At 40.6% G+C, this 72,089-nt stretch overlaps 1 protein-coding gene, 1 long non-coding RNA gene and 1 pseudogene across 5 annotated transcripts in view; all 3 read right to left on the bottom strand.

Moving 5' to 3' along the window:
- LOC125412389 (cytochrome P450 2J3) overlaps positions 1–2,053 on the bottom strand; it is a 21,070-nt gene extending 19,017 nt beyond the window's left edge. Inside the window, exons 1-2 of one of the 3 annotated variants that reach the window (XM_048453121.3) lie at positions 2,035–2,053; positions 1,502–1,734 (exon numbers count right to left, since the gene is read on the bottom strand). In XM_048453121.3, coding sequence (XP_048309078.3) covers positions 1,502–1,711 — 210 coding nt within the window. In that variant the 5' untranslated portion in view covers positions 1,712–1,734; positions 2,035–2,053. Of the gene's footprint in view, positions 1–1,501; positions 1,797–2,034 lie in introns of those variants that run through there. The other 2 variants (XM_087904826.1, XM_087904828.1) reach the window with 2 other exon arrangements.
- A 35,684-nt stretch (positions 2,054–37,737) lies between these two features.
- Positions 37,738–42,159, bottom strand: LOC125412390 (uncharacterized). 2 transcript variants are annotated; one of them, XR_015737558.1, is made up of 2 exons: positions 41,668–42,159; positions 37,738–38,178 (listed from the first exon to the last, which is right to left on the bottom strand). It is a non-coding gene; the product is annotated as an uncharacterized LOC125412390 (long non-coding RNA). The 2 variants fall into 2 exon arrangements; XR_007235581.3 differs by having other exon boundaries at positions 41,738–42,159.
- Positions 42,160–51,526: 9,367 nt separating this feature from the next.
- On the bottom strand, positions 51,527–71,855 carry LOC125412664 (phospholipid transfer protein C2CD2L pseudogene; annotated as a pseudogene).
- Positions 71,856–72,089: the final 234 nt, after the last annotated feature.

Raw genomic sequence — 72,089 nt, 5'->3', positions numbered from 1 at the left:
TGTAATATTTGAGGAAAACAAGATGACTTTGAAATATCCAAATAAACTTGGAGTTTAGTGAGAGCTACAGAGTGGGAGGCAGACTTGAGTGTGAGGGGTGGAGAGTTTGCGAGAAGAAGAGGGAAATGAAGAGAAGGGAAGAGAAGATCCATGAAGATGTGGAATGTGAAAGCTGGTGCAAATAGAGTTAAGTGACAATGCGTGAAGAGTATCAGACTTTCTTTCCCCGTATGAACGAGAGTTAGTTTTTGGAAGGCTCGCTCCATTTCTGAATTTTGTCCTGAGTCACATCTAGCTTCAACAGAGTTATGAAACAGAAGATCTCAGTTCCTCCTTTGCCATATTTGTGCCCCCTCCTCTGAAGGACTGGAGAAAGAAAGTGCTTCAGATCAGAAAGGAAAGGACAAATTTGAAAGGTCAAAAAAAAAGACAGCCATGGGAGGCCGAGTAAGGGACAAAGACAACAGACTCCTGTGCCTTTGAGTCCCAGCTGCACTGACACTGAAGAGCAGGCAGTGTGGGATGTGGGTCTCAGTGAGTGGGGACAGCACCTGGGGCAGCGCATCATACAGGGGAGAGGGCTCCCCCATGTTTGTAGTTGCTGCACTCCCCTTGGAAAATGGTGTTAGCAAACTCTCATGAGCCTCATTTGCATATTGAATAATGAAGAGCAGATGCTGGCAGGATGATAAAAGAGATGGAAAGAGAGAGAAGACTAATAAAAAGGCATCTACTCGGAGAGTGTCCAAGAAACACACAGGGAAGCGATAATGTAAGAAAACAGGTAGTGAAAAAAAAATATGGGCTTAAACCATTAAATAGAAATAAATAATAAGGCATGCTCAGTCTTCACATGTGATGGGAAGTGACAGGGATAATTAAACATGGCTGGAGGATTCACTATCTAAGCAAGGAAAATTACTGTGGACAAAGAGGAACATTACATGGAAGATGGTCATTCACTAGAAAGACCCGCCAGTCTTACATGTGTACATAGTGCGCATGACAGTCTTTCCAATAGAAGGGGGAAAGCTTCCAGAACTGGGAAAGACAGACAGACTCTCAGCGGAGCTGGATTTTTCAGTGCATCTTTCTCTAGAGTTGATAAAATCAGTAATGAGTGAAGGACCAAATTAGGATCAATAAGAAAAACAGGAGAACAGGTCAAGAGGAGACCATATATATATATATATATTTTTTTTTTATCTGAACCGGTGCTCTAATCAACAAATGTGGAATCCCATTTCTTAAACCAGTGTGGTGTATTAATGAAGACAAATTTTATGTCATCCAATTCACATTGACCTACTTTGAAAAATTAAAATAATACCCAGTATGTTCTCTGGCCATCAAATCACAATAGAAATCTTATGAAAGATAGACAACTAACTTATCTCTGGGTTAGCTGGCTGCCAGCAACAGCCTACAATTAGGTCCTCCGGTTCCAGGTGCCAGGATCCCGTCCCAGGTCACAGCCAGAGGCACCCTGGCCTCTACTTACCTTCTGGAGGTCTAGGTGGGGCTGCTTTGGGTCCAAATAAAACATGCTGCCCACGAAGGGCAGGGGCCTCGGTCCTGGCGGGTAGTTCTTGGGGCGCCGCTTTTTGAGGTAGTCAGCCAGGAACAGGAAGGCAACCGCAGCCAGCAGCAGAGTCTTCAGATGGAGCTCTGCCCAAATGGCGGCCACCAGGGAGCCTGTTGCAGCGAGCATGGCTGGTACTCCGTGCAGGCTCTCTGGAAGAATGAGGATCTGAACTGAGAAAAGTCTCCAGGGTCACAGCCTCTGGTTCCAAGCATGGGCCAGCCCCTTTGCTAGGCCCGCTCCCTCCCACAGGACCCCGCCCTCTTTCCCTCTGCAGACTCCTCCGCCCAGGGCTGTGCGTGGCTTGCTGCCAGCCCTTAGGCCTGGCGGCAAGCTCTTCTAAAACTTGTTTCTTTTCAGCTCTCTAAGCCAGAGCAGAGCTTTGTGCCTTCTGCCCCTTAGCTTTTCCCATTTTTCTCAAGGACCGAATCTCCCTGCTCCCCTGCACCCACCTCGACGCTCTTGGTCAGGCGCTTTCCCCAAGTTCCTGATCAAGTGTTTAGACTGTCCAGCCTGTTCCTCTGGAGAAACTAGTGTGAATTCCAGGAAGAAGGCACTTGGTAATGTCTGGCCTGGCAAAGAGCCTAGCTCGTTCAGAAAGCCCTTCCACCTGGTTCTCTCGGTTTGTGATCTGCATGAATTCCAGAGATTATCATGGGCATCTGAACTCCTGTTTTCTAAACAAACTTTGACCAGTGACTGCAACCTTCTTGGGACCCGAGAAAGAGCAGCACTGGCCTCACTTTGACAGGGCTATGCACAGAGAATAAAAGAATCCACAGATTCTTAGTTAACATTGAAGGAGCACCTTGGTCTTGATTCTACGTTGTTTGTTTGTTTTGTTTTCATGTAGAGATTGAAGTCGGCCCTTGAGCATGTTAGACAACCTTTCCATTGCTTCATCAGTTTGTTTACTTTCTTTCTCCCTATTTATTTTTGAAGTTAGTGTGTAAATTAATGGATTTCCTTTAGCACATTCATGTCTATATATTTTCATGTCTATAGTTTCATGTGTGTGCATATATATCCATATATATATATCCATATATATATATATGGATATATATATATATATATATATATCCATATATCCTCTCTCGCAGGGCTCGCAGTCATTCAAAGCAGGCTATAGTCAGCAACTGATGCTTAGATGTATCTGCCAGCCAAGTGGAACCCTACTGACATAAGTTTAAACTAGGAATAGAAGTTAAAATGCATGTGCTTAAAAGAAAATAATACATTTGAAACTTTCTGGTCCATATTGAAATCCATACTATAGATAAAAGCAGATAACAGGTATCTGTAATGGCAGGCATAGACTCACACTTTTGAGTTCTAGCGAAAACTACAGATTTTGGTTAGAAGCGTGTATATTTTTCTGCTGTTCAGAGATCCAGGTGTGAATTGGACAGAGATGTCTTTGGCCTGTTGAGAAATACCTTTAAGTTCATATTTAAATACCAACCAGAATAAATGTAAAACCTTGAGCTTGTGACTGAAGCAGTAAGCAGTCATTACTCTATCAGCTCATCAGAACTATACCACAGAAAGGGAAAGAAATCAGAAATATTTTCTATTTCTTAACTTGTATTTACATTTTAAATCATTTTTAGATCCTCAAAGCTTACGAACTTTTATATTTTAAGACCTTTATATATCTTAAAACATTTTTTAATTAAGAGACCGTGTAGCTTTAGAAGAAAAAAGGCTTGATTTTTGTATCTATAAAATGAGCTAACAAGCTGGCTAAAGCTTTGTGGAAGGATCTGGATACCTGTTGCTGCTAAACTGACAAGATTGTAGCTGGCCTGGCCATCGATATCAGAGATCCCAAAAGGATAAATAAATTATACCTGAATACAGACCAAACAGCTTCTGAATCTATTAAAAATGACAGGGACCAGAGTCCATACACAGTTAGCCATACACTTGTCTCCATAGCATTGGAGGCAGAGGTATGCAGAACAGCAGTCTTACAGTCTTAGCAAGGCCCATTAAGTGATTTTTCCCCCCCTGTGGAAAAGGAACATGGAAAAGACTGACCTTATTTTGTCTAGGCAAAAGTGGTGCAATCAATCTCCAATGTCCTGCTGTTTGTCCACAGTCTGGATCTGGTCCTCATAGCAGGTGTTGCACTGGGGCATCTTGCCCAGTGATAAGCATCATCATAATCCAGGTGGAGACACCATGGTATCCTATAATCTTCTTTGGAGACCTTGGGTTACTGCTAGTATCTCGGAGTCTCTATCTAATATAATAAGCTTTTGAAATCATTATTTTACATGTCATATTCTGCAGATTTCTGAAGTATGAAGGCTGCCTAGGTATAACTGATTGAACTAACTTTGTTCTAGTTACTTGTTTTGAATTTGACTTTGAAAACCTACACGGGAACCTAAATAAGGCTTATCCCAGTAATTAATGATATCAGTACTTTAAGGATGACTGACTAACTTGTATTTCCTAATAGTCTATAATAAGTTAGCAGTTTTTATAAGACTAAAACTTTACATTCTGTCAGGTTTATCCTTAAAAAATAATGATTTTTGAATTGAAGCTAATAGTCATTCCAAGGGTAAAAACAGAACAAGTTTGTATCCATCTGTTAATGCTGTCTCCTGGGAAGGCAAGGAAAAGGTTCCAGTGCAAAAAGGAAACAAGAGGGAGCCTAGGGGTAGCATTGCCCTTGATAAGTTCTAAGGCACTGCACCAAGTGTTAGGGAAGAGCCACAGTTGCCTTTTGCCAGAGATAAGAAGGAGGACACCCTTTTTAGGGAGTAAGAACTTTCTCCTAGAAACCCGAGGGAATGCAAGCTTTATCTGAATGCCTGACCATGGAAAAAGGACTCTCTAATTTTATCTCTTCTAAGTATAAGCCTTAGAAAACAAAAATTTTTCAATTGAAGTTCCCCTTAGTATCAAAACAAAAAAAATTATGACTCTCTGTATTCAAATAGCTTTAACCTCAACCAAGTTTGGAGGCTAAACATACATTTTTAAGCCTGAATAGACCTTGAGCAAGGAGATATATTTTTTTAAGTCACTGATTCTCAATTTTTAAATGGTTTAACCTTTTAATATAGTTTCCCATGTTATGGTGATCCCCTATTACAAAATTTTTCCTGTTGTTATTTTACATCTGCAGTTTTGTCATTGTTACGAATCTTAATGCAACCATATGACATGCAGGAGGTCCTAGGCTACCCTAGTAAAAACTGTTTCAAGTTCTTTGCCACATGGCTTAGGTCATTGTCTTGCTGCATTACAAGAAATGAACTTCCCACTTTCTGGCTAGCAGTTGATGCTTATGGCTCTGATTTTTAGCCTTTTATTAAGTCCAAGCATTAACAATATAAAAAAATTTATATGCACCAGTGTCCCATAGTGTTAGCTGTTCTTAAAAAAAAGTTAAAATCTCTTAAATGTCTTCCTGCAATATCAAAGACGGAGTACCTCTTTCACTCCATCTTCGATAGCATATACATAGCCTGTCTTTTAGATCTCAGCCTACTCTATTTCACTGTAGCTGGTACTTATGGTGACTATTGCCTGGCACTGGCAAAAAAAAAAAAAGCACATTCAGTATTTGCAGGTATAAGAAACCACAGCAAACATAGTTCACATCCCCTTCTGAGCTTTTAGAACTGTTTATAAACCTTCAATCCATTTTTCCTCTCTTCATTCTTTCAGTCTCCTGCTGTCTTTCCTGCTTTCCAGACAACATACCAAAGTCGTTCTCTCACTTTTTACCTAAGTCGTTCTCACTTTTTAGACAACATATAACTCTTACCAAAGTCTTTCTTATGGTTTCCCTCAGTAGTATATAATATATTGTATGGCTAAAATATCTTAAACAATAACAGAAACATTCATATCCTATAACAAAAAATAACTTTAAATTTACATCACATAAAATCCTATACCAGCGTGAAGCATCTGAGACTAACAGTACTTTTTTTTTTCCATACCCTAACCAATAGTAATTTGTAACCAGTCCCTCTAAATGATGACAGATATTTACAACCCATTGGATCCGAATGGTCAAAGCAGCTCTGCTGGGGGAGAAGTCTGGCTATAGTGTTACAACATGGGCTCTGCAGCTTAACACCTAAAGCCAATGCCCTTGGCCAGAGGCGCCAAACCTTGATTAGGTTTGGCCAGAAGTCGAGACATGCAGCCCCCTGGACAGGCCAAGGGAACCCATCCGCCAGCATGGGAGGGAGCAGGTGGGATGTAGCATGGGATTTTTTTGAGAAAGGGGTGTTCTGAATGTGGCAGTTGTAGAGATCATTGGTGGCAAAGGGGTTAATAGTGGAAGGGCTGGTTCCCAACTCCATCAGGAGGACCTGCTGGTCAGAGTGGGAGGGCCAAGGACTCTGGTCAGAAAGTTGCCCCCCTCCGGGTCCTAGTGGCCTGTGCCGGTCCTTGGGGTGGGCCTGCAACTTCAGGTCTAAAAGGGAAGTACGGAGGAGGGAAGATCCCTGACTCATCCGAGGACAGGCTTGGCTTCTTCTCGGGGACAAGGGGGTTTAAGGAAAAACCTGCAAAGGTGAAGGGTGTGCAGTCAGGTTATGTGGAAGAAAAGGTTTAACCCACAGGAGGGGGTCATCATCGGGTCCAAGAGAGCCTGCCAGGGCACGATGTATGGTTCTGGACTCCTGTGCGAGTTTGGAAAACAATGTCCTCAACCTTAGAAATCGAACTCAGGTGAAAAGATCCCTCCCTGGGACAGCACACATTGAAAGAGGGTCATTCAGAAAAACAGAAAATGATCCATTTACTCCTCCTTACTATTTGGTCAAAAGTGAGACCCCAGACCCCTGACATCCCTATATCCAAGGAGTCTGGGGTGATTGATTGAAAGCGTCACCCCAGCCGCTGGCCCCTAGCATCTATTCAGATACCGAGATTGGTGCTGACAAAAAAAAAAAAAAAAACGGAAGTAAGACAGACAAGACTGCAAATACAGATAGATTTACTATGGTCAATCAGAATAAATCTTCGGGTTTGGAGGTCCCAATGAGGATCCCTGGGGATCCCGGACAATCCTCCAAATGTTATGCCCAGTCCGTGAGGACCCCAAAAGACCAAAGGGAGACCGACTCATTGAATTGCAAAAGCGAGGTTTATTGGGTGCACAATAGAAGCTGTCAGGGACCTTGACAAAGCAACTGGCACAGCAACAGCAAGAGGAGGTACCCCGCCCTTCTAGAGGGCACTATTTCAAAGCAAAACCGAGAACAGTTACATTACCAGGGTTTGTGCTGGCAGGTGGGTTCCATCTACAAAGGTTGGAAAATTAGGAATTTCCTTCGGATGGTATATTCGTGGGTGGTGGCTGGATTGTCTCAGTTCGCAGTCTTCATCAGAACCAGGTATTGCCTCAGGGTAAACTACTGAGACTCAGGTCTCTGTTGAGCTTGTCATGGTTGGCTCCTACACTAGACATACACAGGCACCAAACATATAGACATACATTCTGCTTATAAAATTTGTGTTGGAGATATAACAACTGAAGTTTGCAGCTTTCTAAGATCTTAAAGAAAGAGGGAGACAGGAATAGGAAAATTCAGTAAAGCTCAGCTTGTATTCTTCCAACCTGTCTTGCTATCATTTTCTCCTTTTTTTTTTTATTTTACTACTCCCCTACTTCCTCTCCACATCCCCTCCCCTCTGCATCCACTCTTTTCCTGTTTTTCATTAGGAAAGAACAGGTTTCTAAATGATAACAATCAAACACAGCAAACTAAAATATAATAAGATAAAGAAAAAAACTATCATGTGAAAGTTGAACCACGGACACCAAAACAGAGAATTTGCCACTTCTAAAACCAGGTTAAACAAGAAAAACTAATCTCTAGAATCATGGATATTCACACTTATTTAACTGAAAATTATAATGAGCAAACTGAGTGCTAGAAAGAAATGCTGTAGAACATTTATTATATTAAAATGAGTGGAAAACTGGTGGATCCTGCTTGTAATTTCTTAGAGATGCAAGAAAGAAGAAACCTCTAGAACTTCTGGGATCAGGTGGAGTTCTAGAACAAGAAGACTATTGCAATTTTGAAACAAAACAACTGTGGTCACCTGCATGTCATCTTCAGTGGATGGGACCTACTGGCACTACCTCCTGGAGGGAGAAAAAAGGCTCAGCCTCCCAGCAAGGCCCCTTACTGAAGTTGTTTTAGCACCAAACAACCACTAGGTGCTGGAAGGGAGACCAGCACTTTCGTAGCTGCTCAAAAATGAAGCGGGAACATCCTGCTGGTCCACATGCTCCTGTAAATAGTCCTAAGAAACTGGTTTACAAAGCTGAGAATGGTTGGTTTTCTCAGTGTCAGGAGAGAATAAATACAGATGTCCCCTACATCTGTCTCAGGTTGGGGAATCACGACCTCTGTCACACTGCCTTCTTCTGCCTAGAATTCTGTTCTGTCTACTCAGCCCATCTAAGCTGCTGCCCTATCAAAAGGCCAAGGCAGTTTTCTTTAATTAACCAATGAAAGCAACACATAGAAAAAAGACCCTGCTACGCCACTTAGCTATCAGGCTAAACCTTGTCTTGGGTCTGTCATCTCCTGGAGTTGCCCACAGTGCATGGAGTTCAATTCTATCAAGGTGAACACACTTTGTAAACACTACAGGCACTTTGCATACTCTTTTTCCTCTCTTTCCTAAACTTCTTTTTCTAAATTCAAGCTTCTTCCAATCTTTTTTGGTTTTATTTTTATTTTATTTATTCTTATTTTTTTTGAGACAGGGTCTCTCAGTAGCTTTGGAGCCTATCCTGGAACTAGCTCTTGTAGACCAGACTGCTTGAACTCACAGAGATCCACCCACCTCTGCCTCCCCAGTGCTGGGATTAAAGGCATGTGCCACCCCCACCCGCTTCTTCCTAATTTTTAATTTTTGACTGTACTATGCCATCGTATATGTTTATAAGACAGTAACAGAGAGAACATTGACACTCTGCTTTTGGTAAAATATCCTCATTTCCTGTCCAATGGCTTAAACACCAAATGTCAAACAGAAATTCAAAGGGAAAAGTTGTTGTGCCTTACCAGTGACTGGTGTGGAAGAAGTGAAGTAGAATTTGGTGTTCAACAAACCAGGAAAGTCCAGGCAATTACTGCTTCTGAATCTTTTACTGGGTTTCTCTGCAACTTTTCTTCCAAGATAGTCAGGGCTCAAGAAAGGGACATAGAAGCAATGATAAACCTACAGAGCAGCTCTTATCACTGGGGGTAGAGAAGGGGAACTAGGGACTGCAAAATCAGTGAGGAATGGTGATTGGAAATAGCACTCACAAGATCTTTATGCGGTTTGTGCATGGGAAAGAGATACATACCACTCCCATCAACTTAGAAACCCAAGAATATGCAGTTTGTAGGTGGAAATTTTCATTAGGCCTCATAGTCAAAGACTTCCCTAAGTTTCAGGTTCCTTATGATAACATGATACTTGGCACTGGGTCTTATTGCATCCCTTGGGTCAGGATGAGGCCTCATCAATTATGTATTTACTATATTTATTGTGTTAAGTTCAGAATGGGTGAGAAACAGAGGCTTCTTAGAATGTGCCTTACCCAGAAAGACTCCATTTAACAAGAAGATTGTCTCCACTTTGAGAATAAAAGATGACTGAACATTTGTGTGGACATAATAATAATACCATCTGTCTAACACCACCGCACAGCACAGACTGATAAATGCCTTATTCTTATAAGCACAGACTTATAAATGCATAGGAAGTACTCCTATAAATTGATCAGCATGACTAAGATTATAGGGGCATAACCAGACCTAGAACTAGGAACAGATATAACTCCCTCATCTGGGTAACAGTAATGTGCAAATAACTGTGATTGTGACAGTCCTCAATAACTTCTCATTTTGCCATCTGGTGTATGAATAAAGATAGGCATCTAGAGATTATCAAGTGACCTAGACGATTTAGTCCCATCATCAATATAACCTACTCAAAATGAATTATATATGTTTGGCCTTTGACATGGCCTTTTCTCCTTTAGTGACCACATCTATCAGGATTCAGCATTATTACGCCATTTCTGATGCTCTGTTATATAGTATTCTGCCAGTATCCTGTGATTGCAGACTTTTGACATGAGCCACATTAGTGTAAGAACAGGATAGATATAAGAGATGTTCACACCCTACACACCCTATTTCTGTGTGAAAAGGTAGGGCATAAATGTCTGATGAAAAACTCAAGGATAGAAGGTACTAGGTAGACAGAAAAAGTTTCACATTTGCTCCCAAACATGCTTCCCTGGTTTGTATATCTGTAACCACACTCAAGCTGGTGCTGGACAATAGTCAAGGTTCTTCTATCATAAGTAAGTCTTAGAAGGTACTTTAGCATGACTTATTTTGCCTGCCTGTGACTAGGGAATCACTCTGCCCTGCTGACTTCCAGGAGGACCATTCAGGTAGAGCAAAATAGGGAAGTCACAGACCTGCCAATTGGGAAAGCCTGTGTGGTCAGCTACTGTGATTCTCCCAGGAGTTAGTTCTAACTCTTTTTCACTCTTTTTCCTTGTCCAGATGAACTACTTGAACATTCCAGAAACTAGTACACAGTATGATAAGATGAGTGAATAATGGAAATTGAAGATATAATTTCTATGATGCTATTTACAATTTAGATAAGTTTTATTCCACTATTTCCTCTGACTCTGACCTATAAAAATACTTTGCTTATGAAGAGAATCATCATTCTCTGGACCTTTTACATAAAAAGATGTGTCACTGAGAACTTAAGTGATTTTCCCAGAGACAGCATGGAGATAAGAGTTGTCTAAGAATTGTATCTGATATTATTTGTCTACATTTTCCCCTCTATTGCCTTCATCCTGTCCCCTCCCATGTGAACAGGCCCCAGCAGCTTGAGAGCACATGTCAGTTCTTCTTTCTCTTCCCATCTCAGACATCACAGTCTGGGGACAGCACAGAGGCGGTGACTGACTGGGGACAGGGTGAGACCCATTCTGAACTTGAGACTCAGCTTCTCATTGACTGGGGGCTTGAATGTAAAGTTTTGCAAAAGAGCAGAGAAGAAACTGAACAGCTCAGACCTGGCCAATTGTTCTCCCAGGCAGGCTCTCTTTCCTGTGAGACCAAAACAGAAGACCTCTTATTTTCTCAGCTGGTATTAGTGGCTCCAAGGACTAATAGCTCAAGTACCCCTTCAAGTCCTGAGTTGCCCCTTTACATTGACATTCAGCTGCTCCTTTATGTCTGCCATCGGCTTTGGTTCCTCAGAGCACAGAATCTGGAGGTCATAAATTGTAAATCAAATGCCTTTGTGGGCAGGTAGTTCGCGATAAAAGTAGTGCGTGGGAAGGTAGAAATGGAAGTCCAACGATGACTCAGTCTGAAAGCTTTCAAAACCCAGCTAACAACAGCACTGAAGCATTAGACCATGTTTCCGCAGCAAAATTACTGATGCTTTTCAGCCCATAACGAAATACAAACAAGGAAGTGTGTCATCAGACTATGCCTGAAGTGAAAGCCGTTTTTCTTCTACGCCCACGGTCCTCTTCCTTTTTGATTTATGATGGTGACATTGATGGTCACCCTATCTTCAGAGTGGTCCGATAAATGGAACGAAAGAGAAGAAATCAGGACATTTCAGGGACGGAGCCATGGGTGAGTATAGAAGTGCCATTATCTGCCTGGCCTTTCCTTGGTCCAGAAGAGCCCACAGTAGTTAGTCCTCACTGACATATAGTACTGCAGACAGGCTAGAAAATGCAGGTGGGATTAGAAACAACTCTACCCCCCAAAATTCTACATGCCATTCCTCCTACTTCCTGTTAGAGATGTGACAAATAGGCTCTACAATTTCCCTGAAGTCACCACTCAGTTGCCTCCCTGCACACTGGGGAATATTTGATCTGCCGAGATGCCGACTACAGAGTATAATGTCTTTCTATCAGGAGTCAATGGCGTCAGTATCCTCTGGGGTATTGTCCTTGCCGAAGACCGTGGAAGAATTTCAACCAAACTATGTTCACAGAGGCTCCTTGTTAGTAGAGCCTAGGGAGAGACAGAGGGTTTATAGATATCAAGGATCAAACCTCTTAATTCCTCTGAGCCAATGATCATTTGCCAGGGACAAAGTGAACCTCCGCTATTACTTGATCTCATTATAGGAGGGAAGATACTTATTAATGTTTATGGCTGTTGGCTTTCATTTTCAGACCTGGGTTTTCCAGCAGGTGGCTGTCACAAATCTACTGTAGAAAGTTAAACATTGGTAAAAGCAGATATCTCTGTCAGCATGATCCTACTTGATCATAAATGCAGATTGCCATGCACCCAAAACCTCATAAAGTTTTAAAAAATTGGAGGATGACCCTTGAAAATCAAGTGTTCTCTCTGTTACAGCATTCTAAAGGAAGAACGAAACAAAATGTCCTGACTGGTGAGAAGTTGCCTGCTTTGTTAGTTTGGTTGCTGTTGTTGTCTGTTGGGTTTTGCTTTTCCTTTGGTTCAGGGAGGCCATGGAGATTCCACTAACCTTTGTCCAGTTTAAAAACAGAGTGAACACAGGCGTTTCCTTCATGACTTCAAGCTAAACAGCAGTTGAGTAAGATCTTTGACTCATCCTCACATAGACTCCTCTGGCAATATATTCAACCAAATGGAATGCTCTTTAGTCAACTATTTCTCACTAAGATCCTCTCCTTGATAAGAAGAAATGACACTCGGGTATCATTGACCTTGGCTCAGATCAACAACCTACTTGTAGCTGAGAAAATAATGGGCCCATTTTTTTGACTGCTAAGACAGCCCAAATGTAAAATTCTAATTATAATACTTTTGCACCAGTTACACCCTTATCTCTCAAGCAAAATTCATGTCAGCGCAAATATAGAGATGATTGTTCTCTAACCTTAGTCGTCTTCTGGGATCTGGTGGATGATCCAGTCAGTACACCATTACATTTCACCTTTCTCAGCAAGATTTCTGGTTCTAATCACAATTTTAAGTTATTTTCATCCTTACACCTGTCTCTGGATGTTCTATATGAAGTTATGATAGAAGAAACCTAAGTGAAAACTTCTTAACTTAAGTTCGATGAGGAGAATCCTCTCAATTTTTCATCCAGAGCAGTGGTCTCCTCCATGTTATATCCTTGCAGCAGACAATAGTGCCACGGAAATCAGTCTTGATGACGCGTATGACTGTGCTTGAATGGTTCTTCTGACGGCGTCTTGCATGCTCTGTTCTTCTGATAAGGACAACACTGCCCCAACTCTTTCTTAATGGGACTCACAGTAGGAGTTGTAATAGCACTAACTGTCCTGATGTTTGTCTTCCACAGTTGCTGTCTCACCCACATAGCATTTAATACTCCAGTACCAAATGATTGATTTATGTTCTGGATCTTCACCATCAGTTACGTTTTATCCTGACTCCCTAGGCTACCCTCCTGAACACTCCCACTGCAAAAGCGCTTTTCTCCATTTCTACTTTTGTCAGGTCAGAGAAGTTAGAGTGTTCTGTGCACATAAACCCCTAACAGCAGCTACGGTGACCTCAGAGATGGGAGCATTAATGACTAAAAGACAGATTCATGACAGTCAGACAAACAGATGGGCTAACCAACAGACAGTCGGACAGTCAGAAAGGCAGTCAGGCAGATAGACAGACAAAGGGAAAAACAATGGATAATAAAGATGCCAAACTTTTAGCTTCTTCTGAACCTTTCTGACTTCAGACAAAGACCTAGAAACTTTATATAAAGGCCCGAATGGCTTTTTAGTCCATCAGTAGCACCCATGCTTCTTCATTCTTACTGGTCCTGGACGGTCAGTCCATGTCTACCCAAAGTTGTGGGCAAGTCCACTTCAATTTATTCATCTCAACTGACCAATCATAAGTTGGGGGAGGAATATTCCACAAAAGGTTGTTAAAATCACAGCCCTCCAGGAAGGACAAACTTTAGTTTCCTGAGTCCCCCTTCATTTTGTACGTGATTTTCTTTCGGTGTGAGCTCAGTGTTCTTGCGTGCATTGCCCTAAATATCATGGAAGGCACTATTATGTTGCTTTCCACATATATTTTTAACCATGATATTAGATAATATTATAAAAATAACCATGAATTCATGTTTCTATCTTGGTCTCAATCTTCCACAGAATGATGAAGAAATAAAATTCATTGTTCGAGGTAAAGTTCTTTATCAACTATGTGTCACAATACTGTTGTTTCCATGATTTTTGTGTTCCATAAATGGTTAACATAATTCTACTTCTATTGTTTTTGTTGTTGTTGTTGTTGTTATAACTCAAGTTTTTTGTTGCTGGCTATACAAGATAGAGTCATTTAGGAAGAGGGAATCTGAATTGAGAAGATACTCCCACCAAACTGGCCTTTTGGCAAGGTCTGTTGCATATACCTAATGAGAGACTGATGAGACAAGAGATGCTCCATTTTAATATTTTTGTATAAATTAATGCATTATTCTGATATTAGGAACCAAAACTCTTTGGTCTTACAACTCTTTATGACAGGTATTTTTCTGCATGATAAAAAGATTTGATTAAATTTATACTTGGATCATCTTAACAACACAAAATTGCTCTTCTACTAACACGAGAGAAATAGATCAGGCTATTGTTAACCTTCTTCCAAGGCCTAGCTTCTATAAGCCCATGATTTTATCTGTTAATGTGGAAGGAAGGTCTCATTTGCCATAATCTGTCCTTTGTTATGAGCTATAAATAAAGACTGTAATTTTCAAGAATTACTTTGCAGTTAGTCCTGAAAAGGAAGAGATAATAAACCTATATCTACTTATATTTGTCAAGAGCAAAGATTCTGATATCTGTACTTCATTCTTCCAAAGAGGTTTCCTGTTCCAAGTCTAGAGAAAGTGGGGGATGCCATTCCTATCAAAGACTAGTAATTTATTTTCCCTTAAGTTAGGGTGTACCTGCTGTGTGGCTAGGCCATCAATATGCAATAGAACTTACTGTGTGACAGTGTCTAGCCTGGACTTCAGCAGAACCATGTGATTATCATTACCATATGTATAGCCATCTGGTTTGATGGATGAGAGAGACATTGTGAGGAAAAAACTGTTATTTGCCTGAATTTTTCATAGACCGTCAGTCACCTAGATCATTCACTACATATTTAAGAGCTTCTGAGCTAACCTATATGTTGCAAACAGTAATTATGACTAATAATATTTCAGACTGCTTGTTATACAGTAAGACACTAACTGATACATATGAACTCAGTGAAAATGACCCTAAATGGTGAGGTTAATTGCAATCTGATTATAATAGAAAACCAGAGTAGAAGTGTAAAATGTAGCTTTAAGCCCTGTTACAAAAATGCATATTCTTAGAATATTTGGAGTTTGCCTATAGTATGAAAAAAGATACCAGTCAATTTTCTCTATAACAACGAATGAGTTTGATTACATGAGATCATATGAGTCCTGGTTTGGTGGGATGTTGTTGTTGTTGTTGTTGTTGTTTTCAACTTGATATAAGATTGAGTCACCTGGAAATAGGAAACGGCAACTGAGGAAATGTCTTCATAAGATTGCCTATAGAAAAGGTTATAAGGCATTTCTTTCTGATTAAAGATTAACACAGTAGTTCAACTTCTGGGCAGGCAGTACCAGGATGTTTAAGAAAGTTAGCTGAGCAAACCGTGGGAAGCAAGCCAGTAAAGAGCACAGTGTCTGCCTCCAGGTTCCTACCTTGAGTACTTGCCCTGAATTGCCTTTGTGAAGGAGTATGTAATGTAAAATGAAAGAGAACCTTTACTCCCTATTTGCTTGTGGCTATGATTTTTTATCAGAGCAATAGAAAACAACCTGAGACAATGCACTTGTTAATGAAATATGTAATTAAAAGATGTATCAAAATTCTGAATAATAAGACACCAGTGAATCACTGGGTTGTTTTCTTAAAGTAATGAAAATGGAAAAAAAAAACTTTTTACATGAGGAGAAAAAAAAGCACCTACACAAAAGAATTTTTTTTTAAGATACGAAGACAAATAGTCTAATATTCTCTTGTCCTAAAGTCTTCTTTCTCATTTTAGAAGCATCTAGTGGAGCTAGCTAGATTGTTCAGTGGGTAAAGGTGTTGCCACCAAGAGTAAGTTCAACATGTGGCAGCCACAAGATGGAAAGAAATGATTTCGTCTTGTATGTTGTAATTTGACCTCAACCAATTGCTGTGGTGTATGTAGGCACTTATGTGTAAACTACTCCATCTAGAAGGTAAATAAAAATTTAGAGGCATGAGCATCTGAGAATCCTTTCACCAGCATTGCAGCAAACATCAGGGGAAGCTTCTCAGGAATTCATGTCATAAGCAGCAAGCAGAAAGAGTTTCAGCTGAACTGCGTGGTTACAGCGCTGTGCTATAATACAAAATCTGAGACTATTTGCACCAGGAAGTCCAGAAGGAATGCCTAGACTTTATAGTATCTATTTTATCAGAAGCTTTATGCCACGAGAGACCTTTCCTGTTGTTACCATGAATTGTCTTAACTCTATTTGAAAAGTATAGATAAGACTCATAAGTGTTGACCTCTAGAGGAATGTGTGCCGAGCCGAACCTGATCCAGTTCAGCAGGTGCCATTTAAAATTGCTGTATTGTGTTCTCATTGTGTTAAGTAAGGAGCCATTCTCCCTAGCCTCATCCAATGTCCTTATTAATACACAGTTCTATTTCTGAGTAAGAGGTCGGAGATCATCCCGTTAAAAGAGTTATGAACACTTCATTACTCTAGCAATAGGGCAGATATCCAGATTTCTTTGTGAAGAAGAGGAAAGATTTGGGTCTCTTCCCCCATGTTGTAGAAAATAAAGCCAGCGAGAAATAAGGGTGATCTGCAGCAGTCCCTGTTCCGGGCGACAGTGGGATGGAGCCACAGGCAGGGCCACAGCATACACCTGAAGCAGAGGACTGCAGGGAGAAGAGTGAAGAAGGACCAACGAGGAGCTCTGAACCCTCTCTTGCCAATCACAACCTATCCATTGAGAACAGCAGAAAAGATTCTCTCTTCTTAAACTGCCCATTATCCAAAACGTGCTCTGGATTCAATACGTCTGGATTGGCCCACTCTTTGGGGTCTCTGTGTAGCCTAGTCAAATTGTGCAGGATCACTGTTCACTACAGAAGGCAACAAAGTGTCATAGCTTGAAATATGGCCTGCATACCCAGGTAGACAGATAGGAGGAGTGGTTCTCAAGCTCCTATGCCTGAGACTCTTGACGTCCTGAACTTTCCACTCTCGCCAATCTACTTCTCTACTGTCATTTGGACTATGCACCCATTATTTCCCTTTTATTTATAACAGCTTTTAGTGATGGACTGTAATTACTTTATAGGAAATTGTATCAGCGTGTCTATACTACACTTCGTTACAAAATATATCTGCTTAACTGGAAGAGGTTAAGATGTGTGTCTACAGAAAGATCCTGTAAACATTCAAGGGAAGATATTAAACCTTACTGCTCACAAAGGTCAGGTCCATGGTAGTATATCGTCTACTTCTCTGTTCTCTTTTTAGAATGTTAATGAGGTATAACACATAGTCACACCACAGTTAGTCAAAGATGTGCAGATGCATAAGAGGGAACACCTGCTTTGACAGGTACGTGTATGATTCCTGTCATGAGCCCTTCGCCCATGCTGTTCTTTCACCAGGACTTCTTTAAATCTCTCTGGATTCTCTTACCTCCTTTTCAATTTCTCACTTCAATTTAATGCATCATTTAATCTGTTTTCCTAAATTCATACAAAGGCACACCATGGTTGTCCTGCTCCTCATTCTACTTCCCTTCATCTACAGAGAGGCAGAGGGCTTTCTCCTGGGAAGTCCTCATGGCTTCCAAGTAGCAGCTCCATGATCTTAGTCTCCTCCAATCCAAAGTCAAGGTTTGGAAGTATTTAATAAATATTGGCTTGAACAATAAAAAAAATAGCTTCAAGTGTGCATATAATACCCTGCACACCTAATCTCATCGAAATAATTACTTGGATCTTATGAAGAGGTTTGAGTCAAAAAACTGAAACTCTTTATGGTTACATAATATGCTCACATATTGCAGGAAGTGAAGTCATTACTGGAACCAGGTCTTTCTGCTAGCAAGGTCATAGCTTACAGCCTCCACTGTGTAATAACTCCACATAGTTATTTAGATTTCTCAATACCCAGGACAGGTGTCAGAGTTTATGGTAAAAGTCTGTGGGAAGCATTTCACTGGATGCCTAGGGTTAAGTAAATGAATAAGAAAAATGCAAACACACCTGGGCAATTGAGAAATCAATTTCCAGCCATGAGATTTTCACTGACAAAAGAAATAGTAAATACAGTGGCTGCCCCTCTGATTCTAAATATAAGGGGGCTGTGCAGGGATGGGTGGACAAGCTTTTCTGGATATGATGCTGCAGAGTATCTCCGAGAACAATATATTCAAGAGTCTGAGATAATTGAGCTAGATCCTCAGAGACAGGTCATTAGACAGCATGGGAGGGAGCTTCAGTTGTGTATTATAGAGAGGGAACGCTGGTGGCCAGGAGAGATGGGTAGTAATGTGATCAGCATAAGATCTATGTCAACAGGGAGTTGGACAGGAATTCATGGAGTAAAAAGGAAATAAGATGCTCTAATGTCAAATGCAGTAACTTCCGTGGATGGAGCACGGGCCAGTATGAATCCTCAGGTCAGGCTTTGTTCTAGAGCCTTTCTCTTCTCACTTTGTAGAAGAAATTGCTTTTGTGTAAATTCAGTTCTCCTGAGACTTAACTTTCCAATCTAGCAAATGGAAGATGGTTACTCTAAAAATTTAGGATGACATTTTGGACGAGATAAAAGTCTGCAGAACGTCATGATTGCCTCATAAATATTGCTCCAGTCCCTCCCATTCTTTAAACTGATATTTCACTGTGGGATGTCTTTCTTTGAGATACTTTGGGATTGTAAGTAAAAGCTGGAAATATGTCCATGGGGACACTGTTAGAGATGTTAGCCTCTCTCTCTGGTGTTGGTCCATGTGCCTCAAATGTGTTTTATATCTTAATATGTGATCTTTTGAGGATTGTAAAGAATTTCCTAAACTCAGCATGCAAGTTCCTAGTCCTGAGACCTGCCCAAGTAGATAAAAGTCTGATGGAAAGTTATGTATGCCACCTACATGCTCACATTAACACAGGAAGATGAGATTATCCAAGGGAAATACAGCTAGGTTTTGCCTAAACATGTTTGATCCAAACCCCTTCCAACACCACAGTCAACAATATGTGTGAATATCCATTTAGATACATGGAGTGCTTCGCCAGATGTCCACTTCCCCATTAAAATAACTTCTTAGGACATGAATACCTACCACCTTTAAAGGTTTGGTATAGTAGTTGATATCCAGCATGGATTTATGTACCTGAGGTTGGGAGTTACCTTCAGCAGATGGAATTCAGCCAACTTGGTGTCAATTTTCACTTCCCTGGGAACATTAAGGGTATGATGTTGCCCATCCTCTGTACCTCTTGGATTAAAGTAGGGCATGAACTCTTGGCCAGCCAAGCTTGCCTGCCTCTCATAGCCAATCACCCCACCAATCTCTGTCTGTACTTTTCTTGGAGAAAATAGGAGCATCTATTAAATTCTGTATTTCATCTTGTTGTTTCATCGAGTGTTTTTTCTAAAATTACTAAATAGACATTATGGGACACTAATGAATACTTAATCACAATTTAGAAAATAAGATGTTTCATGAAAAGGAAGTATTCCTATCCTCATCTACTAAAATCTTCTACACCTAAGAGGAAGAAAAAAAAGGACTGAACCACTCTCCCTCAATCAATAGAGAGACAAAAATCAATGTGCAAAGCTAACAGTACAGGCACACTGAGACACTGGCAGTGGCAGCCATCGGGGAGGGGTAGATCTCTGTAAACACCATGGCCAGCTGAGTACAGAATTGTGGGAGATTTAAAAAAGTAGCTTGGTTCAATATGAGTCAGTAGCTAGCATTTGTTCAAACATCCAGACTCGGACCAAGATTAGTTTCTTTTAGGGATGTTCAAGTACAGTGCAATTTGGAAAAAGTTTGTTGGAGATAGTAAACTCAACTCCATGTGTAAAAAAAAAACCTTAAGACATGACAACTTCAAAACTGTCTGTAAAGTGACATCTTCCATGATGTCTACATATTAACCAAGAGAACTGTATATGATAAATGTCTAAGGGAGCATTGGGTGTAGCCTGGCCACCCAGATAGGGTAAATGTCACTGGGATATAAATTCTATCTGCTTTCAAAATTTTGAGTGGAAAACAGGTTGCGAATCTCTCTCTTTGGAGAGACAACACTGTATTTAACATTACTGGTGCTGCTAGTGCTTATCTGTGAGCAAAAGGACATACATGCTTCCTCCAGGTCGTCTCTGGAGTAAGAGAATGACAGCAATTTCCCAGTCAGAAAATCCCTGGAGGAATCTGAAGCATCATATCTGAGATGATTCTTCTAGATGTGGCAAAACTTAAGTCAGTGCTTTCTTGCTAGAGAGAAGACAAATGTTTTGAGTTTCAGACAAGTATAAGGGCAGTGAAAAGAGAAGACATGTAATGGACCAAGATCACACGAAAGGGTGGTGATGCTTGAAGTCAGAGAAGCGACAGCAAAGGATGTCAGAGAGCAAACTCTGGAGTTTGTACAGTATCTGGGGGAAAATGTCGATGTACAGCTAAAAAGGATCACATCAGTGAATGCTCATGTGGTAATGCCACTCTTACCTGAGACCACTTGACTTCTGTTTTCACTTAGGGAAGCAGTCTCTAAAATCTGTACCCTGCCAATCAAGATGCTGACATAACATCTTCAGGATATGTCCATTCCCAAGTTCACATTGCATCACAGCTCTTCCAACTTTTCCCACTCCACCATTGCCATCTTCTGGTCCCTTCTGAGCACAAATTCTAGAAACCCCATTCTACCTTGTCCACATGCAAATCACATGCTCACTTTGGACTTCTGGGTAGAGGGCCATGTAGAGCAAAGCCCAGCACACGGTCGTGAATGTTGTCTCTGTTCCAGCACCCAAGAGGTCCAGAGTACTACAGATGGAATCTTCTTCATTGAAACTTGTAGTCTTGTTTGGGTACTACAAAATACAGTATGTATTCCTTTATCTAGAGGGTTTTTTTGCCCCTAAACACAAAGTCTTTCTCTAGGAAGTGAACTGGAGGGAAACAACCACAGGAAAATGATCCTCTCTAAGACTTGACAAGGAAGTAGAGTTATCACAAACGCCCCTACCAAGTGCTAACAGAAAGCTTCTTTCACTCAGGTTAATAGAACCATGCTTTCATGCTTGCAAATTCTGAGAAGCCATTACAATGTAAAGAGAATGTGCCTTTGACAGACTTAACATTCAATATTGTGGTAGTTTGAATGTAATTAGCCTCCATAATCTCATCAGGAGTGGTACTATTAGGAGGTGTGGCTTTGTTGGATGTCAGGTATGGCCCTGTTGAAGAAAGTGTGACACTGTGGGAATGGGCTTTGGGGTTTCATATGGCCTGAATATCTATCACCCAGTGTGTCACCCAGTGTGTCAGTCGACTTCCTGTTGCTTTCAAGATACAGGACTCTCAGCTACTCTGTACCATGTCTGCTGCAGGTCACAGTGCTCTCCATCATGATGATTTGGGACTGAGCCTGAACCTCTGAAACCTTAAGCAAACCACCCACAATTAAATGTTTTTCTTTATAAGAGTTGCTGTGGTCATGGAAGTAAAATCTTCATAGAAGTAAAATCCTCCAACTAAGACAAATATCAATGGTATCACATATTAGCTGTGTGACCTAAAGTCACTTCAGATTTCCTTTATTCCTTTGCATGTTTTCTAAAGTTGAAATAAGATACATTCCTTGAGAAGGCACTTTTAATTTTGTGATGTTTAAAAACCACATAGTGAGTAGTTAGCAATCAAACTATTTTCTGAACGCCCAAAGTAATAATGTAATTCCACTGTGTGAGACAAAGTCATTGCTAACTAACTTTTATAACTTTTACAGTTGAAACCTCTGTTCCCAAAATTTATTTCTTATCAAATCCCATTATCTTTACCCTGCCTCTAAAAACTTCAAGTTGTCAATATTATTTCTCATGTTAATAGCCCATACCTGAACACGATATGGCCAGCACCATCTCCCATGGGAAAACAATGTGCTTAATGATTACTATTCCAGTAAGGTCAAATATAAAGTGAAAGATGTTCACCCTCTGCCCACTGCAGGAAGAGGTGTCAAAACTTCATGAGTCACAGATGACAATGTTGGTTTAATGGTTTCTTTAGACAGTAGCCCACGGAACACAAAACTACATCCAATTTGGCAATGCTACTGAGTCCTTTCTAAAAGGATGGATAGTGGTGATAAGAAGAAAAGAGGGAGATTAAATTCTCATCTAGACCTAAGGGTAAATTCTAGCATGCAGTCCAATGTCTCTTGTATTCTGCAATGGGTATGACTTGAAATAAAATAGAGTTCTCAAGGTTAATTGCTACTGTTGCCCTTTTCACAGTTCTGCAGATATGGATAAGAGACAGGAGATGCAGAATGTAAAGGAAATATTTTGGCATTTTCAGGAATATAAGCCAAATACCATTCAACCTATGCCTTTTTGTTTGAGTTGTTGCCACTCAGCAAAAATAAAACACTGGCACTGTGTTTATTCATCTCAGGTAGATGGAATAAGACTAAATAAAATTGAGACACTTACATCCATATCCCTAGAACATGTGCACATTACCTAATTTGTCAAAAGAGATGTTTTGTAGATGTGATTAATAAAAAGATTTTGAAATTAGAAGACCTAATTTAACTAAGTAGCCCCAATGTAAACAAAAGAGTGTGGAAGAAGGGGCCTAGGGTCAGAGTAGGAGAGAAGAGATGGAAAGTTGACAAGAGAAAGCAGTCTGAGCGTGGAGTTTGAGAAAGCACCTACAAGGTTAGGTGTAGTGGGCAAAGGTCCTTGTGCACACAGATAAGCACTGGAGAAGCCAGGAAAATTAAACAAGCATACTTGTCTCTTCAATGGAAGGAGAAGACACTTATCTCTCTTACTCCAAGAATGCTGGGAATGGATGCAGTTTTGCAAACTGATTGATTATCTACTATCTGGAGGGCTAGGCTTTACCCAAATCCTTCTGAATTAATCAATGTTTTGTTTATTTCAAACTCTTTCCCCTAAATCTTGAGCATTGCTTTTTTAAAAAAAAAAAATTATAAATTGATGGCCCATTAGCTCAGGCTTCTTATTAACTCTTATAACTTATATTAGCCCATTATTCTTGTCTATGTTAGCCACGTGGCTTGGTACCATTTTCGGCAAGGCAGTCACATCTTGCTTGCTCTGTGTCTGGATCATGACTCGAATATTACTTTTTAAATTCATTTGTCTCCTATGTTATCTTGGACAAGCCAAACCTGACTCCTACAGGGATTATGTTTACCTCGGTGCTCCCTAGATCCTAAATCTTGAGCACTATCTGAGTCAACAGTGTCCATCCTTGTGAAAGCAGCGAAGTGTACTTTGTAAGGAATTTCATTATAAACCTGTCTTATGATTTGTTATGTTCGTAGGACTCAGCCAATTGCTATCAGAAAACTTTTCAAAAAAAATTGTGCTCTGCATTAATATGGCAAAAATAAATGACCTGGTGTCAGACTCCAGAAGTCTTAACTATTTATTAAAGTCAAGCAGATTTAGATATGCTGCCTTTCAAATTTACAGCCGTGTTCAGCACATATTCCTTCACACCAATCCAATTCAGAAACTCAGTCCATGCTGCCTGAGTTCCAGAGACTACTTATAAAGGATGCAGAAATCATGAAGAGAATAATAATTGTACCAAACCCTGCACACATAGCCATTTAGACACCTTCTAGAAGATGTGGGAACCCTTAAAATTGATTCCCCAGAGAGTCTTCTAACTTAAATAGCATATACACACACTGCTAGTACAACACTGAAAACAAGGAAATCTTATTGCATAGTTTCGTTTTGTAGGACTGTAACTGAAAAAAAAAACCGTGTTATTTTAAACCACTAAGTTTGTGGTAGCCTGTTTCAGCACCAAACTATTAAACCTTTAATTCTTCCATAAGAAGACAATAGAAGCAGCATCTTCTTCACCTTTGCCATTCATTTCCTTTAGGAAAACATCAGTGAATTCTCTCAGCTCAGGGTTCCAATCTGCCTGGTACTTGTTGACAATATGAGAAACAAACAATTTCAGATCGTACCAGTATCTAAATTGTTTTGATGTGGTTCGGGAAGAAAGATATTTCATTATCAATGAAAAAGCATTTTAGAGCTGATTGGGAAAATGAAACAACCATAAACTATAACATACTTAAATTAAGACAGTCTTGTCTTTCCCTCTTTCTTACAGTGAAGAAATGGAAGGTTTTTATTTTTCTCTTAGCTCCCTAGTGAGCATTTTAGTTCTACTGTGGAAAATATACCGAGTCTCAAATCCCTTCTTCTTCTTCCATCTGATTGCTCCCTGGTTCATGCCACCACTCATACCAGGAGGCTGTTATTGCACGTGGTAGTTTTTCTAGTCTTAAGTCCATGTTCAGTTTGTAATCTACAGGGCTTCCGGACACATTATCTGACAGTTTAAACACATGACTTAGTAAGCCCTGGACTCAATCCTTCACTGCATTTCCCTTATACTCACACCGAGTCTCATGGCTCTTCACTGTAGCTTGACTGAGCTGGTCCTTGAGTACCCATTTCCTCTTTCTGCTAGTGTTATTCTCTATGATTCAGTGTCCTCTGTGCTTGCAATGCATTGTGTCAGAAATCTCTTCTCTGAAATTCATGTGACCCCTGCTCCTGCTTTCACAAAGTGTCTCTTAAGAGCCACCTCCTTTGAACTCTCATACTGATGGTCTTGAAGTTACTGTTGTCTTTTCACTCTTTCTTATTGCCCTGCCATGATTTAATTTTCCTCAGAGAAACTATCAGGAGCATGTGTGTTTGCAGGCAATTCTGTAGCACCTTGCTCCTTAACTATTAGGTAATTTCCACATGAGTAAGACAGTACTTTTATTGAAATAATGTAGTCATTAAATGGACTCTTTTTTAATCTTAAAATTATTTTTATTAATTCTCTGAGAATTATGTACATTGTATTGTGATCATATTCCAAAGTGAGTCTTATTTTCTGATGAAATGTAAAGCATTTTTAAATAATTTTTCTCATTTCTTTTTTTTATTGAGCTCTACATTGTTCTCTGCTCCCCTCAAAAAAAAAAAAACAACAACATCTTGAATTTTGCAGGCAAATGGATGGAGCTAGAAAGCATCATTTTGAGTGAGGTAACTCAGACCCAGAAGGACAATTATCACATGTACTCACTCAAAAGTGGTTTTTAAACATAAAGCAAAGAAAACCACCCACAAATCACAATTCCAGAGAACCTAGACAATAATGAGGACCCTAGGAGAGACATACATGGATCTCATAATCTACATGGGAAGTAGAAAAAGACAAGATGTCCTGAGTAAATTGGGAGCATGAGGACCTTGGGAGAGGAATAAATGAACTTCTATGTGGAAAATTAATTATATGATATAACTGGCAAAGACACGGTAAGACTATTAGTTCTAATGCTTTCTAGATATTCTAGCATACTAATTATATGATAGTAGTAGTAATGATGATGCTGATAATCTTATTAATCTAATTTTCAGTGGGCTTCCTGGAAGGCAATGGGGACTGAGCAACTCAAGTCACACAAAGATAATAGACCATTATCTATACTATAATTGCTTTTATACTCTTCCACCAGCACCCACATGCGATATTATTTATTTCACCTGTGAAAATTTACAGAAATAAAATATATTCAGTTGCCCATCATACTGCCTGGTATTCTTGAACATGTCAAGAAATATTTACTGTCTCCACCTTCTGGCTGTTGTTCGTTTCCTAGAATTTCTTTCCTTGAGACACACATTCACAGATGAGCTCTCTCTTAAGTTCCCAGGCTCTGACTACACTGGAGGAGAGCAGATGGAAGTGCTGTACTTGGATCTAAGAGGAGAAAGAGTAAAAACAAAGAATAACTTTGACAACAACAACAATAATAATAATTTGTGATCTTTTTCTTTTTTGTATTAATGATGAACAATTGATTGCTTTTCTGTAGTGAGTAACACAAAGCTGCAAGAACAGACGTGAACTAGATAATGAACCCTGACATCTACATTAGCAAGAAGACTGAAGTCAGAGGAAATGTTGAGCTCTAATAGGAAGAGGAAAAAAAATCTTGTGGGAAACCAGCATTGCCCTTCTAGTTGACTCTCCTTAAACGACCGTGACTCCAGAAAGGTGTAGATGAGTAGTTTCAATGTACAGTGAGCGTTTTTTTTTTTTAAAGAAATCAAACAAAAGCAAGTATTTAAGTTCCTTTGGCTAGCTCCTGCCATGACCTGATGTAGTTTATTAGACACATATCACGTTGATCTAGTTTACCAGCCCCTTCATGTGTAATACCTTCTTCTACTCTTCATCTAGCTTTTAGTAGGATTACCATTTTTACTATGTTGATCCTTCCTATCCAAGATCATGAGAGATCTTTCCATTTTCTGGTATCTTCTTCAATTTTTTTCTTCAAAGACTTAAAGTTCTTCTCAAATATGTCTTTCAGTTCCTTGGTTAGCGTCACCCCAAAATATCTTATGTGATTTGTGGCTGTTGTGAAAGGTGATGTTTCTCTGATTTCCTTCTCAGCTTCTTTATCCTTTGTGTATAGGAGGGTTATTGGTTTTTTTTTTTTGAGTTGATCTTGTATCCTGACACTTTACAGAAGGTATTTATCAGCTGTAGGAGTTCTCTGGTAGAGTTTTTGGGGTCACTTATGTACACTATCATATTATCTGCAAATAATGAAAATTTGACTTCTTTCTTTCCAATTTGAATCCCCTTGAACTCTTTATGTTGTCTTATTGCTATTGCTAAATCTTCAAGAACTGTATTGAAGAGATATGGAGAGAGTGGACAGCCTTATCTTGTTCTTGATTTTAATGGAATCGCTTTGAGTTTCTCTCCATTTAATTTGATGTTGCTGTCGGCTTGTTGTATAATGCTTCTATTATATTTAGAAATGATCCCTGTATCCTTAATCTCTGCAAGACCTTTATCATTAGAGGTGTTGGATTTTGTCAAATGCTTTTTCAGCATCTAATGAAATGATCATGCATTTTTTTCTTTCAGTTTATTTATATGATGGATTTCATAGATAGATTTTCAAATGTTGAACCAGCCCTCCTGCATCTCTGGGATGAAGCCTACTTGATCATGATGGATGATTTTTTTTTATGTGTTCTTGGATTTGGTTTGCCAGTACTAGAAAGAAAACCTCAACCCAAGGAAGCTAACTACACCCACAATAACACAGACATCTGATAACCCCCCACCAGCATAACCCAAAGAAGGGAAACACACAAACACTACTACCAAAAGTTAACCTGAGTTAACAATCACTGGTCATTAATATCACTTAATATCAGTGGACTCAATTCACCTATAAAAAACAGAGGCTAAGAGAATGGATATGAAAACAGGATCCAACATTCTGCTTTTACAAGAAACATACCTCAACCTCAAAGATACTACCTCAGAGTAAAGGGTTGGGAAAAGGTTTTCCAATCAAATGGACCTAAGAAGCAAGTGGATGTGATTATCCTAATAGCTAACAAAACTGTTTACAAACTAAAATCAATCAGAAGAGATGAAGAAGGACACTTTATATTCATAACAGTAACAATTCATCAAGATAAAGTCTCAAGCCCGCATATGTATGCCCCTAATACAAGAGCAGCCACATATGTAAAAGAAACATTACTAAAACTTAAATCACACATCAAACCCCACACACTAACAGTAGGAGATTTCAACACTCCTCTTTTGACAATGGACAGGTCAAACAAACAGAAAAATAAGACAACTAGCATATGTAATGAATTAAATGGACTTAACAGACATCTATAGAACATTCCACCCAAACAAAAAAGAATATACCTTCTTCTCAGCACCTCATGGAACCTTATCAAAAATTGATCACATACTCGGTAACAAAGCAAACATCCACATGAAGGGCATGGTCAATCGGTAGTTAAAAATTAACCAGACTAGCATAATATAAAAGATTTAGCTTTAATAAACAGAAGAAAAGAAAACTTACAAAACCAGAGTTCCGGCGATCCGGGGGTGCAGGGGGCAAAGAGAGGAAGCGGCAAGCACACATGGACCTTTTATCTGTTTTGTGTGTACCTTTGGACACACCCTAAGCAGAATATGATTGACTGAAGTTCCCCATCATCCACAGATACAAAAAAAAAAAAATTCGAGTAACCACCTGTGTCTTATTGGATCACCATGGAGTAAAGTTAGAATTCAACAACAATACTATTCCCAGAAAGTCTACAAACTCATGGAAACTGAACAGTCAACTACTGAACCACCGCTGGGTCAAGGAAGAAAAAAGAAAGAAATTAAAACCTTCCTTTAATTCAATGAAAATGAAGGCACAACATATTCAAACCTATGGGACACTATGAAAGCAGTGCTAAGAGGAAAGTTTATAGCACTAAGTGCCCCCATAAAGAAAATAGAGAAAGCTCACATGAGCGACCTAACAGCACACCTGAAAGCTCTAGAAAAAAAAAAGAAGCAGATTCACCCATGAGGAGTAGAAGACAGGAAATAAGCAAATTGAAGGCCCAAATCCACAAAGTAGAAACACAGAAAATCATACAAAGAATCAATTAAACAAAGAGCTGGTTCTTTGTGAAAAATCAACAAGATTGACAAAGTCTTATCCTAACTAATCAAAAGGCAGAGAGAGAACATCCAAATTAACAAAATCAGAAATGAAAAAGAGGACATAACAATGGGCACTGAGAAAATTCAAAGAATCATTAGGTCCTACTACAAAAACCTATAGTCCACAAAAATGGAAAATGTAAAAGAAATGGACAATTTTTATAGATAGATACCATCTAACAAAATTAAATCAAAACCAGGTGAGCAATTTAAATAGACCTATAATCCACAAGTAGGGAGAAGCTGTCATCAAAAACTTCCCAACCAAAAAAAAAAAAAAAAAAGAAAGTCCAGGGTCGGATGGCTTTAGTACAGAATTCTACCAGAACTTTCAAGGAGAGCTAATACCTATACTCCTTAAAGTGTTCTACACAATAGAAAGAGAAGGGTTATTGCCAAACTCTTTTTATGAGGCCGCAGTTAGCCTGAAACCAAAACTGTACAAAGACTCAACCAAGAAAGAGAATTACAGAACAATCTCACTCATGAACATGGGTGCAAAAATTCTCACTGTGTTTTTTTCCCCTATTTTAGAGAATATTTTCCTGAAGTTAACCAACTATCAGCCTAAAGAGAAGTTTATGGGAAAGCCTGATTTTACAAGCTTGATCTCTACTTCTATTTCTCCACTTAGGAGCTAAGCCCCTGATGTGGGATCCCCTTCTGTATGTTGTGAATAACATTGGTTAATAATGGACCTGCTATGGACCTGTTGCAGTGCAAAATAGGACAAAGTGGGAGTTCCAAGAAGAAAGAGAAGGAGAAAGTAGTCAGAGTCAGTGAGAAGCCATGTAGCCACCACAAGAGACAGACGCCAGAAGCTGGACAAGATCTTACTCAGAACACAACCATGTGGTAATAAACAGATTAGTAAAAATAGATTAAGATATTGGAGCTAGCCAATAATAAATGTGAGCTAATAGGCTAAGTAGTCTTGTAATAATACAGTTTATGTGATTGTTTTGGGTCTGGGTGGCCAGAAAATGAACAAGCAGTCTCTGCCTACAAGCACTTGCCAACTCCAGCTTTTCGCTTGACTCCCACAGGCACCTCCTCTCTCTAGTTAATTTGATTAATAATTTTTTGTTTTATTAGACCTCTTTTGTTGTACTGTATCTCACCTGCCATGTGCACCCAAACCTAACATCCTTCAATTTCTAGCTTCCTCTGGAAAGTGAGTATCCTGTCTATGGTCACTCTACAGAGACACTTCATGATTAAATTAGAGTAAATCTCTATGTGTGAGTATTTTAAATATATATTATTAAAATAATTTGCTTCCAACTGATCATCCTATCATGCAGGTGAAACTCAAGATAAGATACTAAAAAGCAAAATATAACATGGGTTAATGGAAACAGCAGTTGTCAAATATCGGGTCAAATATAAACAGACATTGTACAAAGTAATTGCATTTACTGTCTTTCCTTTTTCAGAAATAAAGAAACAAAATGCTTAGTGTTTATGTTCTGTAAAACTTATATGGTGCAAGGAAAAATAAAACATTAATTTTAGATGCTGAACACTTAATTTTGCATTTTGAAATTCTAAAGGTAAAGACTAATTTAGTAAGGTTTAAAGTAAAGTCAATTTAATAAAAAATACCCATCATGCAAATAAACATAGAAAATTAAAATGAGGAAAATATTGACTAATAATAAATCATAAAGGGAGAAATAATAAGCAAGAAACTTATGAGTTAGTTCTCATATGCCCATGATTTTAATAAAAGCAAATAAATAATTGTATCAAAAATAAAATTATAATCTGACTGGCTAAAAAATTGATATGGAGTCTTAGAGCAGAAGCATTTTAAATATAAAGTTGCTGCCCATGTGTCATAGAGTAAAAAATTACTGCATCTCTCAACTTTGTGCCTTTTATGAAATATATTTTCTGTCTACTTGGTTTTTTTTAATAGTTTCCTTGGTCTTCATCTCCTTATGGGCTTCAAAAGGCTACTGCTACAAAATTTAGAGCTGGAAAAAATTTTTATAATATGTACTATTTTATATACTAACATGAAAAAGTAAACACACCAGCATGTGACCCAAGATTCTAACTGTTGTGAAATACTATGTCATAGATATTATACCTATGTCAAATATTATTACATGATGCTTTATATGGTAATCTAATTATGAAATGCTATGCTTAGTTCCCATCCCTGGGACTTCTCTTGACCTCACCCATTGGCACTATAATCTAAATGTCCTTCTCATGCAGTCCTGTGCAGTAATCTACAGGGGAAGAAGGCTGAGGTACCCTATGTGAAAGAAGCCCAGGAACTCTTTCCTGCCAACATCAATGAATGGACTTTTACTTTATTGAGTCATAGTAGTAAAACTTTGCTATCCTGGGTACTTTATGCTATGTCGAACAATAATATTCCAAGTTAATTTTTACAACAATCACATATACTAGGTAAAATAATACTCTGTAAATACAAATAAGGGCTATGAATTAGTGATCTTCTTTGTCAAACAGTATCTGTCAAAAATAAACCAAATCATAACAAGTAGTGAATACAAATGGATTTACATATGTTAAATGATGTTATCTGCAGGGTTTCTTGGGTTTTTTTTTTTGTATTTTGAGACAGGGTTTCTCTGTAGCTTTGGTGCCTGCCCTGGAACTAGCTCTTGTAGACCAGGCTGGCCTCGAACTCACAATGATCCACCTGCCTCTGCCTCCTGAGTGCTGGGATTAAAGGCATGTGCAACTACCTCCTAGCTCTGCCACATTTTAAATATAAAATACACATTATTTATGTTTGCTTTGTATTTTATTTGAATATTAATTCGATTAAATAAGAATGAGATTAAATAATCTCATTCTTGAATATATACATTTTGAATAGTATCTTAAAAGGAAAAATTTAACTTATATTTAATTATGTACATATTTTAGTCTTTGAATTTTACCTTCTGAGCACTGGGCTCTCTGTAAATGCCACCCACTGGACTCCATTTGTATGAAGTTTTCTTCGTCAGTTACCTTTTTCTTCCCAGAGTCCTTTGCTGTCCATGAAAGTTCCACCTAACCTCTTCCTACATAGTTATTGGCTATTCCGTTCTTTATTAAACCTATAAGAAAACACCTTTACAAAGACATCTCTTTATAGTGTAAACAAATATTCTGCAACAGTGAAGCCACTATATAATTCAATGTGGAGACTCCTCAAAAAGTTAGAAATATATCTACAAGATAAATGTCTTTGGGCATATATTCCAATAACTATTTCTTACTATAGAGATATGTGTCTGTGTTCACTACTGTTCTATTCATTATATCGAGGGAATAAAAACAGTCTATATGTTCATCAACTGACAAATAGATAATGAAAATGGAGCATATTTATATGTTCCATTTTGGTTGATGTTGGCTGTGTCTTGCGGTAATGCCTTTATTATGTTATTTCCTTTATATCCTAGTCTCTCCAGGATTTTTATCATGAAGGGATGTCATATTTTGCCAAAGTCTTTTCTGCAAGTAGTGATATAATCATGCAATTTTTTTTGTCTTTCAGTCTGTTCTTGAGGTAGATTATGTTTATCAACTTATATATATATACTGAACCATTCCTGTATCTCTGGAATGAAGCTTACTTGATTGCGGTGGAAATCTTTACCTTTCCGATGTGTTCTTATTCTTCAGTTTCCAAGTATTTTCTTGAGAATGTTTATATCTATGTTCATAAGGGATATTGGTCTGTAACATCTTTCTTTGTTGGGTCCTTTATAATTTAGGTATGAGTCATTGGGACCTCATAAAGTGAATTCAGATATACTTAGTTTCTATTTCATAGAATAAATTGATGGGCATTGGTAATAATTTTCCTTTGGTTATTTGATAGAATTATGAGCCGAATCCATCTCATCCTGATGTTTTTTGTTGTTGTTGTTGCTGTTTGTTTTTTTTGTTTGTTTGTTCTGTTTTGTTTTTTCATTGGAAGACTTCTGTCTATTCTGCTATTATTAGGCATTTAGGGCCAGTTTAAATTGCTTATCTAATCTTGATTTATCTTTGATAGATTACATATATCACAAAATTCATCCATTTCTTTTATAGTTTTCAGTTTGGTAGAGTACAGTTTTTTAAACATAGTTCTTTATTGAATCTTTGGGAATTTCACATTATCCACCCAGTCCTGTTCACCTCTTAGTCCCTTCATAACCTTCCCTTACCCCTGCAGCATTTCCCACAAAGAACCCTCCACCAAAACAATTAAAAACAAAACATGATATGCAAAAATGCCCACCTCAGTCCTTGATCTTGCCAACACCTTCTCATTCATTCTAGTGGTATTAGGGTCTGTAGTGTGCCACATAGTATACCCTTTTATCCAATCAGCCCCACCCACAAATGGTCATTGCAATGAGCCCTCAGCACACCATCCTTACTGGTTCCTCACCAAAACTGCTGTTGGACATCCTGCTATTGCCCAAGTCATAGAGATTCTGTGGAATATCATTCTGTAGAAACAGTCCCTTCATACACTCTAGCAGGACATAGACATGGTAGATGTTATGGTGGGTCAATCAAAGTCCCAGAATATGGGTATGGGTTATAACTGAGCTGTTTGGTCTGGGACATTGGGACTACCTTCCTCAATTGAGATGTGGAACCAGTTCTCCTAGGTCCATGCCATAGTGGCCAACTCTTCCATGCCTGTGGTGTGGGGTAGGGCCATCTCTCTTGAGCATGGAATCCAGTTTTCCCATGGGGATGGAGCCAGATCTCCAACAAAGGGCAGGGCCAGTCATCCAAGGGACAGGGAGGGTCAGGACCTACATAGCATAATTCTTAGATTTCAAAATGTATGGTTCCTATGACTCCCTGTTGCAATATAGACTAAGGACATCACGACAGACCCCAGGGGGTCATAGGAACCATGGCTGTTATGTCTTCATTTTGTCCTAGAGCTAATAGGTGCACTGTTAAATTTGTAACATAAGATCTCTCTAACTTTTTTAATGTAGGTACTTAGTGCTATGAACTTGCCTCTTAAAACTGCCTTCATTGTACACTGTAGGTTTTCATATGTTCTGTTTTCATCATCATGCAATTCTTAAATGTTTTAAAAATTCTTCCTTGATGTCCAGATGAAGTTATTTTTCATTTAGTAGTGAGTTGTTCAATTTTCATGAGTTTATATGCTTTGTTATTCCTGTTGTTGTTCATATACAGGTCTAAGCCACAGTTATCAGTTAGAATGTAGTCTGCTATTTCACTTTTTGTATTGAGTTTTGTTTGTGTCCAAATGTGTGGTAAATTTTTTAGAGTATTCATGAGCTGCTGAAAAGAAAGCATGTTATTTTGTGCTTGGGTGAAATGTTGAATGTTGTGCAAATGTCTGCTAGATCCCTTTGATTCCTGTCATTATTTAACTCCAGCATCTCTCTGTTTCATTTTTGCTTGGTTGCATGAAAGAGCTAAGGAGATTCTGTCTCCACCCAGAGGGTAGGTCCCTAGGAAGTGTGAGGTGTGCTGAGAAGAGGCACACCTATGAATAGGTTTTGGTGAGACAAAGAATATGCTTGAAGAGACAAGAATGAAAGTGCTAGTGGAGCCCTGGATCTACACTAAGAGTGGGAGCCTCTAGTGAATGGAAAGAATAAGAAAGAAATGGCTTACCATTTCTCACAACTCCAGGGTTTGGGCAATCAGTTTGGAAAGTCAAAGTAGCAGAAACTTGAAACAACTGGCCACATTGCATCCGCAGATAACAATGTATCTGCCTGTGTTTTCCACACTTTCATCATTCAGTCTCCTTCCTAGGGAATGGTGCTTCCCAGAGCACCAGTTCTTCCCTCTGAAATTAGCATAATCAAGATCATCTCTCAAAGACATCCCCTAAGTCAAATTAATTCAGACATCCTTTTGTTGAAATTCTTTTCCTGGGGAATCCTAAATTCTGTTATGTTGACAGTTAGAAGAACCCATCACAGATGTGTTTATAGTCCTATTAAGAAGTTACACAATGGAAAGCATGTACCTTCTCCAAAATAAAGCTGGGATGCTGTTAAGATATACATGAAGCGACTAAATGGTCAAAAGTGTATCTATATATTTTATATCCAAGTAAATACATGCAGAATGTTATATATGTAGACTAATATATGAAACACACACATATATGCAAACTTACATATATGTATACACATGTATACTTACATGTAACTACATATATTGTTATGCACACATCCCAGCTTACAGCTGATAAGAGCTATAGAAAAGGAATGGAGAATATAGGAACCAGGTTACTGGGAAGAATAACAGCTAGTGTTGATGCATTTTACCTCAGTGTTTGTATAAATAAAGGTAAGAAATTAAAGAACTTAATAATTCAACTCAATAAAGGGATTGCTACGGCAACGTTTACTGTACTGCATGGAGAGTCACTGTGACCCAGTGTGTAAGCCAGTTTAACTTTGCCCTAGTTCTGTGTAAGTGGCAAGACCATAAACGGGTTTATCGTTGCTGATAAGGATGTTTTCTTCCTCTGTCACAGACATTTATTGAGGCCTTACTAAGGGTAAGGTTATCTTACCCTTATGTATGTATGTCCAAGTTGGAGGCAGCTCATGATAAACCAATAAATGAGACCTGAAAAAAATAAATAACCCCAAGTATTACTGAGAAAAATAAAGCAAGATTTGGCAAACCAATGCTACTGGTGACCTCTAGAGGTTTGGTGGTCAAGACAAGTCTTTCTGAGCTGGAAGTGCATTTCTTATTTGAATGTTAAGGTTCCAGAGATGCTAGTTGACTCCAAAGGAAGGAGAAGGAACAAGGGAAATGTAGTATATTCACCTGGAGAAGGCAGAGTAGGTAAGCTAGCCTGCTCCATGTCATTGGAATAAAGTTCAGGAGATGGGCAGCTTCAAGTCAGAGAAAACTTATTTTGGCTCAGAGCCTCTGAGAGTATAGTTAGCTGTTAACTGTTACTTTCCATTTTTGCTCTGGAACTAAAATAAGGCATAGTATCATAGTGGTTACTGCACCTACATCATGGAGTAAAGCAGCTTGCTTTTGGTGGCCATTAAGGAGAGCAATAGCTCCCTTGTATAACGAAGCCTTCCCGGGCACTCAGTAAAGTACCAAGCTGTAATCTTTCACTGCAGAGCAGGGCAGATGATGACGCACAAGAAAATCACTCCCTACAGGCTTTGTTGCGTGCAAAGTGAGCAGTCCAGGGATCAGTTAAGAGCCAAGTAACACATTTCAGTAGGAAGCCCCTAAAGGCTCATGATCTGCATAGCAACTTCTAAGTACAAAATGCTTTCAGTGTATCTCCAAGACTTTCCATAGTCTGAGCATGTTCAGTATCACTCGCAGGTTCAGGTCTAAGGTTTCTGTTGACACTCAAGGCAAACTGAGCTATGAGCCCATACAAATTAAAAGTGACCCACACACTTCCAAGAAATGAGATAAATTAAACACTCTCCTTGCAAATGAAAAGAGGAGACAATAGGCCAAAGCAACACCCCAAGCCAGCATGATGTGAATTAGACCTTTATCTCCATGTCTCACATCTTACCCACAGAATGACTTTCTATAAGCTTCGAGGGGTTTGGGACGCCCAACATCTCTGGCCTTGCCCACTGCAGGCCCCACTGCCACTGTCTAGGCTGGGCTTTCCTTAGTGCCTTCAGCTTTCCTTGGCAGGGGTTCCACATTCCTGGCATACTCAGCTTTCTTGAATCTCCTTTGTAGCTTTGGCTACACTAATTCAGCTCCATGCAGTGCCTCCTGGGGGCCTGCTTGCTTGCTCTCAGTGACACTGCCCCCCACATCTTCCAGTCTTTGAAGATTCAGCCGAAGCCTCCATGTTCTGACAGTTCTTGCATTTTGCCAACTTGCAAAAGTAATAACACATAGGAGACATGGTGGAGGGGTGTCAGTGTAGTGGGAACAAACGTTAGGTTCTTGGAGTGTGCTACAGCAGTTTTCGAGGTCTTGGGCAAGCAAACATAAGGAAGTGAATCCCTGGTAATCATATCCTTTGATATCCCTGTACAAGCAAGGTGACTCCGCATTGTATGCTGCCCAGTGTTCATTTTCCAAACACAATTTCTCAAAAGTCTATCTTTATATCCTTGATCCTGTGGGGAAGAATAGGTTTTTGCTAATCCTGGTGTGACCTCGAGGCATCTTTCCTACTATCTCTGGGAAAAGGGTGTAGCTTCTTTAAAACGGCACCAATCTCTTCAGCTACCACAGCCTCCTTGTTCTACCCTGAGTTTATGAGTAGCTTTTCTCCATAGTAAGCTGTAAATACGGCTAAAATCATCTAGAAATCCGCATGCTCAAGCATGAGTGATGTACTGCCTTGACATACTCCTCCAACTAATCCATAAATCCACCATCTGTAACGCAGCCTCATGTAACTCTCAGAGCATGGGAAATATGAAGACACATTCTCTGCATCCAGTAGTCTTCCTTTCTACTTGGAACCTCTTGAGCACAGTTTTTACTATCCACATTCTCTTCAGTAGCCTGGCTTCCTGAGTTCCTACAAGAATCACCACTTACAGCATTCTGAGTTTTTAAACTTTCCCAAACTCCTTCTACAGTTCAGGGCTAAAGATTTCAGAATCACATGGTGGGTATGGACATAGCAACAGCCTCATTTCTTAGTAACAATTTTCTGTGCTATTTAGTGTAGTATGGCTGTGATTAAATAGCGGTGGTAACTTAAAAGTGGGAAGACTCATGCTGTTTCATGGTTTCTGAGGTTTTGGTGCAGTAATCTGACTCCATTGCCCTGGGGCCCTGTTGATGAGGATAATGTGGTAGCAGGAATATGTACTGGAGGAGGATGCTCCCTTTGTTTTGTTGAGAAAGCAGAGAGATAAAACATCCAGGAGGGAGGTGGGATATAACTTTCAAAGACTTTGTTCCCAGTTCCTCCTTCAACAAGGCTGAACCTTCCAAAGAATCCACTACCTTCTAATAGTGATATCAGTTGGGCATAAAGTTTTCAATAGAGGAATGAGTTTGGGGAAAATATTATAGATATAAATTACAACAGTGTTTGTATCTAAAATTTGTTTTAAAATTCTTATTTACATCTTTAGGACAAATTTATGAAAGTAGAACAACGAGGTGAAAGAGCCTATATAGTTAAATATTGATAAATATAACTTGATCCCCAGGCTAGAGTCCCTGACACCATATACAATGAAGTTCAGAACTTTTGACTATTTCTTAAATGAAGAAGAGAAAAGTGATTGCATTGTCGCTAATTTTTGTTATCTCTTTAATTGTGCTATTTTAAAACTCTACTGTGTTGCCACTCTTTTTAAAAAGCTACTTGCATTTATTTATTATTGATTAAAAAAACCAAATCTTCTTTCCGGTTGTCTTCTTCTGGGTAGCAGATTCTTTTCTCGTTGATCTGAACTATATGACGGTTTGCAGGAGAATGGCCTCCTAAGGCTCATGTAGCTGATGTTTAGTGGAACTTTTGGGGCAGAATTAGAAGAGGTAGTGACATTGAAGAAGGTGTGTCACTGTCAGTGGGCTTGAAGTTTCAAAAGCCCATGATGACTTCAGTTAGCTTTTCTCTGAGTCTCCTCGTGTATGTGTATCAGGATGTAGGCTCGCAGCTACTGTTCCAGCGCCAAGCTTGCCCATCTGTGCCATGCTCCCTGCCATGCTGGGTATGGACCAGTCACTGAAACTTCAAGACAAATACATATTTTCTAAGTTACCTTGATCATGGTGTGTCAACAAGGCAGAAATACATATTGATGTTGACATTTCAAACGAACTAGACCTTTATCAGTTATTATATGTTGTTAATATTTCTTAAACAATTCTCCTGGTCATTTTGCAAGCAATATTGTTATTGCAAAGAAGTGTGTGCATGGTGTACGTGGTGTATGTGTGTGTGCAGTGTGTGTATGTGTGGTGTGTGTATGTGTGGTGTGTGTATGGTGTGTATGTGTGTGTGGTGTGTGTGTGTGGTATATGTGGTGTGTGTGGTATGTGTGTGGGGTGTGTGCGGTGTGTATGTGTGTGTGGTGTGTGTGTGTATAATGTCAAAATTCTCAGTCACTCTTCAGCAGGGCTTCAAAACCTTGTGCCATGCTTAGACATAGTATTCCCATTTCAAAAGTACAGTGCAATTCTCCCACATTGAAGACTTATTTCCTGGATCCACTTTTATATTGTTTTTGACCATCTGATACTCTTGCTGTAAGAAGTAGATGGAGAGAAAACTTCACCACCCTCCCTGTTATCTATCTAATTGGTTTCTATTCACTGGTTTTAAATGTTCCCTTTCCCAGAAATTGTGGAAAACAAAGATCCTCCCTTCATAATAAGAGTTCCAGAGACTCAGTGTAGTGAAAGCCAGACACTCTGTTTTATGACTTTGTAAAGCCCAGTGTCGGCCCAAGATAGCAGGGCACGGATTGCAGAGAGCAATCTTTATAGCCCCAGACTCACGGAGCTTCCTCGTTTCCTCATTGCTTGACTAATGGGAAGGCTCAATCTCAAGTCATTTATCCCTACCTTCCTCTCTGACCCTGACCAAAACCATTGGTGACTTCATCTCTGCATCTTCCATCCAGTTTATTATAAAGTTTATCTGATGCATGACCTTGCAGGCAAGCTTGGCTGGTAGGAATTTTCTACTCTAAACTTCTGCTTTGGGTGAGGGAGGGGATAGCTTAGCAGAGTGGGAAAGGGGCTAGGTTAGCAGGTGTGTGCTGGGCTCTACTGCTTCCTGCATGCACCTTTGCATCTGTACTGAAGCCAGCACCTCGGAAAAGGACAGCCGCTGGCATTTCTTTCTCTTCCTGTGAAGGACCCCAACTCGTTTTAGCCACAGTTATACTGTTTTGCAAAGGATTCACAGTAACAAGCTCAGCTCAGGGCCTCCGGAATGCTGAACAAATAACAAGCTTAATTCAGGGCCTCCGAAATGCTGAGCAAAGATACCTGAGGTTAGAGCAAGGACAGCCTTATCTGGCTGCAAGACAGGAGATTTATGGACTGGCCATAGAAACAAAGAAAGAGAGGATTGCGAGGCCTGAGTCACGTATAAAGCGGGGCTCTCACGAGTCAGGGGCTGTGCAATCAGACATCTGGTCGCCAGCCAGGAAAGGGGGGGCAGGATAGGAGGAACAGTAAACCGCTGAGTAGTCCCCTCATTGTTATTTAGGTTAAAAATTTACCACCCTGCATCTTGCTTCTGTAAACCTCTCTTTTTGCTCTTCTATAAGAACCCCTCACCCCCAACCTGCAGGGTGCAAGTCCTTCGAGAGACTTTGTCGCCCCAGGTACCTGCGTATCCAATAAACCTCTTGCTGTTTGCATCCGGCTGCGTGTTTTCGACTGATCTTTGGGCACGGGGTCTCTCCCGAAGGAAGACGCCCACGGGAGTCTTTCACCTGTTTCTACCTACATTTATCTTTGATCTGTCTGCCATCTACCTATCAATCAATCTGTCTGCCTACTTATCTATCTACCTATCTACCTGCTTATCTATGATTGAGGCTATGTGGGCTTTCCATTGGTTTTATTGCTGTTACTATTGGTATTTCTGAAATTACAGAAGAGTAGTTATTTTTGTAAGTGAAAATTAATGTTCGCTGACTCACACCACAACTTTTGTTTGTTTTAGTTTTTCTGGGAATTCTTTTATTTGTTTATTTTTGAGACAGAGTCTTGTTATGTAGCCCTGACTAGCCTGGAACTTGCTGTAGAGAACAGGCCAACTTCAGACTTATGGCTATTCTCTTGTCTCAGCCTCTTAAGTGCTGGAATTACAGCTATGCATCACCAGGCCAAGTTTCCTGGATATTTTCTTTATTTGTGATTTTCATTATCAAGTTAGGAATTTTCTGGCCTGGACAATAAGAAGTTCTTATGACAACTTGGTTAGTTAACAACCGAGTCTGTTCCTCTCCCAGGTTTTATTTTCAGGGATGAGAATCTTTTGGCTCTCAGCCTAAGACTTCTTTTTCCCCCTGGGAAATAAAAGTTTTATTTTTTTTTACATATGACCAAAATACATTATAAACATGAGTAAAAATGTCATAATGAAACCATTTTGTAATCCAATATATGTTAATATAAAGTACATTATTTTAAAAAAGGTTCTTTTTTAGTGAAAGTATAAGAAAATCTTGGAATGCTTGTATCATCTCTAGAACTTAAGAGGTTGAATTCTTTACAGAGTTGAACTTGAATTCTTTTGGAGGATACTTAAAACTTAACAGTACAAATTTCTCCCTTGTTTCCCACCCTTTAGCATTACGTTCATTTTGGTCATCTTAGGCCCTTCCATTCTTCCATCCTACCTTCCTTCTTTTCTTTCTTTTCTTTTTTTTGAGACAAAATTTCTCTGTGTAGTCCTGTCCTAGAACTTGCTCTGTAGACCAGGTCTTGAACTCACAGAGATCCACCTGCCTCTGCCTGCCAAGTGCTGGGATTAAAGGCATGAGCCACCACAGACTGTATTTTGTAGAGAATCGAAAATGTTTTTGACTAAATTCACAAGTGGATAACTTGATCTTTGTCCTGTAGCTTTTCCCAATCTTTCAATTACAGAGTTGTCAGCTGCCGTAATTCATGTAGGGATTATAAAGACATAGATAGATAGATAGATAGATAGATAGATAGATACATAGATACATAGACACATACATAGATATAGATCTATACAGTCCCCAGCTTAGAAAAAAGACAAACACTTGTCACATTTCTGTACTGTAGCACTCCCAATGCCCTGATCCTGTGAGTCTTCCTGAAGTTGGTATACAGGTGGTCTCAACTTGACAGAAGGACCTGGGATGGGGTCAGGGATCTGAGTGATGAAAACCCAAATTTGAGTTTGCTATCTTGAGCCAGATTGAAGCAGCAGCTAGAGTTTTGAATTCTAAGAGCATTCTGGACTTTAATCATGTTTTCTTAACCCAGTAAGAGAAAATTTTACTTCAAAAAGAAAAGGTGTCTCTCATACGGTTCATAAAAATTTGTTTAGGTTTTCTTTCTTTCTTTCTTCCTTTCTTTCTTTCTCTTTCTTTCTTTCTTTCTTTGACAGGGTTTTACTAAATATCTGGCTTAAGTAGCCCTCAAATTCCAGATCTACCTTCTGCAGCTTCCCAAGAACTAGGATGTCAGGAGTGGGTCACACCTTGCAAAAGTTACTTCGTTATACCTGAGTCTACTTGCTGTTTCTTTTCTGAGACAGGGCCAGGCAAGCCTTCCACTCCTGTGTCTCTGCATACCTCATTGCTGCTGCGATAGCCCCGGAACTCTGGCCTATGATGATGGTCTTCTCATCACAGTGCAGCTCTGTCTTCAGGAAGGGCAGCCAGATGCTCTCTCGAGCTGTAACTGTGTTCAGGGTGAAACAGTCTGGTACTCAGAGGGGGCAGTCTGTAAGTAATGCGGTTCCACCTCTAATGAACAGCAGCTCACCACTTTTAAAATGAGGTTGGGTCAGGCATGTTTCTAGCCAGACACAGAAAACCGGAAACTTGCTCAGTCGCTTTCTTACCCAGCCATACCAGGCCTGGGTGGCCACATCCCCGCCTCTGTTCCCGGGAACAATCACTGCCTTGCTAGGGAACACCGAGAATGCAGTCGAAGGAGAACCCCGCCCAGCTCGGACCAGCACTGCGCAAAAGGAGCCTGCAACCGTCCGGGAGCTCGCACTGAGGCCTTCTGGGAATTGTAGTTCTTGGATGCCTTTTTTGGCGAGGCAGTCACATCTTGCTTCCTCTGTGGCTGGGTCACGACTGCCCAGCTCAAGACTACTTATGTGTGCTTTTGTAATTCTTATACTTCAAATGAAAATTAGAACATCTAGCTGGATCTACCCTCCAAATGCATCTCCGTCTTCCAGTCCCTTCTCACCATCTCCACTGCTAATGCCCTCACCTCTTTTCTCCCCTGTGCTTGTGCGGTGAGCGGACAAGCACTTCTTGCGGGAGCAGCACATTGCAAACAAAACCAGATCGTATCAGGCAGCTTCTCAAACAGCTGTCTACTGGCTTCTCAGCTCACTTAAAATTTTCTCCGCGTCCTGGGTGGCCCCTGTAATCCGTCCTTTGGAATCCCCCAGACCTTGTGCACTACTCTTTTTTGTTCATTCGCCTGGTCTCACTCGCCCTCAGTGAAAGCAGCAGGCAAATGGCTGCCTCATAGTCCCCTCTCCATCTGGAGAGCTGGACGGCTGCATGGTTTAGTCTATGTTCTCCTTAGGGGCTTTGCTCAGAAACCTTCTCAATAGGGTTTTTCCAGTCACCTGTACAAACCTTCCCTTCCCTTTTCAGCTTCACTTAGTGAAGCCCACGTCCAGATCCCGGATCGTCTTTCTCTCATCCCCACTAGGAACTGAGCTCCCCATGGAAGCTGTCAGTTGGCTTGGGTCATGATGATATTGCTAGTGATTGTTAGGAATATTTCCTAATAATAGCTCCCTGCTGATGCAAAATTCCCAATCAAGCCAAATCAAAACAAGCCAAATTAAGAAATATCCAGGTTTAATGGGAGATCTGCGCTCTCGGGTGGCCCCAAGGGGGAAACCGGGAAGCCGCAGAAACGCAACCCCTCCCCTCAACCCAGGGAGAAAGGGAGAACACGTGTTCCTTTTTGGGGGATCACTAAAATACACTGGGGGAAAAGTGGTCCTGGCCCCACCCCCAGGGAGGGATCAGGACCTGGCCTGCTGGGATTTGGAATCCGGACCAGGCCTTGGAGTTGGAATAGATGCGAGGGGCTGGGGCCTACGCTCCCAACTTGACAGTGATTAGACGCAGTAAATGCACAAGAGCTATTTTTGCTGGTTAAGCCCATAGATTAAAAAAAAAAAAATCCCTCTCTAAGAAGCACGTACAAAAAAACAAAAATCTGAAAGACTATATCAAAGCTTTGAAAAGATTAGACTTCGTAAGAAAAAAATAGAAAAGTTTGCAGTAGCAAAATTGTCCGTTGTAGTCCCAGTAGCACCAGCACGATTTCTAACTATGAAAATTTATCTTTTAGAATTCCAATGATGCTATCTGAGACATGTGGTTTTTATTCATTGCTGGCAGCCATTGGAAGGTTTCAAAATAAACTTTAGAAATGAATTTGGTATGAAGAAGGTGAAACAGGCAAATTGAGGCATGAGGTCAAAATTATTTTCCTAAGCTCTCCCCTGCCCATCTAATAGCAAAGACAAAATCTGGACCAAGGTGGTCCCTTGACTGCTAATGGTGCCATTTAGTCATTTTTATTGCACAACTGCATTCATTCTGGCCAGGGCCCCTCTTGGGGTTTATTTTTCTTACCTGTAGAACAGAGGGTATGGGGTTAGACTGCATCACGGGCTGAATTGTGTAAAAGGAATGAATGTCAGTGGCTCCTGTGTAGTTGCAAACTTAGAGAACACATTTGAATTCGACCTGGAGAACAGCAAGGCATAGTGAAAACTTGAAAAGTACTGTTATTATTTCTATATATGCATTTGGACAACACAGAACAACACCCAAAGGCAGTGATTTGTAAAATTCATGGAAAATCTGATTGAAACTTTGAGCTAAACGGGAGCTTATCTTCTGAGATGTGATGGCTTCACACCGCCCTCCTGTGGTAACAACGTGAAACTACCAAGCAAGTCTTTTTAAATTTTTTTTACTGCTTTATAAATAATACCATTCAAAATTTTCACTTCTTCCCACTTCCCTCCTGCTTCCCCCTTTCTCCTCCCCCCCCCCTCCAGTCCTAAGGGAGGACAGGGTACCCTTCTTGGAAATAGGCTCTTCTGTTTTTTCCATTCACTATGATCCAGATCTAGGGTTTGGCAAGACTCAGCCCATGCCCATACCAATGTATTTATTGAAAAGCACAGGATCTGAAGTAACTTTAGGGCAAGGCATGGATTAATAAGCTAGTGCAGCATTCCTAGCCCTTTGTGATCTGGGGTCAGCTTCTTTCCTGAGCTAGGCTCCAAATAAAGCCACCTGTATCCTGCTCACAAAGTTTCCGGATTTGTGAACTGGTGGTATCAATGTCTTATGCAACCACTTTTCTTAGAAGATGTTGCTATAGCTGGAAAGCCAACTAAAGCATCTGTAGGACTGAGAGCCCCTGCCACTGAAAGTTTACTTTTCCAGAGTTGGATAGTGCATGGTTTGGCTTTTATATCTCCCTGAACATAAGACCATGTGACCTTAAGAAAGTGGGATACACTTTGTGATTTAAAATATTACTTCTGGAATCCCAGGATAACCAAAACAATCCTGTACAATAAAAGAACTCTGGAGGCATCACAATCCCTGACTTCAAACTCTATTACAGAGCTACAGTACTGAAAACAGCCTGGTAATGGCATAGGAACAGACCAGAGGACCAATGGAACTGAATTGAGGACCCGGATATTAATCCACACACCTTCGAACACGTGATTTTTGACAAAGTAACAAAAAATATCAAATGGAAAAAAAGCATATTTAACAAATGGTTCTGGCATAACTGGATATCAACATGTAGAAGAATGAAAATCGACCCATATCTATCACCATGCACAAAACTCAGGTAGGTCCAAATGGATCAAAGACCTCAACATAAAGCCAGCCACACTGAACCTTACAGAAGAGAAAGTGGGAAATACACTTGAAAGCATTGGCACAGGAGACCACTTCCTAAATATAAACCCAGCAGCACAAAAACTGAGAGAAACAATTAATAAATAGTACCTCCTGAAAGTGAAAACCTTCAGTAAAACAACGGACATGGTCAACAAGAAAAAGAAAGACAGCCTACAGAATGGGAAAAGATCTTCACCAACCCCACATCAGACAGAGGTCTGATCTCCAAAATATACAAAGAACTCAAGAAATTGGTCATCAAAAGAACAAATAATCCAATGAAAAAATGGAGTACAGACCTAAATAGAGAACTCTCAACAGAGCAATCTAAAATGGCTGAAAGACACTTAAGGAAATGTTCAACATCTTTAGTCATCAGAGAAATGCAATCAAAACAACTCTGAGATTCCATCTTACACCTGTAAGAATGATCAAAATAAAAAACACTGATGACAACTTATGCTGGAGAGGTTGTGGGGAAAAGGGAACACTCCAGCATTGCTGGTAGGAATACAAGCTGGTACAGCCCCTTTGGATGTCAGTGTGGTGATTTCTCAGAAAATTAGGAAACAATTTTCCTCAAGACCCAATAATACCACTTTTGAGTATATATCCAAAGAATGCTCAGTTGTGCCACAAAGACATGTGCTCAGCTATGTTCATACCAGTTGTTTGTCCTAGCCAGAACCTGGAAACAACCTAAATGCCTTTTGACCGAAGAATGGATAAAGAAAATGTGGTACATTTACATAATGGAGTACACACAGCAGAAAAACAAAACAAAGCAAAACAAAACAAAACAAAAAAAAACGACATCTTGAATTTTGCAGGCAAATGGATGGAGCTAGAAAGCACCATTTTGAGCGAGGTAACCCAGACCCAGAAAGACAATTATCACATGTACTCACTCATAAGTGGCTTTTAAACATAAAGCAAAGAAAACCTGCCCACAAATCACAATCCCAGAGAACCTAGACAACAATGAGGACCCTAAGAGAGACATACATAGATCTAATCTACATGGGAAGTAGAAAAAGACAAGATGTCCTGAGTAAATTGGGAGCATGGGGATCTTGGGAGAGGGTTGAATGGGATGAGAGAGGTAGGGAGGGGAAAAGAGAAAAATGTAGAGCTCAATAAAAATAGAAAAAAATTTCATTTTGGAAGAGAGTGGTGGTGATTGGCTTCATGGCTTTGGGCATGTTAAGCCAGCACTCTGACACTTCTATCACTGAGGCACAGCCCCAGCCATAAAACATATGATTTTTCATGACAGGATCTCACACAGGGTTTAGTCTAGCCTTAAAGTTGCTATGTAGCCAAAACTGATATTGGACTCTCATCTTCCAGATCCCATGAGTTGGTATTATCTGCATGTACTATTACCACTCAGGTCTTAAAGTATTCTTACTTTCAATTTATCTCAAGAGTTTTATACAATTGAAAAATCAATTAGCTAGCTCAGGCTGCTATTTTCCACTTGGAGGTACTTAAATGACCCCGTGATTGTTTTTCAGTTCTATTCTTTCTTTGCTCAGTCAGCTTCCAAACAGGTGTCAGAATGCAATTTCCAAACCTAATCTCAACAGGCCATGATGAGGGATGTCTTTCTCTTGCCACAGTGACTTCAAACAGCTAGATTCTGTGCACCTACAACACAGATCTACTTAGGTTCTACAATACTCACAAGCCGTGTATGGTACAGAATGCATAAACAGTAGTGAACTAGCTTATGCATAGTCTAAAATCGACCTTATACTGTCATATTTTTGGTGAGAGGAAAGTTATTGGATGTGTTTGATAGTTTTTGAAACTTGTAGGTCAACAGTCTTCTACATTCATCTCGTTTGGAACCCTACTTTAGTGACTATTGTAGCGATGTCATCATCACCATTATTATTATTATGTTTGGTGTATGTTGTGAAGATGTTTACAAGTGTGAGTAAGTTTGTGGAAGTCACTCTGTCACTTCCCACTTAACTTCTTGGCACAGGATCTGCCACCAAACCTGAAGCTCATCTGTTTGGCCCAACCAGCTGGCCAGGAAGCTCCGGCAATTCTCCTGCTTCCATTCTCCCAACACTGGGGTTACCGGTACATGCTGCCACATCTGGATGTGGATGCTAGAGCTACAAACTCTTGTCCCCATGTTTTGTCACATGCACTTTGCTAACTGAGTCATATCCCCAGTCTTCCAATCCTATTATTATCAAAAGCTTTTCACCATCCCAATGGAGAGCCTTGTACACTGTCAGTGTCTGTACATATCTGCCTTGGAAATTACTACCTGAGAGAACAGAAACAAAACTTTCCGGGCTGTAAAGACTGATCAAATCTACCTCTACACCCTGCTTATTTGAGTATTGTGTCACTGTAGTTGACACATTTGGTCTCCAGCCCCTAGGATAAATTGTGGATCAATGGAGGTACCCTCCTGTACCCATTTCTGTGCCCCGGCATATATGCATGGGATGTTTTTAAAGACTTTTGCCTGCAATGTACTCATCAATGAGTCTCCAGCTGTATTTCTTTTGTAAAAATTAAATTGATTTTATTGTTCCACCCCACCAAATGCATGTGCCACATCTTGTTCGTGGGAGTCAGAGGACAAGCTTTGAAAGTTCTTTCCTTCCACCACAGATTCTGCGGATCAAACTCAGATCCTCATTCTTGTAGTGAAAGCTCTTTTACCTCTGAGTCATCTTAGTGGGTAACAAAGCCCCAGTTTGTTTCTGACAAACATCATGTTGACGCTACACTGTGAACCAAGGCAAATACAGTTATCATGGGATTCTAGCCTAGCTCTTACTACTCATCACTGCACCCCACCCCGGAGTGGGGGCATCTCCCATATCCCTAGTCTCGACTCTGTCCACATTTATTAACTTCCATTCATTAACTCTTGACTAAGAAACACTTTGGACATGTCTTCTCCTCCACTTCCCTGTACTGCCATCCAAATTGCGAATCTGACAACTCCATTATGTTCACAGTGGAAAGAGAAACCATGTCTGTTTTGCTTACCAATGTCTGTGCATGAAAAGGCCCATAAACCATCGTGCAGCTTAAATTAACTAATCCCATTCTTTAGGATCACCCTGGGAGCTAACAAGACCCCGACAGATTGACTGACAGAGAAACATAATGAACTTCTGTGAGGCTGTCTTTGTGCCTTTGAGGGGCATAAGGGCATTCTGTCTCAGAGGGCCTTCCCCTGAGTCAATCAACTGAGCAATCCCAAAGGAAGTCTGCCTAACATTGCTATAATGAACCCTGAGTCACAGGGACCAACTGATTGCCAATTCTCTATGCATATGGCGCTCTTTCTTGCTAAACTTCCCTAGAGCTCCTTCGCTTGTTTAACTTTCCTTAATAACCAGCAGATGGCTTCTGTCTGGGCAGTCATCAGCTGGTGCTTAGCAATGGCACATTCAAGAGGAGGCATGGGGCTTGTTAGGGGTGGGGAATCCAGATGCTGACATGCAGAATGCCAGGTGAAATTATCGGGCACCATCTAATTGGTGTCAGAGAATCAACAAGGACAGCTGAGAGGGGTGTTAGGAGGACTCCTTCCTGGAAGGGATGACTATTGCTCAGCAGTGTGTACCAACTAGCAAACGCAAGGTTTGTGGTACCCAGGAACTGCTGTAGACTAGAGCCTTCTTATTTTATGAGTCCCCAGCATTACACATGATGCCCTAGGTATATGGAGTTTTCATTGATGTAGAGTGACTAGAAACTCAGAACCATCATTTAGTCATTCATTCAAATACCCGAAAGTTTTGGTATGGTCTTGCAGTCCATCTGGCTACATTCAGTGTATTAGGAGTCAATGTATCACTTAGGATCAAACAGTGAAAAATGATGCTTAATCATTCATTGTTATTGCATTTTACGATTTGTATTATTATTATGTTTGAATGAAAATTATAATTGTACAGAGTTTTGGGTACAAGTTGATGTTATGATAAATGTACATAGTGTGGCATTACATAAATATGAGTTAGTGTATCCATGAAGCAGAATCGGCAGATAAATAGCTCACTTAGCTTAAGAGGGAGTGATTTAGGTAGACATTGAATAAAACTGATGTTGAGCATCTGGAAGACAAGAAAACTCAAGCTGATGCAGCCGAGGAAAGCGAAGAATGAAGAGTAGTGTCAGAGCGAAACTGGGACAGTCCGTGAAGACTGTCCTCTGGCCTGCCCAGTGGTGCCTTCTGTGTAGGAATGCAAGGTGTGACAGATGAAAGAGCGCCGTGTCAGAGCACCGTGTCAGAGTACGGGTGAGTTCTTCACACGAAAGCTCAGTGAGCCCCTCTCCAAAGAGGCTTCATTGTCCAGTGTCGAGTGTGGGAAGCACCAAGTGATTCATCCAGCAAGTATTTCTTGAGCCCCTTTCTTTCTCTAGATGCTGCTCTACAGGCTGAGTCTCCTTGACAAACTGCAGGCAGAGAAATAACAGACTGCTCTCGCACTGGAGGGAAACACAGATGAGAAAGGCGAAAACTGCATATGTGATATTCTTTCATCAGGAACAACTGCCTCAAAAGGTAATTGAGTAGAGTAGGGCCTAAAGGTAGGAGTGTGTGTGTGTGTGTGTGTGTGTGTGTGTGTGTGTGCGCGCGCGTGTGCGCGCGTGTGCATGTGTTTGGCGGGAAAAACACATCTACTGGAGACTTGTATTCACTGAGGCAGGCAATAGACCATGTGGTGATCTTAGAGAAAGCGCTATAGGTGGAGAGAAGTACTGCAAAGCAGTTTGGATGTGAAAACACATGAATTAGAAAAATAGCAAGAATGTCAGCATGGTCAGACTATAGAAAAAAGCAGAGTAGTGGATCTTGCGCCTGTAATCCTAGTCTAGGTTATTTTGCACAGAGATCTTTAATGAGTGGGTGAATGTATTTCACAGCTGGCAGAAAGATAGGAGAGGAGATGGAACAAGAAATCTTGCTGTAATTAATAGCTACCTTCTTGTAGTTACACCGCGGGGTTGCACAGCACACTCACTGTGAAGCAAACTTGATCAGTACATGCGAGCAGTTCTATGTCACTCTTGAGCATTGAAGCCTAGGTTATCATATTCTCTCTCAGTGGGTGTGGATATTTCTGTGCCTTCAAAATATCTCTCCACTGGTTGATTGCAAAGGAAATGAAACAGAAACCACACAGTGGACATTGACATGCTTTACCCAGGAATAAAAAATAACATCACCATCAAGGCATGTCTAAGCCTTTGACTTTGGTGCAGCATCCATATTGTAGATTAGGCCATAACTCCAAAATTTAATTATGTTTGGGGATATAACAGATTAAATCAGTATGAATAATGTCTTCATAAATTAGCTAGAGAGGTGGGTTGCTCACATATACTAAATTTTTTGGTGCCTTGAAAGTAAAAGAAATATTTGAAATATACTTTAAATTAAGCTATAGCTTAAATAAAATTTAGAAAGATTCTCACTTGGAAATGCTATTAAAAACATTAAATCTAAAGGCTTTTCAAAAGGAAATCATACAGAAACCTACTACTGAAGAGTATTCCTAAAGTACATCTAGATATATAGATATATACATAGAGTCAAAATGGATGTATTTTTTAAAAACTCCAATTTGATTTTAATTTAAAAAATTAAATTCCAAGCCATTACACAGCAGTGGACATCATCAATCCCCAACATAGAGGTGCAGCCTCGCTCTGTGGTGACACTGTCTTTAAAGCTCCTCTAAGGAAGGCTTCCTACCAGCTTCCTGACATCCTCCTGCTAACTTAGCCACTGCTCATTGAGAGGGCATCAAGTACAAAATGGTAATTAAGGAAAAGGGGAGAAGAGGAGCAGTGTAGGAGGTAGGGAGGTGGGGAGTACCTGCTCCCCATCCTGAGCACTAGCTTCCTATGATCTGCTAATGTCTTCCTGAGGCAGACATAGGTGCTGGTCTAAGTGGGGAGCTCCAAGAGAGGTGTAGAAACCCCTTCTGAAGATTGCCATACTCTCTAGGGATAGTAAAAGGCTCACCTGGGAGAGATGCCCTCTAGCATCTGTTGGATGAGGGTCTTAGACCACACATATAAATAGAAAAGAGAATAAAGAAGGGAGAAGGGTCTGCCAAGGAGATGAGTGCCCTGAAGCTCCTCTCTGGGGCCAGTGTCAGTAGAAGGCATAGACTTCTGAGGAATGTCCACACATGCCAAGACAGAGCCTGCGTCTTATTCTCAGCTGTCAAACTTTCTTCTATGTCCACAGCAACGAGTGTCCGCCTCTCACATGCTTCCCATGTCAAAGATCCTGCCAAGGTACTCCATAGCCCAGAGTGCTGGGGCTTCTTCGGACCTGAAGGCTTTCCTTGCCCGAGCACTGGGAATACAAGAAGGGTTACAAAAGGGGACGTGGTTAATGGACTGAGAGAACTCTTGCCCTCTCCTAGTTCAGGAGGTCTCTCAGAGCTGGGGGTTGGGGTTGCCCTTGGCCTTGGATTTGGATTTGAAGGAAAACTGCTTAATAAGGTGATGAATAAAGCTGCCAGCCTTCTTGCAGACTCTAGGTGTGGCCATTGTGTTGGGAGAGGTCATCTTGTGACTGGCTCAGACCAGCTTCCTTCTGTCGTGATCTCCAGTGGAAGATGAGCTTAGTGCCACTCCACAGGAAACTCACTTTGTGATCCTTGAGTCTTTGGGATTCCAGGGCACCAGTAGACCCTGTATCTGACTCAACATCATTCACTGATGGACTCTCAGAAATGTCTGAACTTGCCATCTCATCTGCTTCCTGGACACTTATGGGACTGACGAAGGCATTGAGGGTTCCTGAGGTTGTGGTTGATAGGTCTGAGGGAGGTTGTGACCACTGGTTCCTGAATCATCTTGCATTGAGGCTTCCAGAGAAGGGCCAACTCGTACTGACAGTTGGGCACCTTGGAAACACCAGAGGTGATGAGCATGCTGCTGTGCTTGGTGGGTGTCTTCTTGGCTGCCTGCCTACTGGGCTCAGTCAGCTGGCAAATTGCTGTTTCTGTTACTGGGTCCAAGTCACTAGAAAGGTGACTTTCTCGGCTGCTGCTGTGGGAGGCATTGTTGGGACCACTGTTCTCACCAGCACAGTTGTCATCTTCTCAGTCACCTCCACCTTGGGTGGGGTTTTAAGCAGGCATCTTACTTGCCATCTACATGGGGCCAGGACTGGACAGTGGTGACAATGGTGATGATGGTGCCATGAGGCCTAATGGTCTGGTCAGCTTCATCGTCTTTGTAGGTGTGATGCTAGGGCAAGGGGTGGAAGAGGTGGGTGTACCCAGGTTGTGAAGGAAGCTCTATTCATAGTGAAACTATGCTGTCATGGTGGCTGCTGGGCTCCGGGGTTTTCCTGGCCCTGTAATTAATGGGACACAATGTCTGTACTAGACTACACAGGCTAACAAAAAAGAAAGAGGAACCTAGTGACATCAATGGGTTACTTCTTTTGGAATTGTTAGTCAGTGATGTCCCAGAGACACCTAAGCATTATAGTTTGTTGCCAGAGCTCATGGTTGCCTCTCAAACTTGATGGCACAACCCTATCACCAAAGATACTACATATGTGAGTCATAGAACATGGAGAAACCAAGCTGGTACTGATCTAAAAGCTTCATTCAGGCTAGGTAGCTTTCATAGTGCTTGGAGGTGGTATGCAATCTATTTGAGGAGAGGATTAATGATCAAGCATACCCACTTGTGAACCCTGCAATCTACACTGACTGGATGACATAACCAATGATGAGTAGGGGCATGAACATCATGAAAACATTCAAGCACTTTTAATTGAATTCAAGGTACATTTCACAAGATGGAACACGCGCATCTTTATAAGGCACAGAACCCATGGCTAGACAGGTAGTAGGTCCAAGGAAGAACATATTAATATTATTTGTAATAATATTAATAGAATATCATTAATATTAAATAATATTAATATTATAATTATATAATATATAATTATATGTCATAATATAATTATATATCATAATATAATTTATAATTATATAATATTATTATAAATGGACATAATATTAAATTCATACCCATACCTAATAGCTTAATAGAATATCCATCGATCAAATGCCTCTCTCAACTCTCACCTAAGAAGCTCATGTTTGTAGCTTATGATGATCAACACAGGGACCTCTAACTGACCAAAGTGCAGAGAACAAAAGACGGCATGATGTTCATCCATAAAGGGAACATATGAACTGAACCATCTGCTCCAAAGCTCAGGGATCACTGAAAAGGAAGGCATAAAAAAAGACATAAAAGGCACAGGCAGAAGATGACTATAGGATCGTATCTTCTGAGCACAGCAGGGAAGCTGCACATAGGAACTGACACCAGCAGTGAAAGCATACACAAGGCATAGGTAGGGATGTCAAAGGTGGACAAAGTCCCAGCGTGCAGAGGAAAATGGGGCATGAAGTTCCACCCCTGCCTGAGAAACTGTTAGCATTTGTTTGCTGTTGTGAAAGGATGGGCCAATTTTATCTATGAGTATAAAGCCTATCGGTCAACCCTGCTCCAGTGGAAGGCCACACAAGCAAGACTCTTTAGATAGTACAACCTAACCTTGCTGGGAACATAAAAATATATAAAGTTGGGTAGGAATAGAAAGGAAGGAAAGGCAGATCTGGGAAGGGTTACATCCAGGAGATTAAATATGACAAAAATCCAATTTTCAAGGCACAGAAGGTCTCACAGTGGTGGGATATATTGTACTGGCTTCCTACATGCAAACTAATTCCAACCTGACTGACTGTGTCAAAGGCTGGACATGCGAATGATGGCTATTTTAACCTGTATGAAAAAAATAGTAAGTAAAACATAATTTTTAAAAAAATATAGCATTCTCTGAGTTATCTATCTCTCCTTCATGTAAGATTCTGCTGCCTTCTTTGGAGCTGGGAAATGGGTGCAAGAGATGAAGAACTGATTGAGGTGGCACTGGTGACTTATGAAGCAGGGCTGTGAGGTGATTGAAATTTCTGCCTGGTCTACAACGCTGGAAAGATATCCCAGATATACTGGTCAACAACGTCCTTCTACTTTTAGGCCTTTAATGACCCATATGGAGAGGTGACTTGAAGAAGCCCAAGACTCATGAAGAGAGACATTTGGTCTCCCTTATAGTTCTGTTCAAGCACTATTTATCTAAAACTGCAAAAGTGCCCTAGTCCATGGTGTACATTCCCCGGGCACTCACAGAATTTAGGGTGCACAGCAACTGTGGGAGAACATAATGGTTGTTTTTGTCTTAAACCACTGTTTTGGGATAGATAACTGTCTCATGAAAGGAAAAAAGGAGGTATCAACAGAAAGCGAGGCAGTTTCTAGGAATTGCAGGAGGGGAATGAGAGCAAAGAGAAATTTAGTTTACACTCCAGAACCTTGGAAAGAACTTTGGGGGAGTGCCTACCAAGGGAGATGAGGGTGGAACTTGGATTTGGAAAGAATGTTGTTTATACTGTTCATTTTCACAGTGGCTGAGTCTGCATTACCCTTTGCTGCCAGGTAGGTGCTTTCACTTTACAATATGTAAAATGGCAATATGTAAACTGCATCTCTGTGGAGAAATGGAAGCAGAAATGCTTCAAATTGAGCAACATCAGAGTAGAATTCACAGAGAAGTCTTCATACTAAAACTAGGAAGAGTTAGTAAGCTGAGTAAAGTCCTCTACTTTATCCTGCATACACATAAACACATACACACAGACACTCATACACACACACACACACACACACACACACACACACACGCACACACACACATGCACACCACCAATATGAAGGCTACTAAATTTAGAACTGGTCCTACCACTTCTTGTACCAGACCATCAGGATGACATGCTCTATCTGTGCTGTCCCTCTGTCCTGACAGATGGCAGGGGTTCTTACTTAAGATCTTCCCATGTCACTTGTACCTGCGTTTTCATTGATTTGACCAAACAAATTTGACCTAATGGCACCATCCTTAATTTGTCATCAGTAGTCTTGATGTCCATCGTCTCTCGTGTGAGTGATGACTACACTTTTTCTACCTGGAACCAGCTTCTCTCAATGACACAGCATCATCCACAATCATTTCACACAGGTCTGTATTTCTTTTCACACTCTGTTGGCCTCAGTGTTTTTGTTGCTGAGAAGAGACACATGACCGCCTTCTTATAGTGCCACTTCCTGTGGAGGCTATTTTCTTTCAAGCCACCACATTAATGATATCATAATGCAAAAATGTGTTCAGTTCAACTTCAAAAACCTGCATAGTGCATAACAGTCCCAAACTTATTTAAAAGTCTAAAGTTTAAAGTCTCTTCTGAGATTCATGCAATATCTTGACTGCAATTTCTTGTAAAATCAAATAAAAGGGCAGATCACATACTTTCAATATAATGGCATGGGATATACATTACCATTCCAAAATGCAGGGAAGAGAGCATACTGAGGAAATACTGGCCCAAAACAAGACTAAAAATCAGCTGGGCAAACTTAAAATTCTGCATCCCCATGTCTGATGTCAAAATGCTCTTCAGATTTCCACCTCTGCTCAGCTTTGTTGACAGCAACATACTTCTTTCTTTGGGCTGGTTCCACTCCTGACAGCAGTTCTCCTGGGCAGGTATACCATGACTCTGGCTTCTCTAATATCTCTAACATCTCCATGGCAATCCAGACTTCAACTTCACAGCTTCATGCAATGGCCTATTTAGGCTTCTATTCAGGAACATCCCTAACACATGCCTGGCCCCAGCAGCTTTTCTTAGCATGCAGGCAAATTCCATTCTTATTTCTTCTATCATTAACTCTAAAGCCAAGCCACACGGCCAAAGCTGCCAAGTTCATCTGCTTCCTGTGGCTGGAACATGGCCCCCTCATTCAATTATAGCGTCATCTTTCTGTTTTTGATTATTGTCTTTACTGACTAAGCTTGACTGTCCTTGAACTTCCTCTGTAGACCAGGCTGGCCTCAAACTCAGAGATCTCTGCCTCCTGAATGCTGGGATTAAAGACTTGAAACATTATACATGGCTTGAAGCTTTGCTTTAATTCCTTTTTACAGGTTGGAAACTTACTTCAGTGGGATCTTGTCCTGAGGTCACCACTCCCTTTATTCCATTTCTTTTTCCATTTATCCTCTTTTTTTTTAGTAATTTTATTAAATTATAAAAGTTTCCATTTCCGCCCCTCCTCCCACCACCCTCTCACTCCCCCCACTCCTTCTCCCCCTCCCTCTCCATCCCTAAGAGCAGTCAGGGTTTCCTGCCCAGTGGGAAGTTCAAGTTCCTCCCGCCTCCCTCCAGGTTCAGGAAGGTAAGTGTCCAGATGGACTGGATCTGCAAAATCCAGTATATGCAGAGGAAACAAGTCCCAGTGCCATTGTCAATGGCTTTTCAGAAAGACTCCGGGCCAGCCACATTCAGAGAATCCGGCCACATTAAGAGAATCTGGTTGGATCACGTCCTCGTTCAGTCCCAGTCCAACTGGCCTTGGTAAACTCTCATTAGATCCATCCCCTTGTATCAGTGGGTGATCGCATCCCTCGCAGTCCTTATTTCCTTTTTCATTTTCTTCCTCCTTCTGCTCCTCATTTGGACCTTGGGGGGCTCAGTCCGGTGCTCCAATGTGGGTCTCCGTCTGTATCGCCATCCATCGTGGGATGAAGGTTCTCTCTGAATTGCCTTCTTTGCTCACGTTCTCTTTCCTTCTGCTTCTCGTTTGGACCTAGGGAGTTAAGTCCAGTGTTCCGATGTGGGTCTCTGTCTCTATCTCCATCCATCGCCAGATGAAGGTTCTATGGTGATAAGCAAAATATTCATCAGTATGGTTATGGGCCTAGGCCGTTTCAGGCACCCTCTCCTCTGTCCAGAGAACAATCTGGGGATCTCCTTGGACCTGGGATCCCATTTATAATCAAGTCTCCTGTAAACCCTAAAATGACTCCCTTAGTTGAAATATATTCTTCCCTGATCTCATATCCATCCTTCCTCCCTCCCCCCATCCCAGTCCACCTAGCTTTCCCCATTCCTCCCCTACTCCCTTCTCTCTAACCCTCTTTCCTTCCAACAATCCTCCCACCGCCCCCCCATCCCATGCACCCGAGGTTACCTGGGACTCTTGTCTATTTCCAATCTCCAGGCAGATAGCTACATGATTTTCATCAGGTTCACCTTCTTATTTAGCTTCTCTAGGATGACAAATAATAGGCTCAAAGACCTTTAATTATGGTTAGAATCCACATATGAGTGAATACATACCATATTCCTCTTTTTAGGTCTGGCTTACCTCACTCAGTAAAGCGTTTTCTATTTCCATCCATTTGCATGCAAAATTCAAGATGTCATTGTTTTTTACCACTGAGTAGAACTCTAATGTGTATATGTTTCACACCTTTATTAACCATTCTTCTATTGAGGGGCACCTAGGCTGTTTCCAGGTTCTGGCTATTACAAATAGTGCTGCTATGAACATAGTTGAACAAATGCTTTTGTAGTATTATAGGGCATCTCTTGGGTATATTCCTAAGAGTGGAATTGCTGGGTCCTGAGGGAGGTTGACTCCCAGTTTCCTGAGAAACCGCCACACTGATTTCCACAGTGGCTGCACAAGTTTGCATTCCCACCAACAATGAATGAGTGTTCCCCTCATTCCACATCCTCTCCAGCAAAGGCTATCATTGGTGTTTTTGAGTTTGACTATTCTGACAGGTGTAAGATGATATCTCAGAGTTCTTTTGATTTGCATTTCCCTGATCGCTAAGGAGGTTGAGCATGACCTTAAGTGCCTTTTGGCCATTCGGAGTTCATCTGTTGTGAATTCTATGTTCAGTTCAGTACCCCTTTTTTTAAATTGGGTTAATTAGAGTTTTAGTGTCTAGTTTCTTGAGTTCTTTGTATATTTTGGAGATCAGACCTTTGTCTGATGAGGGGTTGGTGAAGATCTTCTCCCAGTCGGAAGGTAGCCTTTTGGTCTTACTGACAGTGTCCTTTGCTTTACAGAAGCTTCTCAGTTTCAGTAGGTCCCATTTATTCATTGTTTCTCTTATTGTCTATGCTACTGGGGTTCTACCTAGGAAGTCTGCACTCCTGGGATTCTGCTTAGGAACTGGTCTCCTGTGCCTATATCTTGTAGACTACTTCCCACTTTCTGTTCTCTCAGGTTCAAAGTGGTCAGATTAATGTTGATGTCTTTAATCCATTTGGACCTGAGTTTTGTGCATGGTGATAGATATGGATCTATTTTCATTCTTCTACAGGTTGACATCCAGTTATGCCAGCACCATTTGTTAAAGATGCTTTCTTTCTTCCATTGTATACCTTTAGCTCCCTTGTCAAATATCAGGTGTTCATACGTTTGTGGGTTAATACCGGGTCTTCTATTCGATTCCATAGGTCGACTTCTCTGTTCTTATGCCAATACCAAGCTGTTTTCAATACTGTTGCTCTGTAATAGAGTTTGAAGTCAGGGATGGTAATGCCTCCAGAAGTTCCTTTATTGTATAAGATTGTTTTGGCTATCCTGGGTTTTTTTGTTTTTCCATATAAACTTGATTATTGTTCTCTCAAGGTCTGTGAAGAAGTTTGATGGAATTTTGATGGGAATTGCATTGAATCTATAGATGGCTTTTGGTAGAATTGCCATTTTTACTCTGTTGATTCTCCCAATCCAAGAGCAGGGGAGGTTTTTCCATTTTCTGGTATCCTCCTCAATTTCTTTCTTCAAGGACTTAAAGTTCTTGTCAAATAGGTCTTTCACTTCCTTGGTTAGAGTTACCCCAAGATATTTTATGCTATTTGTGGATATCTTGAAAGGTGATGTTTCTCTGATTTATTTCTCTGCTTCTTTATCCTTTGTGTATAGGAGGGCCACTGATTTTTTGGAGTTGATCTTGTATCCTGCCACATTACTAAAGGTGTTTATCAGCTGTAGGAGTTCTTTGGTAGAGTTTTTGGGGTCGCTTATGTACACAATCATATCGTCTGCAAATAACAAAAGTTTAACTTCATCCTTTCCAATTCGAATCCCCTTGATCCCCTTATGTTGTCTTATTGCTATTGCTAGAACTTCAAGCACTATATTGAAGAGGTATGGAGAGAGTGGACAGCCTTGTCGTGTACCTGATTTTAGGGGAATGGCTTTGAGTTTCTCTCTGTTCAATTTGATGTTAGCTGTCGGCTTACTATATATTGCTTTTATTATATTTAGGTATGATCCTCGTATACCCAATCTCTCCAACACCTTTATCATAAAGGGGTGTTGAATTTTGTCAAATGCTTTTTCAGCATCCAATGAAATGATCATATGGTTTTTTCTTTCAGTTTATTTATATGATGGATTACATTGATAGATTTGCCTATGTTGAACCAGCCCTGCATCTCTGGGATGAAGCCCACTTGATCATAATGGATAATTTTTCGAATGTATTCTTGGATTCGATTTGCCAGTATTTTATTGAGTATTTTAGGGTCAATGTTCACGAGTGAGATTGGTCTGTAATCCTCTTTCTTGGTTGTGTCTTTGTGTGGTTTTGGTATCAGGGTAACTGTAGCTTCATAAGAAGAGTTTGGCAATGATTCTTCTGTTTCTATATTGTGAAATACATTAAGGAGTATAGGTATTAGCTCTTCCTGGAAGTTCTGGTAGAATTCTGCATTGAAACCATCTGGTCCTGGGCTTTTTTTGGTGGGGAGGTTTTTGGTAACAGCTTCTAATTCTTCGCGACTAACAGGTCTATTTAGATTGTTCACTTGGTCTTGATTTAACTTTGGTAAATGGTATTTATCTAAAAACCAATCCATTTCTTGTACATTTTCCAACTTTGTGGCATATAAACTCTCGTAGTAAGATCTAATGATTCTCTGAATTTCCTCTGTGTCTGTTGTTATGTCCCCCTTTTCATTTCTGATCTTATTGAGTTTTCTCTCTCTGCCGTTTGATTAGCTTGGCTAGGGGTTTGTCAATCTTGTTGATTTTCTCCAAGAACTAACTTTTTGTTTCGTTGATTTTTTTGAATTGTTTTCTGTGTTTCTATTTTGTTGATTTTAGCCCTCAGTTTGATTATTTCCAATCTTCTACTCCTCCTGGGAGAGTCTGCTTCTTTTTTTTTTTCCAGAGCTTTTAGGTGTGCTGTTAAGTCTCCAATATATGCTTTCTCCGTTTTCTTTAGTTGGGCACTTAGTGCTATGAACTTTCCTCTTAGAACTGCTTTCATTGTGTCCCATAGGTTTGAGTATGTTGTGTCTTTATTTTCATTAAATTCAAGGAAGACTTTAATTTCTTTCTTTATTTCTTCCTTGACCCAAGGATGATTCAGTAGTTGACTGTTCAACTTCCACGCGTTTGTAGGCTTTCTGGTGTTTGAATTGTTATTGAATTCTAACTTTATTCTGTGGTGATTCAACAAGACACAGGTGATTACTAATATTTTTTTGTATCTGTGTAAGTTTGCTTTGTTACCGAGTATGTGGTCAATTTTCGAGAAGGTTCCATGAGCTGCAGAGAAGAAGGTATATTCTTTCCTTTTTGGGTAGAATGTTCTATAGATATCTGTTAAGTCCATTTGATTCATTACCTCTAGCAATTCTCTTATTTCTCTGTTGAGTTTCCGTTTGATTGATCTGTCCATTGGTGAGAGAGGTGTGTTGAAGTCTCCTACTATTAGTGTGTGTGGTTTGATGACTGTCTTGAGTTCTAAAAGTTTTTCTTTTACATAAGTGGGTGCTTTTATATTAGAGGCATAGATATTCAGGATTGAGACTTCCTCCTGATTAATTGTTCCTGTTATGAGTATGAAATGTCCATCTCCACCTCTTCTGATTGATTTTAGTTTGAAGTCAATTTTGTTAGATATTAGAATGGCCACACCAGCTTGTTTCTTAGGTCCATTTGCTTGGAAAACCTTTTCCCAACCCTTTACTCTGAGTAGATGTCTGTCTTTGTGGTTGAGGTGTGTTTCTTGTAAACAGCAGAATGTTGGATCCTGTTTTCTTATCCAGTCTCTAAGTCTGTGCCTTTTTATAGGTGAGTTGAGTCCATTAATATTAAGTGATATTAATGACCAGTGGTTGTTGATTCCGTTTATTATTTTTGTGTGAATGTGTGTGTGTAGTAGAGTTTGTGTGTTTCTCTTCTTTGAGTTGTGCTTGTGAAGGGTCGCTAGATGTCTGGGTTATTGTAGGCAGTGATGGCAATGTTGGATTCCTTGGGTTGCGATTTTCCTTCTATTACTTTCTGTAAGGCTGGATTTCTGGCTACAAATTGTTTAAATTTATTTTTATCCTGGAATATTTTGTTTTCTCCGTTGATAGCGAACGATAGCTTGGCTGGGTATAGTAGTCTGGGCTTGCATTCATGGTCTCTTAGTTTCTGCAGTACCTCTATCCAGGATCTTCTGGTTTTCATGGTTTCCATAGAGAAGTCTGGTGTAAGCCTGATAGGTTTACCTTTATAAGTCACTTGACCTTTTTCCTTTGCAGCTCTTAATATTCTTTCTTTAATCTGAATGTTTTGTGTTTTGATTATTATATGGCGAGGGGACTTTTTTTTTTGATCCAGTCTATTCGGCGTTCTGTATGCTTCTTGAACCTTCATAGGAATATCGTTCTTTAGATTGGGAAAGTTTTCTTCTATAATTTTGTTAAATATATTTTCTGGGCCTTTGATCTGCAGTTCTTCTCCTTCTTCAATCCCTATTATTCTTAGATTTGGTTTTTTTATTGTGTCCCAGATTTCCTGAATGTTTTGTGAAGAGAATTTGTTGGATTTGCCATTTTCTTTGACCAGAGCATTTATTTTCTCTATGGTATCTTCAGAATCTGAGATTCGTTCTTCTATCTCTTGTATTCTATTGGTTATGCTTGATTCTGTAGTCTCCGTTCGTTTACCTAGGTTTTCCATATCCAGCCGGTTCTCGTTTTGTATTTTCTTCATTGTCTCCATTTCAGTTTTCAATTCTTGGACTGTTTCCTTTACTTGTTTGATTGTTTTTTCTTGGTTTCTCAGGGTATCATTCACGGATTTACTTAATTCTTCAAACTTTTTGTTATATTTCTCATCCATTTCTATACTCATTTCTTCAAACTTTTTGTTATACTTCTCATCCAATTCTTTAAGGGAGTCATTCATATCCTGTTTAAGGGACTCTATTGCTTTCATAATGACACTTTTTTCCACTTCTTCTGGGTTAGAATGTTCAAGTCCTTCTATTGTAGGGTCGTTGGGATCTGGTATTTTCATGTTGTTTTTCAGATTGTTGGAGGAGGTCATGCCTTGGCGTCTGCCCATCTCTTCCTTCAAATGCTCTCTATTGGAACTTCTGGTAGTGGGTTAAGTTCCCTTGTTGGGCAGGGAATTCACTGATAGAATGCCTACCTTTCCTCAGGCAGGCTATTGAAGCACAGGCACTCCCTCTTTCCGGGATGTGCCTACAGAGCAGGCCCAGTGTCCAAGGCAGCTGAGCTGGGGAAATTTTATGGCCCCAGTGGGAAGGGAGAAATATAGGAATTTGTACCTGGATGGAAGCTGGGATGGCAGGCAGGAGAGTTTAGCAGGATGGAACCAGCACTGCAGGGTGACCTGGGAGTCTATGGGGTGGGGGAAAGTCCTAGCTCCTCCTCGCCGGGCCCCTGCCACAGGCCTGAAGCAAACTCACCCCTCCGATGACCCTCTGGACACTAGCAGGGTGGAGCCAGCAGAGCAGGGTGACCTGGGAGTCTATGGGGTCGGGGAAAGTCCGAACTCCTCCTCGCAGGGCCCCTGCCGCAGGCCCGAAGCAAACTCACCCCTCTGACGGCCCTCTGGCTGGAAGCTGGGAGGGCTGACGGGGGAGCTAGCAGGGTGGAGCCAGCAGAGCAGGATGACCTGGGAGTCTATGGGGTCGGGGAAAGTCCGAGCTCCTCCTCGCAGGGCCCCTGTCGTGGGACCGAAGCAAACTCACCCCTCTGATGGCCCTCTGGCTGGAAGCTGGGATGGTTGGCGGGGGAGCTAGCAGGGTGGAGCCAGCAGAGCAGGATGACCTGGGAGTCTATGGGGTTGGGGAAAGTCTGAACTCCTCCTCGCCGGGCCCCTGCCGCGGGCCGGAAGCAAACTCACCCCTCCGATGGCCCTCTGGATCCATTTATCCTCTTAAACATAGGATTTACCTTCATTCCATTTCCTCATGATTCTTGTCTCAAATTTTACATTTTGTAATTTACTTTGCCTAACTTGCTCCCTTTCATTATAAATCTTCATTAGAGTTACCACTAATAACCAATAACAGAGTATGTACTAGACTGTTTTGATATTTTTTCTGCTAAAAGAACTCTTCAATTTAGCTTCAGGCAAACTTCAGACAAGGGCAACAAGAATGATGTCTAGGCAACATATTAAATTCTTCTTTAAAACCTCCTGACCCCCACAGTTCAAATCATTCTCAGCATCATCGTCCTCCATGCTCTTACTAGCATGACCCATTAAGCGGGCTTAAAACATTCTACAGCTTTCCTAGCCCAAGGTACCAAAGTCCAAATTCCTCCAAACAAAAACATGGTGAGGCCTATCACAACAATACTCCAGTCCCCAATACTAAGTTCTTTCTTAGTTAGAGTTTCTATTGCTGTGAAGAGTCCTCATGACCACAGCAACTCTTCTAAGGATAACATTTAATGGGGGTGGCTCACTTACAGTTTCAGAGATTCAGTACATTATGATCACAGGGAGCATGCGAGTATGCAGGCAGACATGGTTCTAGAGTAGTAACTGAGAGTAATACGTCTTGTAGGCAACACGAAATGGTCTAAATGTCATACTGAGTGAAGATTGAGCAAAAGAGACTTCAAAGCCCACCTCCATGGTGACACACTTCCTTCAACAAGGCCATACCTACCCCAGAAAAGCCACACCTCCTAATAGTGCCACTTTCTTTGGGGGCCATTTTCTTTGAAACCACTACACTGTGCATCACCAGAATCAAAACAGAAACTGGTCTTTGCCTCTTTCCCCTTTGATCTCTCTCTTTTACAATGCTAAAGTTGATGTGAGACACAGTCCTCTCTAACCCCCTGGCAATACAGTTAGTGTCTGTCACCCTTGCTCATTGACATCCTGTTTCCTTTCTTTATTCCTGAATCTACTCCTTTCATTCTACTCAATATTACAAAAAATCATAACTTTCTCATACAATACTTAGTTGCTTGATCTCATTCTTTTCAGCAGCCTTGATTTCTACACCCAGGTTGTCTAATGTTTCCATTAAACTAAACTTTTTTGTCTTACTCCAATATGCTTTCCAAGTTCATTCACATACTTATAGGCTAACCTTTGACTTTATTGATTTTATGAACCTTATTTTGATAGTGGGCTTTCTTCCTACCCACTAGGTCCTGTTCCTAAAGAGATTGCTCCCTGTATGCATACATCTCTCACACCATCTCACAAATTTCTCTCTGCAGTTAGGTACCTCCTCATTTGCATCATCAATATCTCTAGAATTGTTAAAACATTTTTACAAGTCTGTAAGCATGCTTAGTATTATCAAACATGTAAAAAAATCCATCTCCATGTTTCTTTGTTATTCTTCCCATTTAGGAAAATACTCGAAAGGATTACATTTTATAGACTCCCTTTCTCCAAAAGTATGCACCCGTTGAAGTCAGGAATATTTTGTTTCAGATGTCTCCCAAAACAAACCTGGAAATACAGAGCTTCTAGAGAGGGATTTGAGGGAAACAATTTTGGTGAACATTGCCAAGAAGGTGCAAAAGTGACAGAAGGGGAAAAGTCAATAAAGATTGCCACACTAGCAAAGCTGGTTATTACTGTGGGTGAATGGGACTAACTCTAGCAACTCTGAGAAACAATTAAAACAACCAATTTTTGATGGTCATGATTTCAAGGTACATTCAATTGTAAATATGCAGTATTTACATATTGGACACATCAGGAGGTTGAAAGTGCTGGGTATGACTGAAATAACAGCCTTTTTGCAATAGCGTATTTAGATAATCCTTGGGGTAGGGTTGTTCCTACTCCCATGTGCATTCTCTAGCCTGTCTGGGCGACAATTCTAGCCTTTACATCAGTGGGGACCAGCTAATGTGGTCTACTCTGTTCCAAGGAGACGTCAGGTAAATAATTGAACTTCTACATTCACCCATGGCTCAGCCCCTGCAATGCCCCAATTTTCTCCCTTCAGTTCCCTTTTTAGGTCCACACTGGAGAAAGGATGATCAAGGTCATTCACATCAATCAAGGTGGAAGAGGATGACTTTCTCTGTCTCATAGGAAAAAGATGACTTTCACTCTAGGCACACTTTGCTGACACACTTATTTGTATTTCATTGTATTATTAAAAAGCATCAGAAGTCTTACCACCAAATCATGGTCTGTTGTATCAGTGATGTTAGCTAACTGAGTTTTGAAAGCTCTTAATCTTTCTTAGTCAGCCACGATTCCCATTTTTAGCATCCTGTATACTGCTCTCACCAAAAGCTTTCTGCTCATGAAGGGAGGGACATTTGACTTTTGGCTTATGACTTCCAGATTCTGTGCTCTGAGGGATCTCAGGCAGATACCTTTTGTAGACCCATTGCAGATAAATGAGTAGTTGAATAAAAATTTCAGGGTCAACTCAGGACTTGAGTGAGGTACTTGAGATAGCAGTCCTTGAAGCCAAGAATATGAGCTGAGAAAGTGACTGGTCTTCTGTGTTTGGTGCCACAGGAAAGCAAGCTTGCCCTGGAAATCTGACCATATCTGAGCTATTCATTTTCTTTACTGCTCTCATGCAAAACTTTATCTTCAAGGCCCCAATCAATGAGAAGCTGAGTGCAAAGTTCAGAATGGTCCTCACCCTTTCCCCAGTTCGCTACCGCATCTGTGCTGTCCCTAGACTGTGATGTCTGAGATGGAAAGAGAAAGAAGAACTGACATGTGCTCTCAAGATGCTGGGGCCTGCTCACCTGGGAGGGGACAGGGTGAAGGCAACAGAGGAAAGATGGAGACCAATGAAATTGTATGCAATTCCTAGACAACTGGTGTGGGAGAACTGTCTGTATTCTGTCAGTCATATTTTAATATAAACGCTGATTGGCCAGACAGGAAGTATAGGCAGGAAAATCAGGCAGGAGGCAGAAAGTAGAGGTGATAAAATGAGAACAGGAGAATTCTGGGAAGGAGGAAGCTGATTCCTCCCAGTCCTGCGCAGACCACCAAGGAAGCAGGATGTGACCTGCCAGCTGAAAAAGGTACCAAGTCATATGGCTAAAATAGATCAGAATAATGGGTTAATATAAGTCATAAGAACTCATAAGAAGCCTGAGCTAATTGACCAATCAGCTTATAACTTATGGAGACCTCTGTGTGATTTTCTTTGGGGCTAAACAGCTGTGGGAACTGGGCAAGACAGAAAACCCCAACAAGCAGGCCCATTCATGTTACAGACAACTATAATCTCCATGTTATCTCTGAACAAATCACTGATGGACTCAGTGACATATCTAAAGTAGACAGAGAATGGTGTTCTATTTCATAAACAAAGTACTTATAAGAGTCAGAGTATTTATGAGATTTATGGCATTGGGAGCAGGGCTGTCCCTGGTGCGTTGATTGGATCTTGGTCCCCTATTCCTTATGCTGGATTGCCATGCCCAGGGATAAGTACATGATCTTAAGTAATCTTGTTAAAATGTGCTTTCCTGATCCCCATGGGAGGCCTGCCCCTTTCTGAGAAAATATGGACAAAGGGTGGATAGGGGAGGAGGAGATGTGGGGAGGAAGGAGTTGGAGGAGATGATGGAGGGAAGGCTATAATCAGGATGCAAAATAAACAAATTTAAAAAAATAAAGAAAAGAGTCAGAGTCAGCAAATAGTTGAATAAAAATTATCTAACTCATACATGACCTCATAGTAGTTATATCTTTGATTTTCATTTTTTTTCTCATCCTGTCATAGGTATGTACTCACTTCTGGTCTATTCTAGTAGTTCATTTGGGGAAGGCAAAAAGAATCAATAAAGGTTAAAACTAGCCCCTGAGAGAGCCACAATGGATCACCATAAATACTCTCCCAACTGCAAAGTCTGTGGTTGCCTTGTTTTTCTCCACCTGAAGGGTCCTCCTAGAAGTTATCAGGACAGAGAAATTTCCTGGCCACAGTCTGGCAAAGCCAACAGTGTGTCTCTGCCCCTGTTCTTAGATGCCACCAGAAGAAGCTGCTCTGCTGATGACTGGAGAAGGCACAGATATAAATACAGCTGTCATAAGTCACCTTTTTGGGTGACTTCTGCCATGGTACAGTCAAGGTAGGTTTGTACGCTCCACAATAGGGGCATGAAGATTAGAAATACTAGGTAGGCAGGACAGAGATAAGAAACACAGAGACATAGGATAGTACTTAGAAGGCAGCTCAGGAGATACTGAATGTCGCATTTTGACTTCTGAGTTCTGAGTTTGCCCGTGGTTTTTTTTTTATTTGTATTCTTTTACACCCCAATACAAAAGAGGAGGAAAAAAACTACTTTAACATGACACAAAGAACAACCAGAATGAGTACTTGTTTTAATAACTGAGGCATCAAACCATTGTTTTCTGAGTAAAGCATTTGATGTTTAGGACAGTGAACACATCCTAGACCAAGTGTCCAATAGGCAGTCACTCCCTATGTCAAACCTCCTATTTTAAATGAAGGAGCACAGGAGTATGCTTGATTTCTTTGACCTTTGTTCAGGGTGGAGCGAATCTACCTCTCTGGACCACCTTCCTGTCCAAAACACCAAGTAACCACACCCTAGGTCAGGATATCTTGTTTTGTAGCCACACCTGTTGTCAACAACTTTGAAATCCCTAAAATTATAAAGATGGGCAAAGAAAACACTAAGCAAAGAGAACAAAGAATTTTAAAAGCTGCAAGATAAAAGGCCAAATAACATATCAATGCAGATCTATTAGCATTACACCTGACTTCTCAATGGAGAGTCTAACAGGGAGGAGGCCTGAAGTGTTGTGGTGCAGAATCCTAGAGAGCAAAGATACCATTCCAAACTACTATATGCATCAAAACTTTCAATCACCATATATGGAGAAAATAAGATCTGGTGATTTGAATAAAATGGCCCCCATAGGTCCATAGGAAAGGCACTCTTAGGAGATGTGACCTTCTTAGAGTAGTTGTGACTTTGATGGAGGAGGTGTGTCACTGGGGGAAGGAGCTGAGGTCTCAGAAGCTCAAACCAGGCTTAGTGGCTCACAGTCTTTTCCTGTTGCCTGTGGATCCAGATGTAGAACTCTCAGCTCCTCTTCAGCACCATGTCTGCCTGCGTGCCACCAAGTTTCCTACAATGATGAAAATGGACTAAACCTCTGAAATTTTAACCAAACCCCAATTAAGTGTTTTCCTTTATCAAAGTTACTCTAGTCATAATGTCTTTGCACAGAAATAGGAATTCTAACTAAGACATAAGACATTCCATGATAAGATATTCCAAGTCAAATTAAACAATATCTATCTTTAAATCCAGCCACATAAAAGGTAGTAGAAGGAAAATTCTAACCTAAGGAGGTTAACTAAACCCATGAAAACACAGGAGATATTGTCACACTAGCAAAATCAAAAGAAGGGAAACACACACACGAGAGAGAGAAAGAGAGGAGAGAGAGAGAGAGAGAGAGAGAGAGAGAGAGAGAGAGAGGATGGAAGGGAAGAAGGAAGGAAAGACTCAGCTTACCTCATTTCCCAGGCCTGAGCATTCCTTGCTTATATACTTTTCTGGAAATGCATATGCAAAACTTGATCTATTCCAGGCAGTCTAAACTTGTTTATTGCCTCATTTAACTGAATTATCATCGCAGCCCCATGTTGCAGATATTTCTTACTTTATTGTTCCAGGTTTGCAGATGTAGAAACCGAAGATCAAGGATATGCGTAGTTGTTAATGACAGAACTAGGAACAGATCAATTTAACTCCAAAGCTGATATTTTCTTCTGTTTTATTACACTGATTTTGCCAAATGCCATGTGGAATTTAACGCATCAGTTGGAAAAGTAACAAATCCTCTAGGTATGTTCTAGTAGGCTTCACTAGAAACAATGCCGATGGGGCTGATTGAAAATCCAAATGGGCTGCACATCTTTAAACATCTTTACAAGAAGGTTAGATGAAGACTCTCCCTCACTGTCTTCACCTATCAATCAATTTGTCCGAGTTCAGATTAGAGAGAAGAAGGTGCAAAACATACATTGCATCTGTATCACCTAGCCAAGCACCTTTGATTGTTTATTGGGTGGTTGTTTATCATGTCGTTGTAGCCTTTATGTCTCAAGCTATTGTATATTTTGAAACTTAGGTCTTTGGGTGAATTTGTTCCACATGCCAATCAAAAACCTTCCCCCTTTTATTCTTTCTTTGAAATATGACCTTGGCTTCCACCTCTGAACCAGCTAACCTTTGAGAAGATGCAGTTTATCCTTCAGGTTGAGAAATCAAGATTCTAAAGCCTACAGGAGTTTTAAGAATGAGCTGAGCTAACCACATAAGAAAACTCTGGCTGGAAGCGCCACAGAGCCAAGCGTGGATTTTCCAGCCACGTAATTACAAGCAGTTTATGCAAACCTCTCAAAGGAGGTTTACACAGATATACATAAAATTTCCTCTTTGGAAAAGAGCTGTTTCTACCCAAAGAGTGTTTAGCAGAGCTTAGCTGAGTGTGAGCTCAACGCTGAAAGAAGATGGGGCTTTAAGAGCGAGCCTTTTCATTAAAGAAGAAAATAACCCGTAAGATGAATTATTATGGCCTTCCCTCAAGCAGCAGGGAAAGGGATTCTGTGACCCAGGGCATTCAGGTGGGCTGGGCACACAGTCTCTGCTTGTCAGACCTGCCTTGTTATCTGCCTCCGGCAGATGATTCTTGCTTTGAATCAAAAAAAGACTTGTTTGAAGTCTTTGAGCATGTATCTGTGGGCAATTCGGGGTGATCTGGGATCTGAGTTTGAAAGGGATGAGCAATATACTCAGTAGTGTACCTGCCTCCCACGTCTAAGGCTTGGATAAAGTTCCTTTCACATTTCCATTACACGAGAAGAGGAGGTAGGTGTTTGGTGTGGGCATAGCAGGATTACGGTATGTTAAGCCATGAATGGTGACCTTTTAAATAAAACAAGAAAGTATTTCTATACCCCTACAATTTAGTCATTTTGTCTTGAGGGAAAATGAGAAAAATATTCAGTGTACAAAAAGTCAATATACAAAAATCTACAATATATTCAATGTAAAGATACTGGGCAGTCCACCAGCCCAGGCAGGTCTGTCTTGAACTCCCAAGAAGTCCCTGGGTTGTCTTACCTTAGTTTCTTGTACAAGGTCTTTATTCTTTTTTTTTTTCTGAATAAATGGGATGTGAAAGGCATGCAGGCCTTTCCATGTTGGATCTCCATTGATAATACTGTTAAAGATGACAGAGGTGAAATAGAAATCGCTTACTTGAAATAGATATTTCAGCTCTCAATAGAAAGTTTGTGGTGCCTGCTATTTTTATTCCTACAAAAAAAGATTGTGCGCAATGAAGATTTCCAAGTTACTAAACATAAGTAATTAAACCATTAATTAAAACAAACGAAACTATCTAGAATTTTTATGGCATTGTGCTTTCTTCACCCCCCGCCTTCCCTAATACGGGTCTCAATTTCTTGTCTCCTATCTGTTTGCTGATCCCTACTTCCTTTATATCCCTTATTGGTCTATTTTTCTCTCACTACAAGCAACTGGACCCTCCTAGGAGAGGCCAGCTACTAGAGTGATTATAGGAGATAGGTAGGGTTCCTGGGAGGAGAGACAGGTGAAGGGTCGCAGCCTGAACAGCAGAGAAGGCTGTTAACTTTGATTCTAGGGCATCCCTTCATGGGGAACCTCAGCAAAGACACTGGAATCCCAGCCCGCGATCACTGCGGTGTGATGGGTGGTGTCATGTGAATTACAGGTCACATGACACCATCAACACTGACATCACATGGGTATAAATGGTCTCACTAGGGACGCTGCAGCTTAAGGATTACTAAGCCAGCCATTCTACCTTTTCTTTGTGTTGAGCATGTGGCTGCAGGTACTTCAATCATGTCTGCCGCTCCGCAGCTCTAACAGCATGCTTAGCCAGGTTTTAAACCGCTGGAGAGGCTTAAAGCTATTGTCTTATAACCTTGGGTATGAGGGTCAGTCAACTGTCACTTCAGAGTGTGATCCCTACCTATAAGACCCCTCGGTTCTTCTCACAAAGTGATGGGAACAGTCTTGGTAGGTTGAAGACTGGCCTGTTACCGCGAAGGAAGAACGCCACGGTGTCAATCCCGAGGGTATGGGGGATGGTTGGTGCTGAACAAGATTGGATACTTTCCAACTCTGCTAGAAAAGTTTAGTCATGAGACTGCTGTCTTGTGAGCCTCACAGGATTTGGATCCAGCTGGAATGCACCTGGAGACAGTCTCACCTCAGCACTCCCTGAAAAGGGGCACTCTTAGAGGAGCTTGCCCAGTGACTCCCAGTGAGCTTTCCAGGAAAAACGCTCCCAGACATTTGCCGAAGCAAGATTGTGGGGTTACCGTATGCATTTATGAGTCTATCCAGCCCTGAGATTGATTCAAGTTGCTGTCCGGCCTTGGGCTACACTGCCTCAGGTTTCTTTCCTTGCTCTCACGCGGTTGCTGACTGATCCCATTTCCAGATTCTATGAGGCAGCGACGGAAGGAAGCATCTCTTTGGTTAGAATCTTTGACCCGGATGTTCATATTTGCCTTCTCCTTACCTCCTTAACACAGCTGAAAGAACACTGTGTCTGGAGTGGCCTGTCAGTGAGAATTTACCAGCGGCAGGGCAGGGGGTTAAGTGACGTATGCATTTTCATTGACTGGCACAAGAAACAGCACCGGTGATCAGTTCCTGCTTGCTTCCGGGCCTCTGCAGGGTGATCACCCATTTCACCCCAAACTAGAGATTCAAACACTAGCTGCGTCGCGGGGAGG

Source organism: Myodes glareolus, chromosome 3, assembly GCF_982192425.1.
Source record: "Myodes glareolus chromosome 3, mMyoGla1.1, whole genome shotgun sequence".
Taxonomy (NCBI): domain Eukaryota; kingdom Metazoa; phylum Chordata; class Mammalia; order Rodentia; family Cricetidae; genus Myodes; species Myodes glareolus.
This window is presented reverse-complemented; position numbering and strand designations above follow the sequence as displayed.